This window comes from Archocentrus centrarchus, chromosome 14 (assembly GCF_007364275.1).
Source record: "Archocentrus centrarchus isolate MPI-CPG fArcCen1 chromosome 14, fArcCen1, whole genome shotgun sequence".
NCBI classification, from domain to species: Eukaryota; Metazoa; Chordata; class Actinopteri; order Cichliformes; family Cichlidae; genus Archocentrus; species Archocentrus centrarchus.
In genome coordinates this window covers 23,800,971-23,866,868 of record NC_044359.1, presented here as the reverse complement: position 1 = coordinate 23,866,868, position 65,898 = coordinate 23,800,971, and the positions used below count along the sequence as shown (strand labels likewise).

Below are 65,898 nucleotides of genomic sequence, written 5' to 3'. Positions count from 1 at the left end.
GTCAGAGGAAAGGTGGTTTAAAGGGAGGGGGAAGGGAACTAAAGTGCATTGTTTGAAGTAGTGAATAAACTGAGGGCTGCACCAAGGCACAGTGTCAGGTAAATAAGGGTTGTTTTGAAGTGGACACATGGAAACATCAAGAGCCTCCGCAGGTATTTGAGCATGCACATCTGCACAAGATTCAAATTAGAGCAAGTTTAATGTCACAAGGTTTGCTACTGTCGAGTAATGTGACATTTCCTAGTAGCCTTATCTACATCATTAAAAGGTAACCAATTAATTCTTGATTGTGACAAAAGGTTGAAGGCAGCCAGTTACTTTGGCAGTAACTAACAAGGAAACACACAAAGGAATTTTTGTGGTTTTTGATTATCCTCCTGACCCCCCACGGAGCTGATACACAGACTTTCTCCTTGTTACCATCCAAGCTTCTTCATATAAACATCACCAGGCTGACTACCTGCCAAAAAAGCATTCCCATGACAACCAGGCATTCCCCCGACTGTGTTTTATTTTCTCTGTCAAATTCAACACACTTTGGTCGTGGAGGTGTATATGTGTCTATGCGTGCACTGTATGTGTGTGTGTGCGTGCGTGCTTTGTAGTATTAATGCATGTTTTCCCCCTGCGTGCTGCTCAACACCATGCAGATGACCTAAAAAAATAGTGTTAGTTAGATGCAGTGCCACACAGGGGAGAGTTGTTCAGTAAAAGATTATGCACTCACCCACTCATGTGTGACAGATATATATGTAGGTGCTACATATGCATGCACTGAGGTAATGTGAAGTTACAAAGGAGGCATCATAGACTGTATATATAAGATGGATGTCACCCACAGGTTAGTGAAGTCCTGTTTAGAAGTCTTGAGCTAAAAATGTTGGCTGATGCCATCTTGGCTCTTTGAAACTGGAGGTGATGAGTAAAAGTCGAACTTAGAATAGAATAGAATGCCTTTATTGTCATAATACAGGATGTACAATGAGATTGGAGGGCCACTCCTGTTCAGTGCCATGTAGTAGAAAGTCAAATTTTCTAAGATTTTCTAAAATAAAAATAATCTGATATAATCTAAAAAAATATACAGAAAATAAAATGTATAAAAATACAGAAAATAAGAGAATATATAAAAATATATTCATATAATAAAGTGTATACATATAATAATGAAGATGTGAGTATTGCACTTGGTGAATGAATATTGGACATTACACAATATAGGGGTGATAGATATTGTTCAGTATGAATAATATAATATTGCACAGTTAGAGTGGGTGAGTGTGTGAGTTCAGGGTGGTGATTGCTCTGGTGAAGAAACTGTTCTTGAGTCTTTTTGTTCTGCTTTGATGCTCCTGTAGCTCCTGCCAGAGGACAGCAGGTCAAACAGTTCAAAGTCAGGGTGTGAGCTGTCCTTGATGATGTTTTTGGCTCTGCTGATGCAGCGGGAGGTGTAGATGTCCATCAGGGAGGGGAGAGGGCAGCCAACGATTCTTTGTGCTGTCTTGTCTACCCTCTGAAGCCTCACCTTGTCTGTCTCAGTGTAGCTGCCGTACCATACTGTGATACAGTATGTCAGCAGGCTCTCAATGGATGAGCGTTAGAAGGTCAGCAGCAGGTTTGAGTCCAAGTTGTTCTTCCTGAGGACGCTCAGGAAGTGAAGTCGCTGCTGAGCCTTCTTGATAACAGCTGTGATGTTATCTGACCAAGAGAAATCAGCAGAGATGAGGACACCAAGAAACCTGAAGGTGTGGACCTTCACGCTCGCCGTTGATGTAGAGGGGGGCTGGGTCAGTCCTGTGTTTCCTGAAGTCAATGATGATTTCTTTGGTTTTCATGATGTTCAGTGCCAGGTTGTTCTCTGAACACCAGGCTGTCAACTTCAGGACCCCCTCTCTGTAGGCTGCCTCATCTCCTTTTGACGATTACTACTGTTAGCGCTCTAGGCAGAAAAAAAGGCCGACATCTTACAGACATCTACTCGAGGTGCTGCAGTGTCCCCGTTTCTTACTGAGAAATAGGGACACTGCAGGCTTTTACAGTAGCAAGTTCAGTAATGAGGTAGGACTGCCTAAAGGTTACCCTGCTTTATTACCCTTTATGACCCTGATGGGGACCATAAATTTAAAAAAGTGGAATTAATGTGGTATTCTATAACACATGAAACTAATTGGAAAATCACAAGTACCAGAATGGTAACCGAGGAAAAGAAAAATAACCGAGCACTCCGTGAATGTGTTTAATATCAAACAACAGAGATGCGCATAAACTTAAATATGACATCTTTTCTACCAATCAATCTCCTCTTACAATCACTGGATCAGTCACAGCCAACTAAACTGCATTGTTTTGAAGTTTTGACTGTGGTCAGAACTTCACATACAGTCATCATGTGCATCAATTTCATGGTAATTTGGGGCTTTTAATGATTTCTTTGCATTGTTCTTTTTCCAGGGTGGAATAATTGTACAGCATACATGTTTAATAAATTTAAAAAAACAAGAATTGGGTGCATACGTTTGAATTTATTTTGGATTTTCTCTAATCTACACAGGGTATGCATACAGGCTAAAATATACACGTACACCCCCACTAAAATTTGGTTAAATGTCCCTTAGCAAGTTGCACCTCGACCAGAGTTTCTGACATAATTCTGGCTGGATATTTGACCACTCTTCTTGGTAGAATTGGTAGACTTCTTTTAAATTGGTCAGTTTCCTGGCACCGACCTGGCTTTTGGGTACAGTCCACAAATTTTCAGTAGGGTTGAAGTCAGGGCTTTGAGAGGGCTACTGCAGAAGCTTAATGTTAGCCTGCTTTATTAAATCCAAAACTAGTTTGTGTTTGGGATCATTGTCCTGTTGGAACACCCAGTTGTGTCCAGGTTTCAACTGTCTAGCTGTTAATTTGAGTTGAAGTTGAAGAATTTCGAGGTACTCCTCCTTCATTATTCCATCCACTTTGAGCAACGTATCAGCACCACTGACAGCAAAATAGTCCCAGAGCATAATGCTACCACCACCATGCTTGACAGCTGGTACAGCCTCACTCTTACGCTCTAAACATACTGCTTGTCAGCTGCAAATGTCAGTCGAGCTTGAAGGTTTCTATTTTGGAGCAGGGGCTTCTTTGGTCAGCATCCTCTGTGTCCACTCTCTTCAGCAGTGCGTTCCAGCAGTTTCCAGTTCATGGCAGGCTTGAGCCTTGGTGGTTCCTGGGTTGTTCCTGAACATCCTAACCAATTTACTCTCATCTGAGGGCGATAGTTTGGATCTTCTTCCACATCTTGGCAAACTGGTAACATATTCGAATAACTTATAATTATGTACTCTTGTTTGAACTGATGATGCTGGAATCTGCAGATGCTTAGAAATGGCTAAGCATAAGATACCTTCCCAACAGTTCTCCTTAGATATTCACTTTATTCCTTAGATTTTTTTTTCCATTGCTCTGAGTATTGGTCAATCCGATGAGTACTGTCAAACAAATCCTTTTTATGCTGGCAAAGAGACACTACTAGTTATCATCAATCATACTCACTAACGAGAAATTAATAGACCTTGGCCTTGTCAAGTTAAAAGAAACTGTAAAATCTTCAGCTCCACCTATTAACAGATTTAAGTGAATGTATGTATATATTTGAGCTAGCAAGTATACTTCTGACCGTGTGAGGATTGGAGAAAATCCAAAATAAATTCAAACTTGTGCACCCAATTCTTGTTTTTACATCATTAAAGATGTATGCTGTACAACCATTTCACCATAGGAAAAAATGTTCAAAGAAATCATTAAAATTAACGATTTCTTTACCAAAATTACCGTGACCTTCATCCCCATGATGAGTGCACAATTGTATGTCTGAATGCTCTGAGGGAAACTCTCAGTTACACTCTAGACTCTCCTGGTGATTTTACTGTAGGATTTAATATATTTAACCAAGTGACACATGGCTTTACATTGTGTCAAGCTCCATGTTTCAGCATCAGCACTGGTCCAATTTCAGCATTCCCAGTATCCAAGGGAGACAGGTGAAACGACATCCCCCAGCAGCTGTTTATTTTTTGGTCAACAGCTCACTGTGTTTTATATGTAGAATTTGTACAACTGTGTTTACTGCTATGCACGGTCCTCCACCGAAGGCCCATCGTGAGCTAGGAAAAAACCTAGAAGTAGGCTTTTCTCCTTTTAGATTTCTATACTATCAGGCATTTTTTTTTTACAATCAGGAAAGAATGCAAGCTTAAGGCACTTCCGCACTGGCTTCACTTTTCAGTCCCAAAAGCTACATTCATCTTTTATGCACAGTCTACGGGCAGCATGCATGTCTGCGTGTCTTAGCTTTGGAAGAAAAAAGAAAAACTACCTCAAAATTGTTTCCTTTAAAAAAGGTATTTGCAACATCTGCATTTTACTATATAAAGTTATAGCTGTGTTTCCATGAAGGCAGTCATTTTGTGTTACTTTTTGTTACTTTTTTTTTTTTTTAACTCTGGATATCATTTTTGAGTGAAACGATTCATATATCTTTTAGTGAATGCCAGTTTGTGTCAGTGCAATAGATGGAAATAGCTCATAGTTAAACGCTGCCTGGCTTGTTCCAGCTCTGTTTTCTCTCCCTGCAGGAACCATGAACCACAAAAGACTCAAACAGGTACAAGGCAGAACTCAGGGGAGACAAATCTCTATTTTCCTCAGCCCAGGAAAAATTTATGCATTACTCTGTAAAATGTTCATAAAACTTGATGAAACTTGTCACTGTGGGAGACATTCTAAAACTTCTATTACCAACTTTACAGCCTAAAAATAATCAGCTTGTTTTGCTCCTTAATGTGATCACAGCACCTGAATTTATGTTTCCTCTATTACCTCTGCATGTCACAACAAGACAACACAGGAAATAAGATTTGAACAATTAGCATAATATGCTAAACATTTCTCAGGTGAGAAAGCCAGGTGTCTCTTTTTTTTTTTTTTTTTTTTTTTTTTTTTAAAGCCTGTCATGTCTGGTAGATCTTGCGAGCAGAACTGTGATCTGAATGCGTTGTTGTGCCAAACATATTTGCTATTTCAAGATGAGCTCTATAGGTTCTCAATAGGCTCTTCTTGTTGTTGTTTTAACCCTTTATTTTATTTATCTGAGTTATTTTTCCACATACTATGTAACAGCCAGAGCTGACAGGCTGAAGAAGAGGAAAATAAAGAGAAGAAAAAGGGAGAGAGAAAGGGAGCAAAAAAAAAAAAAAAAAAAAAAGGGGAAAGAGCACAAGTCTATTAATCAGATACTTCATCATTTTAACATATAAAAAAATACTATCAATACTTGCAAAAATAAATTTGTGTGTGAAAAACAAAACTAACAAAGCATGTTACGCACACCAACAATTTTGTTGAGTTGTGATTGAGTGGGCGTTTGTGTCTGTGTCATGTTTGTGTCTGTGTCATGGAACGTACTTACCAATGAGGGCAAAACGCTGCAGCTCCACCCATCAGAAGCCAGAGGCAGGTACGGAAAGCCCCCGGAACCCCAGGCCACCAGCAGCCCACCAAGAGCCAGGAAGACCCCCGGCCACTCAGTCCAAAGACAACCGCACACCTACCCCAGCAGACGGGAGAGGGTGGTCTCAGACGGAGCCCCCCCAGTCGAGGAGCGAGGGCTCCAGGGAACCCAAGGCGATGAGAAGCCAGCCCCCCCCCAGCGGCCAGCCCCCTGCACTGGCCGGCGGCAGGGCTCCCGGGCCCACGGCACCCAAGGACCGCCCGACCCTCCACAGAGCCCCCACCCACGCCGAAGAAGCCAACGCAGCCCCGCACCGCACCCCCAAGGGGGGCAGGCCAGTACCCACGCCAGAACACCCAGCCCCACCCAGGAACCCCGAGGCACCCCCATCCCAGGGGGGTAGCCAGGTGTCTCTAATAGGGGCAAGTGGCATGTCAGCTTTCTGTGAATTTAGCCCAAATCTGTGTATTTTTTGTGTTTATCCTATCTTCATTTTAGGTCTTAGCTAAAAGAAGAAAAAAAAAGGGTAATTATACACAGGACATTACCTTTATTTCCAGAACCTTGCATAGCATTACCACTGCCTGTAGCTCAGCGAACACACCACAAATGTCCCTGCGCCGTGGTAAAAGGGAGGTGAAACACTGCAAGCAATTTATTCATTCAGATTTAGAGCTCATTCAATTATTCTGACAGGGACTATGCAACATGGTCCAATAACTTACGCAGTCTCTCTGACAAACTTGTTTGATGACCATCCCACTTGTTTAACGTATTCCAAGCGTGCTGGCTCTCCTAGTGACAGGCATGAGGTCAAACTACAGGCAAACATGAGTGGGTGTGAGGGAAACAAGAGATCGAGAAATAAACAAAGTGACTGTTGTGTTTATTCATCGTGCATAAGGGAACACTGATGAAGACCTGCCAGTCCCTTTAGCTCTGCTGGCTTTTCATTCGACCAGCTGGCATTTAAACCACAGAGTCAGCTAAGCCACTTAAAACTGCTTTCTACCCCCACATCTCCCATTTTTCCTCTTATTCCTCTCTGCTCCTTTTTTTTTTCAACAATGCATTTCTTCATGATCTTTCTGGACACAGCAGGGAAGAAAAGAAATGGACGAAAGGATGTTACATAAAGGAGGAAGGGATTGAAGGATAGGCTGTGTAAGAAAGGCAAGAGCTGAGTAGAGTAGTGGGAAAAATACGAGATTACCATTCCTCAGTTCTTGCTTATTGAGGGGTAGCTGTGTGGGTGATTATAAATCCACGCTGTTTCTCAGTAACACCAGGATTACACACCCGGCCAGACCTAATCTATGTGCCTAACATCTGGCTCTGATGACACACAAACACACGAGCACGCACACACCAAGCATGCGCACCAGCATGCAGACACATACCTGCGTACAAACCCTCCCGTGACCACAATGATTACAAGCGCAGTCAGTGTCTGGAGCAATTTCATCTCATGTATTATATGCTTCAGTAACACAAGTATGATCTGACAGAACATGCCTGCATGGGTGAAACAAGGCAACAAGGGGAAGGCGAAATAAGAGTGGGAATAGGTGATGTCTGTACACACATGCAAGAGGACATGAAGTCACATCAGAAAGCCGCTCTCGGCCGTGTAGGGAAGAAGCTGTTTACCAGCTCTATCCCATCACACCCCTCCCCCTGCTGTTTTAAGAGATTATTACTAAGGCAATCCTCTGGCATATGCCTGCAAAACTGCTATGTGTGAGACAGGGATGTTACCCATGCACTTCATGTCCTTTATTGGATTTTCTTATGTGATGAAAGTGCATAAATGCCATTGGATTATGTCACATTTACACAACATTAAAATACAGTAATTGCCTCAAACTTTGGGACATTTCTTTGGTGGGGAAGATTTCCTCACTCTCTCTCTCTCTCTTGGCCACTCACTGAAACCTATACAAAGACCACAGAAAAAGCTGAATCCCATTTTCCAGGATATGTTTATTTTACCCTTCATTCATCTTGGCTTGAGCGCTAATATGCTGATACGCAGGGGCCTTCGGTGTTAAGCTGTTGGACTGCATCACAACACTCCCGAGTTTGTTCTGATCTTGTAAGGAACTGCCGCCTTAAAGAGAGGTGAGACAGAATGATGGATCAACATGCTGCTGAGAAATATGGCTGCATCATGGGCTTCAGAGCTCAGCTTGTTATCTGCTCTGGCTCTAAGGAATTGGTACGCTGTCACCTTCAAGACTGCTGAGATCTGATTTAGTTAAGAAAGAGGCTGCTTGTGTTGTGCTTTGATCATCAGGGGTTTTTTATTTGTGCCAGCAGAATAAGCATCTAGATTTGCTGATTTTGCTGCAACTTTAAGATTTTTATTAGACCCTTGTTAAACTATGCAAGCGTGAAATGCCTTTGCTGGTAACCTTTACAGTCCTCCTGACAAGTCAAATGGAAGAACAGTCAAGACACACTAGGCTATGTGACAAACACATGTAGAAGACAAAAGATGAGCCGACACTCACACCGTCATTAATAATGATGAAGTAAGAGGGTCGGCCTCTTCCAGCATAGCCTTTGTCTCAGTTCCAGTTTTCATGCTGTGGTTTAAAATCTAATAGCATAAATTCCAAATCCAGATTGTACCAAAATCTCTTTATGTGTTATTTGGCTTAGGACCCATTTCCACCAAATTTCATGTCACAATGTCACAGTTTCACATGTTCTCAAAAATTTCTCGAATAGATTTTCCTTCAAGGAGAAATTGGTGTTGGCTCTTATGGTTTGAAACTGCACATTAGGATTTTTCAAATATCACAGTAGCTGTGGTAATGCTGAATACTCACTGATGGGTGGAGCGAGGTTATGTTTTTGCCCCGTTCGTTTTTTTTGTCTGTCTGTTTTAATATAACTCAAAAAGTTTTGAACCAAAATGTATGAAACTTTCTGGAAATATTCCTTGGGGGCCCAAAAACATGTGATTTTCAAAGTCAAGGTCAGGGGTCGCTTTTTTTTTTAAATTTTGCTTTCTCTCCCAAATAAGATCACCATTTCTCATGTAATTTAAATCAAAGGTCCCCAGGTATTGGTCCGTAGGTCATTTGGTACCTACGGAAAGATTAAAGATTAAATTACTAGCATTATTTCCATTTTATTAATTATGAGTCTGAACGACATTTTAATTTGAAAAAATGGGCATATTCTCTCCGTTACATGCATCTATGACTCCATAGATATGTCTATGTATGACTCACTCTTGACGCGTGTCACGACGCTTGTCTCAGTCATGTGATACATTACTGCTAAAATTAAACTCACAAGCTTCATTGGTTCCCGTGCCTGTCGAAGGGCCTTTACACACCGGACATGTAAATTTCATGTATGTTTCGTACATTAAAAATATTTTTCGGACTCGCCTGTTCTTAATGCAGCTGTTCACACCAACCACATCATTTCACAGGGCAAATTTGCGGCCTTTATTTTTTTGGATCAAGTTCGATTTTTCTGACTTTCGCAAGCGAATTAACAGATCTGGCCAATCAGAGTGCTGCATTTAGCAACATGTAATAATAATGCCTTAGACTTATATAGGGCTTTTCAAGGTACTCAAAGACACTTTACAATTCCATTTACTATTCATTCACACCTCAATCATACTTGGTGGTGGTAAGCTACTAAGTAGCCACAGCTGCCCTGGGGCAGTCTGACAGAAGTATGGCTGCCAATTCGCGCCTACGGCCCCTCCAACCACCACCAAATGCCAACCACACAACCACATTCACACTTAGGCAATGTGGGTTAAGTGTCTTGCCCAGGGACACAACGACAGCATGCGCTCAGACGGGGACTCAAACCAGCGACCCTCCGGTCCTATCCACTGCGCCACTGCCACCCATGCGAGCCTATAGCACAAAACGTGCACTGATACACTGAATATACAGTGATGTGGGAACAGTAAAATAATACAATTTTACCTCAGACACACAGCTACACACTTCTCTGGGTCAGTCGGCTCTCTGCTTCCTCAGATATGATCCCAACTCTGCCAAAAAGAGCTCAAACTGCCTGCTGATATCCTGATATATGCGTGAAAGCGGCCATGATGCTGCTTCAACTCTGAGATCAAACCATGAAACGCTCCCTGCTGCTGTTTTATGAGGACGATTTATTTGCAAAAACGCAACACGTCCAGTGTGTAACAGCCTTAACAAACTAGTTTGGTTGATCTACATAACTTGTATAAAGCGCTTTGAGTGCTCAACTAGAGTAGAAAAGAGCTGTATAAGAACTAGTCCATTTATATTTAACAACACTGGGGATAGCAGTGAGGCGGACCCTGCCAAATCAAGCTGAGAGGATGTTATTCATGTTGTTGGCTGCTGGTTTAGTTTCATAAGAGTACACAGTGGATTCACATTTATTATTATATTTAGAAAAATATCATAGTTGTTATGCCGGACGTATTGATTATATTGTTGTATTTATCTGCTGAAAAGAAGAGTTTATTTGATTACATTGCTCTGTTGGCAAACATTGTGTTTTGCATATATAATGCATTAATCCGCCAGTCAGAGTGTTTGCCGACAGAGCAACAGCCCTCCACTGAGATGACAGCAGTGGCCCCCAGGTCATTTGAATTTGAGACCCCTGGTCAAGGTCATCAAAAAAAAAATTACATTTCAAAAATCCCAAACTCATCATTGGCAAAATTTTAAAATTCATACCTCAGTGAATTTTATCTATCGTGATGAAATTTGGCACTCAGGTATGAACAATTACTGCTGATAACTCACTGTCTTTTTCTAATTTAAAATAATGTAAAGTGAATCTCATTTTTTAAAATACAAATAAAATCATATTTTACAGTTTTTAAAAGCCTATAAAGAATTCTAGTCTTTGTGATCTAGTAATTTATGATGGAGTATGACAACATTGGGTGTTATCTATTGCAGTGTAATATCGGCACATAGAAAATTTGGGGTGGGGGGATGTATGCTCTCTACTGAGTGCCCTTCTAGTTACTTTTTGAGTTCACTGCCATCTTAGCAACTCTGTTAAGAGTCCAACTTCTGACAAACATAACTGCCTGTACTAAATTCAGTGATATGTTAAAACTCAGAATGAAATGTATGCATTAACAGTTGTCAACATAATTCATTAGAATCCAGAAACATCAAACTCAGTGAGATTCATCCTCTGGCGAGTGCTCTGGTGTGAGTGCAAAGTTTTAGGTCTCCACCTCTATTTTCACACATCCTTATAACTTTCAATTTACATATTTTGCAAAACAATTATGCAATTACGATGACACATACAGCAATTATTAACATCTCTATGTTTTTCAAAAAGATTTATTTCATCATCCCTCCCCGAATGTGATATTACATTCTCCGTTTGTGTATGTCACCTGTATGTAATTTAACTTAACTTGCAAGAAAGCTGAATAAGTGTGTGTGTGATTGTTACATGTATATATCACTCTGTTGTTATATGAATGTAGCAGCTTTTCCTCCAAACCTGTTGTCAGTGGTGTTGCTAAAAGTACTCACAACTGCAATACAATTGTGGTTACATTTGCTATATTCATTTCAAAGATTTGCAAAACAACATACAGTTTAGAGTTTATGCCTATAGTATTGACTAGATTATCTTTTCTTTCCTTTACACCTGGTACCCCAGACATTTGTTTTCATGGCACCATCTGGTAATTTCCAGAAAACTCTCTGCGGAACAGTGGCTTGAGTTAGCAAAGACTGCATTATCAATATTAATAAGTCATGTTGTCATGTAGAGTTCGGCACAAAGAACATGGCCATATGGAGAAGCTACTGTATGTTACTGGCTCTTCTAGAGGATGATGGCGAAACCCGCTTGCTGTAGTGAGTTTCTCGGCACATTGTTCTTCTACTTCCCCATTTTTGCTTTTATTTGCACAACAGCCATAAATAAGTGATAAAAAAAAAGGTAGTAGGACCATTTAATGGATTCAGATTGGGTTAGTTTGAGATCCATTTTGAATAGGATACATGCAGATCACTTATTCTTAAAAACTCATAAACTGTAGGGCACTCTCTTTAACAAAACAGCTAAAACACCATTATAAAGATGACATTTTTATTCTTTACCTTGAAAGCCTTCATCAGGGTCTTTTTACTAAAAAAAAAATGTTGTGGTGATAAAGGAGTTTTTTCATTGCAATTAAGAATGTCTTAGAGTTTTTTTTTTTTTTTTTTTAATTTTTGAGTGCTTAAGATTATTAAAAGTTCCTTCGGAGCAGGCGGACAGCTTTAAATTCAGAAGTCTGTGAAGCACAGTCAGCAGAGTCTTATCGGGGATTTGCAGTTTCAATTAGCAGATTTAGATGTTTCATGGTTTGTACCATCAAGGCTATTGATTTTCCTGGTGTGAGTAATATTATGAATTCACCCAGCCACTGTCCTTCCACTCGAGTTTCTTTCCATATAAAAGTGTGTGTTTGCGGGCCCTGACCTCACTTGCCAGAGCTGTCTCCTGGTCATCACATCAGGCTCGTGTGGAACTCATCATCCCACTTTTAGGGTGACATTGGGCTGCTCTAATCTGTTCCTGCTGCTGCTTGAGGGCTTCAGGGGGTGTCCATGCGCCCAGCAGTGAAGAGTTAAACAAGCGGAATGGCACTGGCCTCAATGTGTCACCACTGGCACTGACAGTATTGATGACATATGAATCTACCAGATCTGATGGAGAGGCTGACTGCACTGTTGCAACCAGTTAACCATGTTAAGGATGAATGGGATTAGCCTGCAACCTCCATTTGCTATTACTGCACTGTGCACAAAGTGAATTATAGCCTAGAGTCCATAACTCGCACCCAGCGGAGGTATGCACACACTACTAAAGGATATTGGCTCAATCAATAGTGCACCGTATTTGCAAATGAAAGACTTCAATTATATAGCCTGGATCCAGCTTTTTTTGGAAAATGTTACTGCATAAATGCAAATTTTAATACCCTAAAAGCCAGCGTCACATTTGTTCTTGCACATGAATAACTTCAGACAAAGAAAAACAATCATTATATTTTCACAATTCTCGTCTGACTATGACAAAATGCCTCACACATGTCTGTGTGTGTGCTGACTGGACTTCCCATGCCGACCCACCGCTGTGTGTACACTTAGAGCACCACCAAGCATTGTGCTGAGATCAAAGACAGATTCTGGGATGTCACGCTGGGGATAGGCAGGGGAAAATGAGGAAATTCTTTGTTTGCACGCATGCCTCGGCAAAGTAGGTTAGGAGATGAAGAGAGAAAGTCAAAGACAGCAAGAGGTGTGAGAAATGGAGAAGCACATAAAGCCCAGTGGAAGGCACAAACGTTGTTTGTGAAGCCGTGTCTCTCCGTGCTCACTCTGAGGATTTTATATTTGCCACAGTGCCGCCTCGCCACGCACAGCGCCGGCTGCGTCGTAGTTCAGAGCATGGCAAGGACATCACAAACGGTCAGGGAAGATAATTTGTTCATCCTTTTGTTCGCAGAACAGCAAATTAAATGAGAAGGATTCTGCCGGGAATGCTATGACATTTTATAAAGAAATAGCCTTCTAATTTCCAGCGTGGGCACATGCAGAAGGAGGAGACTTAGAGATGCCAACCAGCAAGCCAGGGACACTTGACGAGGATGGAGATTTAAAATATGAATGGACTGGACCTTATCTGGAAAAATATTTTCTACACGACGAATAATTTACATTCATCGCCAGAGAGGAGGTGTGGCACCGCCGCATGTCCGGGCTGTCCGTGGCACGTGGATGGATGACTTTTGTGTGAAGATAAGAAGGAGCCAAGAGTACGTGTAACTTTATATGCCACACGTGATTCCCACATAATAGCTAGTCAATTAATTCCCATTGCCTTTAAGAGGCAGACTACCTGTGCTCCTGTGGAACTCGGAGAGGTGCGCTTAATGTTTCATGTGGGACACACCGGTACCGACGGTACCTGCGGGACATAAATTACAGCTGTGATTCAAAAGCAGCTCGGGCTGTGGGCCAGTGATGCCGGACACATTAACACTTGTAAAGAACCGGACAGAGCCACGGCTGGGGCAGCTAGATCGCACCCTGGCCACAGAGGGGACCGCCCGCCCCGCCTGGGTCATCGCAATCCTGGCCAGTGTTTTGATCTTCACCACGGTGGTTGACGTGCTGGGCAACCTGCTTGTGATCATCTCGGTGTTCAGGAACCGCAAGCTGAGGAACGCGGGTAGGAGCTTTTCCCAATTCCCAATAGTCTTGATTTGACACAAAGGTCGCACAAAGTCAAACCACATGATCAGTGATCACAGAACGAACAATACTTTGCTATTAGTCCAGATGCAAATGATAGAACTTTCCTGACTGTAGTCGAGAGAAAGTTTGCATAATAATGTAGGTTACGTAGGCAATGCTGAGTGTGACATCTGCTCGGGGGTGAACACTGGTTATATAAAATCTTGTTTTACCCCACACGTTTCTCAATCTCAGGCTGATTCTGCGCGTTTCTTTCACCCACTGACCTCAGAACGCACTTACCCTCACCATGTCGCTGCCATCAGAGCGAAAAACAAACAAAAGTATCCCCTGTGTATTGTATATCGCTCTGCCATAAAAATAAGCGATTTAACTGAATTCAGATTATATAATTTACAGTTTAAACTGATGCCTACTTTTGGATTTGTTTGTCAACCCACTTCTTTGAGCTTGCTCTCAAACGCCTTAGCGAAGCTTAGTTGTCAAATTTATGCTGACTAACAGCTGATAGGCATATAGACAGGGCACAGTAGATTCTGATGGGTGCAGTAATGATACAGGTGCAGGGATTTAAACTGCGCTCCAAGTTAAGGAATAGCATGTTGAAGTAAATGACGCCTAAGATGAATTAAGCTGTCACTGGAGCTTTATTGATGGCTTGCACTGTTAAACTGACTCTGACAGTCTGGCATCCCACTTTTCCCCACACGCACACGCTCTACTAGTAAAGTTCACCGGTACTCTGAGTCACACTTACTATGAAAGGGCTGGTTAATAAGCAGAGGAGTCCCTCTGAAGAGCTCACTATAATGGTGTTGATGAACTTATTTTGTTGGGAATGTATTAAATTGCCATGTAGGCGCCTGCATGCAGCACTGAAGTAAAGCATAATAATAAAGCACTGAAATACTCTGGGGCCTGTAATTCAGCCATTTCTAAATGAAATGAATAACTCCAGATTTCTAGTGAATCATTCAAACTTTCAACACGACTGTGTTTCTCCCTAATTTCCCCCTATTTATTGCAATCTGGAGACACTTTACTTGTGAACTGAAAACTAATATTTCATTCTAATGGAATGAAAAAAAAAAAAAAAAAAAGAAGCTTAAGAACAAGTCTAAGATTAAAAACTTGCCAAGATGGATATTTTATGCAGTGAAGTCTGCCACACAGTGCTGACTGGCTATTTTGTGCCTTATCAGGCAACAATTAGGGCAGGAAATATGCATTTATTTGCATATTCTGTAAATCAGCAACTATTTTTCAGCCAGTAGGAAGCAACCAGGACTCATTTTTTCCCCTATTAGTCAATGGGAAAAATACCCTTAGGATTTATCAAAGCAACTACAAACTTTCATTGAAGCACATAATGAAGTTGCCCTCATATTCATTCACAGGGGAAAACATTTCTTATTTAGTTTGGGCATATTTTCTTTCAGTCAGATGAACACAGTGATCGCTGGAGCATTTGAATGCAACCCTGACTTCAGACTCCATTTCTTAAACTAAGGTGTAGGTAAGGTTCGTCTGATTAATAGCTCAAAATTGCCCAGAACCAAGGTTATGTATTTATTTAAGCTGTCAAGAAGTGGGAATCAGAAAATTGAGAAGTAACAAGTGGGGTTCCAATATGCGTGATTTCATTTCAAAGCGTGACCTACAGATGTCTTCATAATCATTATCTTATTAAACTTTACACACAGTGACAGACTTAAGATTGCCGCATTCAGAAGATTTAAATAATCAAAAAGAAGTCTTCCCACTTCTTGAGAGAATAAAACAGAGATTATGGCCTATTAAAGAAAGAGATGGCTGCTGTAACCGCAGAAAATGTTGAAGATCTTCATCTCTGCTGTTCCTCATTGTTACACAGGTATTACCTTGATGGAACCTTTGTGACTATAAAACATGATCGGCCTTTGGTGTACACTTAGGAGAAAAACTGTAGTGAGTGCATGCAGTCAAGTGCCCCCACTGAGAATAAAACACTGTCATTTGTCCAATGCAGATCTCACACAAGCTTTTAAGTGGCTTGGATGTTTGAGAACAGGTTGATCTGGTTGATTTATTTTTTTGCCGAATAAGAGCCGTGACTCCACCAAAAGGCTTGATAGTAATTGTACAAAACAGTTGTACAAAACACAGTGCACCTGACAGTCACATCTACAAGTTCAACAATAATTGCTTGTACAAGAACACTTGATCCTTCTTCTGGTTAATCCCCCCCCCCCCCCCCCCCCCCCCCCCCCCCCCCATGTACACCAACTAACAGATAAGACAATTCAAGATATCCTTGGATGACACAGGTTAGTTCCCAAATCTTGAGAATCTGTGTCACTAAAATACATATACTGGATTTTTTTTTTGCTTTTTGGTGCATATTTCTGCCTTAAAGCTGATCTCTCTCTCAGACAGCCCACTCAGCAGTTCAAAAACCACACTGAACCCACGACTGTGAACTCGAAGGATGGCTCCTGTAGATTGAAATAACCCACTCAACAGTTTAGATGGGAAAACACCTGACCTACCAGCAGTATATTCACAGTCACAGCAGGAGCAGAGGGTAGCATATGATTACTCACTATTGTTGTCACGGCTTTGCGCGAGTCTCCGCTGTGGCAGTGAACAAAGTAAACTGACAGCAGAGAGTAATTTTTCATAAGATGCTAGGCTGGTGATTGATGACCAGCTCGGCTGTATTCTCACCTACCCACGCTTGTGATGTAATGTATGCATTCTCATAGAAAATTGTATAGTGGAGACTCATTAGTCCGGAGCTGAATTGGCATCGCGATATTGGAGATTCATACAAATCAGAACTTGGATGCACACTGTTCATGTAACCAATCTACATTTGGAGTGCGGAGTGCGCATTAACTTCTCTCCTGTCACTTCTGTTTTGTGTGTGTTCAGCCACCTTGATGTTAAACTTTCTCCCTCTCATCACTGGCTATTGTGTATCGGCAAGTAGGCGCCACAGACATGCAATCACAAGCCATTAAATCTAAGCTTTTATTTATACAAAATCACTTTTAACACGTGTTCAGGAAAATACAGTTAACTACAAATGTAACTGTAGTGCTGTGCAGTTTTGTATGAATGTGTATGACTCTTAGGGAAAAGTGCCTTCTATACTTGTGTGGGGCAGAGGCTTTTGTCGCCTGAGATTTGTCTTTGAAGGCACTTAGGTGTTGCAAGCCTTCAAAGAGTGTTAGACAGGATCACACATTACAGAGTCTCGCTTCAAAGAGACTTTATTTACATCATATCTTCTCCCGCTTTTCTCATTCCCTCTCCTTCTACGTTCCAAAACTCTCTGCTTGCACAAAAATAATGCTTAAGTATTCCATAGTTAATACTTGGAGGAAGAAAACACCCTTTACCCAGTGCAGAGTTTCACACTATTTGCTCTCAGTCGACCCCTAAACATAGAAGTGAACCATGAAAAACAGTTGCAATCTGTCTAAAGCTGTATTTTTGTCTGAATTTGTGGTCCTGTGAACTTATGTTAATGTCATAAGTCACAACGTGAGCACTGTTACATTTAAAAGTACACATATAAGTACAATCCAAATGAATGGATGAATGATGTGCTCTTGTTTTGCAGTTTTACCCAGATTACTTTAAAATCCATGTACCGATGGTAGACAGGTATCCCACCATCAACTAATGGCTGTTGTGGAAATCTGAAAAATAATTTAGGTGAACACAACCTGGTTGTCTTTATCAGTTTTATTTACCTTTGCAAAGGAGTCAAACAACAGTACAGACAGCACGACAGCAGTCTGCGTGCTTTTTGACAAAAAATAATTACAAGCATAAAATCAAATCTGCGATCACAGCATGCTGTTAGAACACTGTAATAAAAGATAATTCATACATCAACATGTGGTATATTTGAAAGATTACATTAAGACAGAATAAAACAATATGGAGCCTTCTATCCCATAAGGTCAGCTTGACACAAAGAAGAAGCAGAATCCCAAAAATCTCCCTGAGATCGCAAAAGTGGAAAATTAGCATCAGTCTCAGAAATGTTGTAATTTCATTCGATAAATTTTATTGGGTCACTGAATTAGTGTCTGATATAATAATGCCTAAATAATAATAAATTTGTCAACAAAATGTGAGGACATTTTGTCCATATGTGACCGACTGGTTGCCTCTGCCACTGGCTGGACAGCCCCCCGAGATCCAAAGTCACCTAAGGTGACTTATCAGGAAGCCAGATACCAGAAGCCAGAAGAGCCATACCACCAGAAGGTGAGGGGGCTGGTCACTAAAAATGCCATCACACACAATTTGGTGCTTACACAACCCTGGATAAAAGAAAAAAAAAAATGCATGGACAGGTGCTGCCGAATGTGGAAATTGGCATTTCAAGGACGCTGTGTGAAGTCAGCCTCTGCTCTCAGTGTCCAAGAAGAAAACCATTGTTTAGAAAATGGCACAAAGGGCACATCAAAGGACCCTAATGAATATTGGCAACACACTTTTGGCAATATTTAACCAAAATGAGTTGTGCAGGATTTCTGGCATGGGTCTGGCCAGGATTACAACAATGACTGCATAATGCCATGAAACAGGTTGTGCTGATAAGGGCTGCACGAATGCAAAGGCTATAGGTGAAATTACATTTATAAATGGCACTGTGAGTACACCCAAATACTGAATGAATGAAAATGGACTACCAGTCTTGACAAAACAGAGGTTTTCCAACATCACAATGATCTCAAACAGAACACCACACAGGAAAAAAAAAAAGCGTAAATTGTGATCTGGCATACTTAGCCTCCTGATTTCAGTGTATTAAAGGGCTGAAACAAATTATGCATAGAAAAATATCTACACATTTATTCAAGGTTGGCATCATCCATGGCCAGAAGGTCTGAATTTGTAATAAAATAAAAAAATCCCAGATGTAAATATTATTAAAATAAAAGGATGATAACTCAGGAACAAATTACGCAGTGCAGCCTAGTGCCTCCCATCTGAGCTAGAAATGTCAGCAAGAGCACTGTTGTTCCAAAAGCATATAGAGTGCTTTGCCACTATGTTATTGTGAGTTTGGACTCCCAAGCTGAATTTATCAAGCTTTAAGTTCCAAGAATGCCAGTCTGAACTTGGCATGCACTGTATTGAGAAAGTCCTTGGGTCTTTTAAGCCCCCTCAATAGTGCTGAAACTTTCAAACCATGTTTTAATATATAGTCTATGCCTTTCTGTTTCACCCAGTCAGCATGCGTTGCATCTATTCTTACTCCTAATTCTACTACTGCTCTGTCTTTGGTGTAGTTGGCTGTTTTTATAATGATAAGACATGAAAACATGATTAAAGTATGACCATTACAGATGGAGAGAGAGAGGTCAAAGCTTGTACATTTACAATTACTCTTGTGAGATACTTTTGAAAGCTTCATTTGCGAAAGCAAATGTCTTCCTGACATTGGAGTGGGCTGGTTTTTGTAGTTATGATTAGGGAAAAACAAACGGGTGCACAGATGCTGTGTCTATGTAGCGGTTATGAGTTGTCCTAGAAGTTTGCAAATGGGTGCGCATGAGTGATGTAAGAAATGTGAGATGAGAGACAGAAAGAGGACTTCTGTTAAGCTGCTAATGGACAACCTCAGCTTTTTAGTATATTGGACAGTTCCCAAGTCTACACTCTGCATCTTTACATTTTTAGGCATTCAGCTGGCACTTTAATCCAGAGTGTCTCCCACTGAATAAGTATGGGGGATTTCTGTGTCTTGTGCAAAGACATTTTGACAGGACATACAGCTGTTGGCAGACTATTGCAGACAATCTCTCTGAATACTAACACTGTCCTGCTGCCCTGTCTATACTGATAATTGTTACCAGATAAGCATTAAATGTCAGTCTGAGCAATAGGCTATTAACAGCTATGACATACAGTGATTTCAAGAGAATTAAGACTGACATCTCTCCTTTTTGTACAAAGGAAAAGAGTTCCTGTTACACGTTCACAAGTGATTTGTTTCATAAATGTCAAAGATTGAGATAAGATATATTAACAGTTTAATGGTCTTAATTGTTTTTCAAAATATACCAGCTAACCTAAATTAGATATTACTTCTTTCATGTAATGATACAATATCAGGTAACAATTGTTGAATGGTTATTAGAATTGCATATAAACTCAGCACAAAAGGTAAGGAAATTTGTGTTTGGTTGATTATTTCTTTGTTGTAACAATGCTTCTTGGCAATAAATCCTATACTATTAGAAAGCCTGTTTATTTCCCCTTAAATGGTGCCATTTTTGTAAGGAAAATGCATTTGTCGGTTGAGTATGTGGGTTGCAGCCATGAAAAACTTGCCAAATCTTCTCTGCCAATGCCAGACAGCTTATGCTGCTATTGACTCTTGTTTTTAGCTTCTGGTACCCCAGGTGCTGACAATCAGGCTTGTCATAAATGGAGGCAATCTCAATGCAGAGAGATAGGTGAGATTCTGCAACCAGTGGCAATCCCATATCTCCACAGTTTGGAGCCAAACACTATCCTCAAGATGACAGCGCTTGCCCCCACTCATACACACTGCTGTGGGATGGCATCCCATTCTTTAGCCAGCATCTGCTGCAAATCAGCCATTGTGCTTGTGTTGGTCACTGTGGCACGAAGCGTGCACCCAAGCTGATCTCACAAGTGTTCAATAGGACTGAGGTCAGGATTGCAAGCAGGTCATTCCATCCTCTCCACTCCCAAATTCTGACGGTAGTCTCTGGTAAACCCCGCTCTGTGGGGGTGAGTGTGAGGAGGATGGAGTTTAGTCCCGGACCACTTTTAACTTTACCTTCCGCATCCCCTCTAGCTCTTCTCTCAGCCCTTTGTATTTCTCAAGCTTCTCGTGTTCCTTATTATTGATGTTTCCATCGCTTGGTATTGCAACATCTATACTACAACTTTCTTCCTCTGTTTGTCCACCACTGCTATGTCCGGTTGGTTAGCCATTACAAGTTTGTCTGTCTGTATCTGCAAGTCCCACAGGATCTTAGCTCTGTCACTCTTGACCACCCTTGGGGGTGTATCCCATTTTGACATCGGGACTTCCAGGTCATACTTGGCACAGATGTTCCTGTATACTATGCCGGCCACTTGGTTATGGTGCTCCATGTGTGCCCCTCCTGCTAGCATTTTGCGTCCTGCTGCTATGTGCTGAATTGTCTCAGGGGCATCTCTGCACAGCCTGCACCTGGGGTCTTGCCTTGTGTGGTACACCCCAGCCTCTACTGATCTTGTGCTCAGAGCTTGTTCCTATGCTGCCATGATTAGTGCCTCTGTGCTGTCTGTCAGTCCAGCTTTGTCCAGCCATTGGTAAGGATTTATCTATATCACCCTTCTATCCTCTGGTGGCACATGCTGTGCAGAGGTCTGTCCTTCCATGCTGGCTCCTGTTCTTCCCTCTCTTCTTTCTCAGGTTTCTGCTGCCTTAGATACTTACTAAGCACATGATCATTTGTGGCCAGCTTCCTGATGTATTCATCTTTGTTGTTTCATCCAGGATAGTGGTTTTGACACTCACTAGTCCTCTGGCTCCTTCCATCTGCTTAGCATACAGTCTCAGGGTGCTGGATGTGGGGTGAAACCCTCCAGGCATAGTAAGAAACTTTCTTGTCTTGATGTCGGTGGCATCTATTTTTTCCTTTGGACAGCTTATAATCCCAGCAGGGTATCTGATGACTAGCCGGGTGTAGGTGTTGATTGCCCGGATCTTGTTCTTCCGATTCATCTGACTCTTCAGCACTTGCCTTACTTTCTGCAGGTAATAGGTGGTTGCAGCTTTCCTCGCAGCCTCTTCGTAGCTGTCCTCCAACCATAATATAAATGACTGAAAAATATCTGCCAGCGCATTACAAGAAGACTTGTAGTGTGCTTCATGTTGCTGTACTTCAAAGTGTGAAGTTCTGGATGTGAAATAGCAAAAGTAAGTGTAAGTGCAGAAGAATGCAATTTAACTTCTACCTAGGATTTTAGCTAGGTCCCTAACCCGGGTCCCGTATCTCTTCTCTCATAAGATTACATGGATTTTAATATTCCATTCATTATTTTTAAAAAATACAGTAGTTAGGCCGTTCTTTTCCAACCAGACCCAGTAGACATCCTTAGATCCTTGGCTCATTTTCGTTCCTCTCATAATTTATGCACCCGACCAAGGGTTTTTTTGCCATGGGGGCACTTGGGTGTTTGATTTTAATTCATTAAAATCAAAACAGGAGATAAGCAAGCTGAACAGGTTGTCAGTTCAGTCAGATTTTCTTTACTCCTGAAAAGCTTTCTCAGCTTTCTGTAGTACAGTTAAAAAAAAAAAAGTTCTCAAAAGGCAGACAGCTGAAGGTAGGTCCTCCCAGCCACCCTAATGGAACCCGTACAACAGAAGAGATGGTGAAAAACAGGCAGGGAGGTAGCGTTCACAGAGCAGATGGAAACGGAGAAATTTTAAACTTTAGCTCAAAAAAAGGAACGATTTTAGAATCAAAGCTGTTTTGCTAGTTTCAGTTGAAATTATGTGTTTACCTAATATTGACTTATTTGGAAACATGCATGTATATTGCATTTGGTATTCCATTATGACAAATATTAGCTAAGTCTAGTTCATCATGTAATTTCAAGTAGAATCCATAGGGGAGCGGCGTTACCACTGATCTATAATGCACAGAAGAAGAGTGTCTATGTGGCTTTGGGGGATTTTCTGTATGTGTGCTGGGCTTTGGCATATAATTCTTTCATCATTTGAATTCTCTGCTTTTTTTGTCCTGCTCAGTGAGTATTTAGCCAGAAGTGAAGGTTGGACATGAGTGCTGGGGATGTTTTCAGCAGCATTAAGTGCTCTGGGAGTCTACTTCTGCCAGAGCTGTGCCCAGGCACCGTCCTGTCTCTTTTGGGTGAAGCACGAATTCTGTAATTCCCTTGAACGCAGACAGCTGGATAAAGGAAACAGGAGGAGCTCAGACCAGCTAGATGAAGAGCAGCAAGCAGACAGACAGAGAGAGAGATGCAAAAGGAAAAGAGCGGTTTAGAAACAGCTCAAAAAAACGAAAAATGATGAGGACACAGGCTATGAAATACAGAAAGACAGCCCAGTGTTTCGATAAGAGACAAACAGGACTGAAATCCCTTGCTATGAAGAAGTAGAGTGATGTTGTGTTTTAGAGGCACAGCCAAGACAATGTAAGAACTACTGTCATGTGTCATCAGAATCACCCAGCTGTTATCGGTACTTTGGTGCTGAGATGGGGGATGATTCAGTAGTTTGCATGTACGCGCGCACATTCACAGCAACTGACAGAACAATCTCCTTTAATCTCAATAACCATGAACATGATAGATTGACCCATTTAATCTGCAAAGCAAGTGATTGGTAATTTCATTGCTTTACTCCTTATCAAATTCTGTAATGTCTACCGCACCCAGTAACACCCCCCTCCACCCCCCCCGGTATCCATAATGCATCCATTGTGATAATTTGAAGAGCATTATGTAACAATTTCTCAAAACCCTCAGGCAGCAGTGGGTGAAGAGGTGGAGGAAGCAAGGGATTTGCTGCAAGAGAAGGAGGAGAAAGAAAGTGAAAATAGGAGGGAAGTGAAATAGAGAAGACCTGAAAAATCAAGGGCAATCTGGGATGAAAAAATGAGAATGGGACAGAGCAGGGAGGTGTTGCAGGAACGCGCAGAGCTGTGTTCATGCAAACAACTTTCACAACAAGACAGACGTAATGTTTGTTTGTGGCAGCGAAGAAGACAGCGGAGTGGGACGGACGCCTCTTTCTAATCCACACTTCGAAGCAGCCCTTCAGAGAATAAGATTAAAATGGTCAGTGTACATAAAAGGCTTAAGAAGCCAAATGTGAAAAACACGATACTGTCTTTAAATGAATCTGGGAAGTCTTTGCAGCCTTTGTTTGACAAAGCCAGCAGAAACTGATGAAAAAGTGGGGAGATAAAAAGGGGAGGCGGCATACAGCGAGGGGCCCGGGGCAGAATCAAAACCAGACAGCTGCAGGACAAACCAATTATTCTGTGTATCCTTCCATACTCAATCAGGGATGCTTTTATCTAATATCAAATTAATATAAGAGTTCATGTTCATATGAAAGTTTGGCAGTGGTAGGTTTGGTAGTAGTGGTAGTTAAAAAAAAAATAACAGGCATAGTATTTGAACTAAAATCCCTCACAGCACAACTGGTATCATAAAGAAATTACAGCAAAATGCACAACTTAAATCATATAATGTCGAGCCAAAAGACTGAACGCTGATTCCAAGTCATGCTGGTTAAATCGTTCGAACGCAGTCTTGTTTGTATCTATGATACTGAGTATGAAAAGTGTTAGTTTTTATTCAACTCATTTTCTCTTTGTTAAACCCTGAAGTCATGTTTAATACAGTGGTCACATAACCAGGCTCTTCTCAAAAGAAAGCATTGATTAAAGAGAACTGAATCTGTTTCTGATTGATTTCAAATACAGAGAATTGAATGCTTAATCAGAACTCATTGATTTTTGACTCATGCATAGTTTAGTCTCTTTCAAATTATAGTTAAAGATTCTCAAGGTTCCTTATTTCATGCACACAGTTATTTTCCCTCGTATTCGTCTTTTGGAAGGTGTTAAACTTTTTCTTTATACTTTTCACATGGTTGAAGCTGAAGCTTAATTGTTGTTCTATTATGTCCACTTAAGAAAGTTTTATACATGTACTTGGCAGGGCACATCAGACTGCCTTCGGGCCTTTTGCATTTCACTAAAATCATATTAGGACTAAAGTTAATTGAGCATCAGGGGTATTTTAAGCCATGGTTTGAAACAAACAACTGTCACTTTTCATGTCCTTTAGTTTTTGTTCATCTGTTTCACGATTTCTGATCAGAGTATGTTTGCAGCTCTGGTATGTGTTGGCAGCTGGTGCAGACAGTTTGAGTACTCAAATGCTGGGTATCCAAAATGCCAAGTTTTCTGATCAAACACGAAAGTGCCCACAGAAATTAAAGCCCTTCAAAGGCTACGGTCGTTCGACTAGATGTAATCCTGTAAGTAATGATGTGAAGAGACAAAGGCAATATTTTACATAATGAAAGAGGCTGTGCCTAAAAGACTCTCTTTGGTGGTTTCATAATCAATAATGTCAATAGGCATTTCTCCCTATGTGCAGCGCAGCAGTAATCCTGATTTTTATTTTCTCTGTGTTCACTGTTATAATGATAAGCCAAGACAGCTTTCTGATTTAATCATCTGCTTTGCTTTACAGTTCAATGTGCACTTCAAAGGTCAATCTCCTAGGACTAACCAGACTTAATGTCTGTCTGCTGTACTCTGGAGAAAAGCCAGTAAGACAGAATCGCAGCATTATGTGGGTCCACCATGTAAAAGTACTAAATCACAGGTATAGTGTTGTACTTTGAATCTACTCTTCAGAAAAGTGAATGGTTTTTCCCACCTTGGCTTTGAGTATGTAATATAAGTGAACTACTGCATAATGCCTCTAGTTTGAATTTGTGCATTCCACTGCCTCCACTGTGGCTTTCTGAACTCTACCTGAAACTATTGCATACACCCTATGAATTTAGTGTATCTAAACCTCACAGCATGGCAAGCTTGGCAGCAGGTGCCACTAGAATGAGCAGAGCAGCATTTCTAATGTGAAAGAATATGGGGGGGGGGGGGGGGGGGGGGGGGGGGGGGGTGCATTCGAAATGCAGGGGGGTAGGAGGTAAGAAGGGTTTGGCAAAACGTCCACAAAGTGCAGTTTGAATGTGAATTGTCCTGATCTGAATTCATCACCACATTCAAACAAAAGCTTACCAGCAGACTCCAAACGCCATCGAATACACACAATTATTTGTAGCCTTGTGACGTGCACTGTTAGTTCTTCATATGCTATTCACTGTACAACATATCCAGTAAGATTTTACCTGGCTTGAGCTATACTAACAGTTTGGCAAAACAGTTGGCAGCTATGCCTCTGTTCCCCTAGCCTCTGACCAATACCTATATTTTTTTTTCTTTTACTACAGATGTTTTTGTTTTGTTTTTCTACTCCTGTATAGATTTATAGAGAAGACTAAGAGCCAGCTATTCTTATTAAAGCTTTCTCTGTCATGTCTGTGAAAAAACAGCAATAGTAGTTACTCTTCAAATGAAGCTCATCAGTTGCTGTTTCCTGTGGGACAGGAAAGTTCCTACAACATTTAAAAACAAAAACAAATAATAAATGATGTTGTTGAGTATTTGGAGTCGCAATCACAGAGTAAACAGTCATAGTTACGTGTTCTTTTCAACCCTAATAAGATCCTTAAAGTCTTTATACACTCACTGGTCACTTTATTTTTAGATGCACTTTGCTAGTACTGGGTTGGACCCCCTTTTGCCTTCAGAGCTGCTTTAATTCTTCATGTCTTGGATTCAACAAGGTGCTGGAAACGTTCCTCAGAGAGTTTGGTCCATATTGACATGATAGCATCACACAGTTGCTGCAGATTTATTGGCTGCACATGATGAGAATCGTCCACCTCATCCAAAAGGTGCTCCATTGGATTGCAATCTGGTAACTGTGCAAGCCATATGAGTACAGTGGACTCACTGTCTTGTTCAAGAAACCAGTTTGAGTTTTGTGACATGGTGTGTTCCTGCTGGAAGCAGCCACCAGGATATGGGTATATTGGTCATAAAGGGATGGGTATGGTCAGCAGGTAGGCTGTGAATTTGGGAAATTGACACTCATCAGACTAGAGGATGTTCTTCCAGTGTTCAGTTTTGGTGAACCTGTGCAAATTGTGGCTTTACTATCCTGTTCTCAGCTGACAGTAGTGGCACCCAGTGTGGTCCTCTGCTGCAGTAGCCCATGGTAAATGGACTAGTATATAGCACTTTTCTACATTCACACCTGTTCATACAAGCACTTCTTTGAGTATCTAATCTAAGTGCTTTTATTATCTAACATTCACACACATTCATACTTGCACTTGCACTGGAGAGCAACTTGTGCAGCATCTTGTCCAAGGATTCTTTGGCAGCCAGGAATCGAACTGCTGACCTTCTGATCAGTAGGTGACCTACCTACCTCCTGAGCTACAGCCCATCTGCTTTAAGATTTGTTGTGTTGTGCCTTAATAGCTGCTTTTCTGATTACCTTGCTTGTAAAGAGTGGTTATTTCAGTTACTGTTGCCTTCCTATCAGCTCGAAGCAGCCTGGCCATTCTCCTCTGACCTCTGGTATCAACAAAGCATTTTTGCCCAGGGAACTGCTGCTCACTCGATACTTCCTCTTTTTCAGACCATTTTCTCTAAATCCTAGAGATTGTTGTGTGGGAAAATCCCAGTAGATCAGCAGTTTCTGAAATACCCAGACCAGCCTGTCTGGAACCAACAACCACGTCAATTTCAAAGTCATTTACACACCTTTCTTTCCCATTCTGATGCTTGGTTTGAATTTCAGCAGGCCATCTTGACCATGTCTAGATGCCTGAATGCACTGAGTTGCTGCCATGTAACTGGCTGATGCAGATGAACAGGGGTACCTAACAGAGTGACCAGTGAATGTATATTTATTTTCTAATGTTATAGTGCTTTATGTTCTAAGTATAGCCTGTTTTTCTCAAGAAAGCAATGAAAAGTACAACCAAGCCCATCAAAGCATTTGATGAACCAGGCTGAACAGTATATTCCCCTTTTTATCCACCTCAGCTGAGGAATTCTAAGGATTCTTTCAATAAACATACACTTTGCTCACCAAAGGTGAGCTGCGGTTCAGGGGTTTGTTGTTCTGTTTCAAAATACTTCAATCGCAACAAAAAGACGTTGGCTCCTGCTGGGCACATGCGTAACTATATGTGGCACCTGTGCATGTTGGAGAGGCAAGAAGTATAATTGCAGGTGATAGAAAAACAAACTTGTACTAAGAAATGCAGCAGCAGAATGTACTGTCAGATCTAAGCATTATTTTGTGTGTTATGTTTACCCATGGCAATTTGTGAATTAGTCACAGAATGAGATTTCTTTGTTTGTGTACGTGGATATCCATTTTCTCTTTTCTTCCGAGAGCTTTTCTGAAATTAATGTTTTTATACCCAAACTACGAAAACTGAGCCATCTCACATGTAGTAAACACAATTAAAAGTGATTACTTCACCTTAAAATAATAGCTAATGGTGTAAAAGCATGGTATATTGTCTTATGATAGGTTATCCTAATTAAACAAACAGCTAACAAATAATGATTTTTGTGGGATTGGATTCCAGTCACTTTTGTGTTAATGTTTCAAACTGGATGCACTATATATATGAAATTATCATCCATGAACACATTCATAAGTTGTGACTATTTCATGAACTGCCATGAGACTTAGGCTGGCTTATTCTTGTGGACTCTAACTTCAGGTCAGGCTGGAAAACCAGAGTAGCATGACTAATGTGGCATGCATGAAAGGTACAGACGTTACAAACTGAGAGTCCCTGACAATGAAGTGTAAAAAAAAAAAAAAAAAAAGATATAAACCATTCATGGTGCGTGTTAAAATTTTGATGCTTGAAAAAGTTTGAGCAGGAACACAAAGAAATGCAGATTTGACCAGCAGATTAATTAATTTCTGATTATACTTTCAGTTACACTTGGTGGAAAACATTACATCTTCAGGACCATGAGAATAAAGGATTCATCAAAGCCCCTGTATGTAGATTGTGATGGGAGTGGGATGTTGCAAATGAAAACGTGAACCTTTAATCTTTTCCACAATGTTTCCATATTACTCAAAGTGGTGACATGTTTTAATGTCGACAGTCGCAGTCAGCCTGAGGCATAGGTGCCAAAGCAACCATGGGGCCACAGCACATAAAAAAGATAAAAAGAATTTGTTTTTCAACCGTTTAGCCAGCAACATTCTTCAAAAAAGCATGCTGTAGATCATAAAAAAATTAGTATCATAAAAAAAATTGCATTCAGGTGGGATACTTTTTTTTTTTTAATGATTTACAGCATGCTTATTCTCTTGTTGCACCAATGACAAAGACAGATGGTTTGTATTAGATCAATGGTGCATGTAAAATCTGGTGAAAACTTAAGAACGCCTTTGCTGCTTCCATAAAAAGTAAGAGGGGAAGTAGCAGTCAGGTGCTGATTGTCAAATGTACTTGATTCGCTGATCATAAGCAAGTGTGAACACCTCTATAAAAGCAGGTCTGGTGTGTGTTAACACAATAACAAGGAGCAATGGTCAGTTATTACCACCTGTCAGTTTGGCACAGGTTGTAAGGCAATTTTCCAAATAATTTGAAGTCCATCATTCTACAGTGAGGAAGACTAGAGACAGCTGCCAGTCTTCCCAGGAGTGGACATCCCAGCAAATTCACCCTATGGTCAGACGATGGACTGCTCAGAGATATCTCAGAAACTACATCTGCAGGCCTCAGTTAGGATGTTAAATGTTAAAGTTTATGACAGTACAGTTAGAAGGAGAGTGAACAAGCATGGCTTTTTTTTTTTTTTTTTGGAAACCACAAGACTTCTAGAAAAACATCCTTTGTACAGATTAGACTGAAGTTGAGTTATTTGGTCTCTTCATAACAGCTCTTAAGCATGGTGGTGGATGGGTGATGACTTGGGCTTTTCTTGATCCACATGACCTGGGCAACTTGCAGTCATTGAGCTGACTCATCGAGTGGACCAAGTACTCTAGAGTCAAGTGTGAGGCCATCTGTCGAACAGCTACAGTACAGCTTGGCCAAAGTTGAGTCATGCAACAGGACAATGAGCACAGGCATAGCAGCAACAACAGAATGGCTGAAAAAGAAAAGAAACAAGCTGTTGCTGCTAAAGGTGGTTCTGCAAGGAAGAGAAGAAGAAATATACGTAGGGGAAGAGCACATAAATTCGCCAAATAAAATCCTCTTCATATATGTACTTATGTACACACATAATCTCTCCTTTTCCATTCAAAGAATTCAGCATAGGATTTTCTTAAGGGCTGTTGTGTCAGAGTACTAGACTTTAAAAGTACCATATTGCTCACCAAATGGAAGTTACTTAAGGGGGTGATTGAGGGGTGTGATGAGCAATGGTAAGAGCTAAGTCTGTTGTTGAGGTATGAGAGGTGAGGTGGGAGGTGTAAGGAGACTAGTGATGTGTTGGCAGTGTGTCTAATGCTGTTGAATTTTTTTGGTGGATACTGTCACCATGGTGACAAAGTGCACCAGGATGGGTTGGATTATAATTCTGACATGTCAGCAGCAGCAGAAGGCGGAGGCAATGGAAATAAACAGGGTCAACATTAAGCTCACTGTTTTTGGTTTTCCAGCCTTCAAGTTTACTGTAAGGCAGCAGAGTCTAAAAAAGCAACAGACAAAGTCAAGGAATGCAGCAGCCGAGGAGCACAGTGAAACATTTAGGAGCTGGTCGAGACCAAAAGAGAGCTGAAAGTTGGGAACATTCCAAGTTTATGCTACAGTTAACTGCTATTTAATTTATTACCAACCATTTTTTAAACTGGTTGGTAATAAATTCTCCTGTACAACTTAATATGCCAGTTTGTGTTTACACATAATTTCTGCTGCCTCCAAATGGACAGAAATAAAATATTATTATACATTATACACCAGATACCATACCATACCATACCAGGGTAAAAGATACAGAAATACAACAGTGCTGTAGAAGTGCAAATAAAATAATAATAATAGTACTTTTTTTTTTTTTTTAAAGTAACTTAAGATCACAGTCACAATCTCACATTGGGTTGAAGGCCAGTGAGCAAAAGTGTGTTTTTAAATGATATTTAAAAACAGCAAGTGAAGGAGTTTGTCTGATTTGCAACAGCAAATCATCCCATAATGTCGGAATTACAAGTGTGAAAGCTTTATCACCTCAGAGTTTGCGTTGTGTCTTTGGAACAAGTAAAAGCATCTGGTCTGCTGACCTGAGAGAACGAGACGGGACATACGGGTGTAGAAGTTCAGACAGATAAAACGGGACATGATCATTAAGAGATATAAAAAACAAAAGAATTTTAAAATGGATTCGTAAATGAGCTGGAAGCCTGTGAAGGGAAGCCAAAATCGGAGTGATGTTGCTTGCACCAGATAAAAATCGAGCAGCAGCATTTTGCACCAGCTGTAGGCAAGCAATGGAGGTCTGGCTAAGTCTGATAAAAAGTGCATTGCAGTAATCAAGACGAGCTGTTATAAAAGCATGCATTAACATTTTCAGATTGCATTTGGACATTAGAGCCTTGATATTTGACAGCCACCTCAACTGGGGAAAGCAGGATTTTACCATTGCATTTACATGAATATCAAGCCTTAAAGTCAGATCTATTTTCACACCTAAATTAGTGATAATGGATTTCTCATATAGGGCCAGAGAAGAAAGGTCAACAAAAGGGTGGATTGCTGGTGCCACTGGCTCTAAACAGCATCTTTTTCTCATTAAAATTCAGAAAATTTAGTGCCATCCATCCTCCGATGTCAATAAGGCAGTTGAGGAGAAGCTGGACAGAGTATGAACCAGTGTGCTTCAGTGGAAAATAAACTTGATAACTGTCCACATAACAGTGAAAAGAAATATCCATCACTTTGGCTGTTACCCATTAGACATAATAAAAAAAAAAGCATGTTGCATTTGCAAAATGGTAAATAATCACATATATTTGAGGGGGGAAAACATCAAATATATGAAGAGGATGTTTCAGAAGATCAAACTAGTAATAGGGTAAGTAAAATCTTTCATTTACTTTCAATATAGCTGGGCCAGACTTTCTTTAAGAAAACACAAAGCAGTGCTTCTGAGACATACTTTAGTGAATCAACTGAAGGTCTCCATCTAAGGCATTTAAATAAATTACAGGTGTGTTTTTTCTTTCTTACTGAAGAGAACTTTGAATTGTATGTTGCTGTAGTCTTTGTCTAGTCTCATACACTTTCGATGAGTCTCTTGCAAAAGTAGAAGAAGGATGCAGCTGATATTGCTGCAGCCTGGATTTAAATAGCAGGCTAGGTGCTGAGCGCCGTAACAGGCCTTTAGCAAAACTGATGAGGATCGAATGTTTGGGAAGCAGCAGGCAGAGCTGACTGGCAGTATTTGCAGTTCCCAAGTAAAGCTAAGGTAGATCACCTGTGAATTCCACCATGGCCTGTTATTTTTCTTTGGACTATGATGCTAACCTCAGCACAAAGAGTAAAGTGTCAAAATCTGTGACCGCGGGGGCTTTGAAACTTTGCTTAAAAAATAAACTGGAAGAATAAGTGTCGAGTGGAAAAGAAGGCAACCAGAAACACTTGCATTCAGTAGACAGAAACAATATGAACTCACACTTATAGCAACTGAAAATATGGTTTCTTGTCTTATCGGTTATACTACAATTCTTAGTCCTGGGTGAAACCCCTCTGGAATAGAAGCACATTAATCTTCCAATATGAGAGCCTTAAGTAGGTTTTTACCTACAAAATGTTATAAAAGCTGCCCTCCATATATACTGTATTTTCTATTAATTCAGCGTTCTTATACCCTTTATCAGACCCATGCTGCATTTATTTGTAGCCAGCAGCATTCTCTAACTAGAAAGAGTAAAAAGAGATCCTACTAGAAGTTGGATTTCCTCTGCTGGGTAACTGGTATGTTTCTTAAACCTGGCTTGCTCATGTATCATTCCCCCCAAAAGACAGCTTACCTAGTAAATTCACATTCTTTTTTATTTTTTTATTTTTTTATTCTTGACCCAACAAAACATTATACAGTATCATTTTTGGGCCATGGGATAAACTGCAACCTGCCTACTGTGTACACCACCTCTCACCTTACAACAGTTGGATTAGGCTCCAGCTCACCTGCAACCCTGAAGCGGATAAGTGATTAAGAAAATGAATGGATGGAGTTTTGGGACCCTTATATTTCTGCTGTTTCCCTGGTTAAGTGAGCTACTAGACATGTCCATGGATGAGCAGTTGTTCATAGAAAAGCAACACAGCAAACCTTACACTGAATGTACACTATATTGCCAAAAGTATTCACTCATCTGTCCAAATCATTGAATTCAGGCATTCCAATCACTTCCATGGCCACAGGTGGATAAACAAAGCACCTAGGCACCTAGGCAGCGTGATACCGTGATAGGATGCCAACTGTGCAACAAGTTCAGTTGTGAAATTTCCTCACTACTAAATATTCCACAGTCAGCTGTTAGTGGCATTATAACAAAGTGGAATGACAGCAACTCAGCCACAAAGTGCTAGACCAGGTAAAACGACAGAGCGGGGTCAGCGGATGCTGATGTGCGTTGTAAGTAGAAGTTGCCAACTTTCTGTAGATGCCATTACTACAGACAACAACAGTGCATAGAGACCTTCATGGAATGGGTTTCCATGGCTGAGCAGCTGCATCCAAGCCTTACATCACCAATAGCAATGCAAAGTGTTGGATGCAGTGGTGTAAAGCACGCTTTCACTGGATTCTAGAGCAGTGGAGACGTGTTCTCTGAAGTGATGAATCATGCTTGCCATCTGACAGTCTTATGGGGGAGTCTGGGTTTTATGGTTGCCAGGGGGAATGTACTTGTCTGACTGCATTATGCCAATTATAAAGTTTGTTGGAGGGGGGAATAGGATGTGGGGGTTGTTTTTCAGGATTCGTCCCCTTAGTTCAAGTGAAAGGAACCCTTACTGCTTCAGCATACCAAGACATTTTGGACCATTTGATGCTCCCAACTTTATGGGAACAGTTTGGGGATGGCCGCTTCCTGTTCCAACATGACTGCACACCAGTGCACAAAGCAGGTCCATAAAGACATGGATGAGCAAGTTTGGTGTAGAAGAACTTGACTGGTCTGCACAGAGTCCTGACCTCAACCCGACAGAACACCTTTAGAATGAATTAGAGCAGAGAACGTGAGCCAGGCCTTCTCATCCAACGTAGGTGTCTGACCTCACAAATGTGCTTCTGGAAGAATGGTCAAAAATTCCCATAAACACTCTCCTAAACCTTGGGGAAAACCTTCCCAGAAGAGTTGAAGCTGTTATAGCTGCAAAGGGTGGGCTGACATCATATTAAACCCGATGGAGAATGGGATGTCACTCAAATTCATATGCGTGTGAAGGCACACGAGCAAATAATTTTGGCAATATAGTGTATAAAGTTTATAAATGAGGTAGTTTTTCAGTTCTACCTTCCGACTTGTACACGTTGCGTTGAATTCAGAATTATCAAAAAGAATCCAGCTTTAATGCCACATGTAACAAAAGTTGTGGATTTTGATTGGCTAGTCATCATTTTCTCAAAAACAAGGACTTCAAAAAGAGGATGAATCCTATGTGTTGACAACCTGACATTATGCACATCCAAAGGGAACAGTCTCATTTGGTGCAGTAGTTTTTAATTACTTCATAATTGTACATTACATAAAGATTGATTGATGAAGTTGAAACAATGCTAACATGACAGGCACCGATTCATATGGATTTTGGACAGGTCTTATGATGGGAACATGTTTTCACTCTTCCCATTAACAAATTAACCACATACACACGCCGTGTTGCGGTGCGGTGTGGGCGGCGCGGGTTCGCGTCCCAGCCCGTCGCCGATTTGCCCGCGTGTCTTCTACTGGTCTCTGGAGCTTGAAAAAGGCGACTGGACTTCTTTTTTGTTTCTTGAAGACGTTTCACCTCTCATCCGAAAGGCTTCTTCAGTTCTCAACCAAATGGTGGAGAGACCCAGGTATTTAAACCCCTGTGGGCGTAGTCCCCTGGAGGTGGTTATGACCCTCTATTGATCATGTGCTTGAACACATGTGCCCAGGTGTGAAGGGGGCGTGGGTCATATTTAATCAGTGGTTTCAGTTGAAACCAAATTAGGACTCCGCTCCATTGTTTCCTGTGGCCTATTGAGGTCACTGGAACAAAGGTGTGAATGGGGGTTGAGACGTCTGGGAAGGGAGCTCAGGACAGCACTGTAAGCGGGGGAAAGTTGGTGACGTAATCCACCTCCTCTGTTCAATGATGGTTGTTCACAGTGGACATAGATGGCTTCTTTCACTCCTCTTTCAAACCATCTGTTTTCCCTGTCCAAAATGTGGACATTGGCATCCTCAAAAGAGTGCCCTTTTTCCTTCAGATGCAGATGTACAGCTGAATCTTGTCCTGTCGAGGTGGCTCTTCTATGTTGTGCCATTCGTTTGTGAAGAGGCTGTTTGGTTTCACCAATGTAGAGGTCCGAGCATTCTTCACTGCACTGAACAGCATACACTACATCGCTGATCTTGTGTTTGGCGGGTTTGTCCTTGGGATGAACCAGTTTTTGTCTTAGGGTGTGACTTGGTTTGAAGTATACTGAGATGTCATGCTTGGAGAAAATTCTTCTGAGTTTCTCTGACAAGCCTGACACATATGGGATGACAATGTTGTTCCTCTTGTCCTTCCCATTCTCTGTAGTTTGTGTTTGGCCTTCATTCCTGTGCATCTTAGCTGATTTGATGAAGGCCCAGTTGGGGTAACCGCATGTTTTGAGGGCTTTCTTAATGTGTGTGTGTTCCTTATGCTTCCCTTCTGCCTTAGAGGGAACACTTTCCGCACGGTGTTGTAGGGTCCTGATCACCCCAAGTTTGTGTTCCAGAGGGTGGTGGGAGTCAAAGAGGAGATACTGGTCTGTGTGTGTGGGCTTCCGGTAAACTTCAATGTTGAGGCTTCCATCTTCCTCGATAAGCACCGCACAGTCCAGGAATGGTAACTTGTTATCTCTGGTGTCCTCCCTGGTAAAACGTATGTATTTATCCACTGAGTTGATGTGACGAGTGAAGGCTTCTACTTCTCGGGTTTTGATTTTGACCCAGGTGTCATCTACATATCTGTACCAGTGGCTAGGTGCCTTCCCTTTGAAAGAACCAAGAGCTTTACTTTCCACTTCCTCCATGTAAACGTCTTCAAGAAACAAAAAAGAAGTCCAGTCGCCTTTTTCAAGCTCCAGAGACTACTATGACCTGGATAACTGAGAATCTACACAGACATAGTGTCTTCTACTGTATCTTTCCCCCATTTCCTCTCTCTCTCCACTGTCACGAAAGGCCGCTGTGGCCAAAAATGCAAAAAAAAAACAATGCTGTATGAAATACTAATAATTGTAAGATGCATGTTTAAGTGTATGTATATGCACCCTCTCATTTAACATTCGTGGTGAGCTCCAAAGACCTGCTTGAGCCTCAGATTGATAATAACCAAGTGCAGGGCTCCATCACTGCATCACAGAGAGTATTGTGGAGATTTTAGAATGAGCAGTGATAAATTTAAGCTTCCGCTCTTCCGAGTTGGTGTGCATGACTTGTGCAATCAATGAACTTAAACTTTTCAACACCAAGTCCTTGAAACTTCTGATGTTTCTTCAGTGAGTGCTTTGATCAATACGGAATCTTAACTGCTAGATTTCACACATTTTTTTTTTTTAATTCCAATTTTCGTGACAGCTCTCTCACTCTCTTTCTTGCTCTCCATCTTTTGGCTGCTTTCATAATTCAAGATTATTCATTTGCCAGCAGGTCAGTGGCTATATGGCTCACCAGTGTTAAATGTCAACATGCAATTATCCTGCACTGAAGCAGTTCAGGTAAAGCATTAAAGCTGTATTTTCTCAGTTTTGGTCCATCAATTTCTGTTATGACCCCAGTGCAATAGAAGTATGGATGAAAGTAAATATTTCCTTTTTTCTTGGTGTTGCGGTAAATCTTTGAAGAAAAAAAAAAAATTCAGCAACTTTTCTGGTTACTCAGTGATCCATAAAACCTGCTGTTTGCATAGGGACTATCTCCTTAATGAAAACAATTCATATCAGCATGAATGAAGGTTTCAGTAAGACATTTTTCTTAACCTATTGACAAGCGCCTTGAGGCAACTGTTGCTGTGATTTGGCGCTATATAGATAACATTGGATTTAAATGTACTGACTCACCTCCACCAAGGAGGTTATGCTTTTGGTAGCATCTGTGTACATGTCATTCTGTCTGTAAACACGATGGCTCGAAAAATTTTGAATGAATTCTGATCAAGCTCTGTAGGGGTGTAGAGTGGGGCAGACCCGTCGCTATGGGCGGGCCCTAGGGGGCCGTGCCCGCCCACTGATACGCTTGGGCCTGCCCTGGCCCGCCCACCCAAGCCAGATCACTAATCAAGCTAACAATAGTGGTGCCCCCCTGTTGGATTTCATAAGCCCCCCTTAAGACTGAGATCTGGCGACGGGACTGGAGTGGGGTCATGTTAATGATCCATTAAAATTAGGCTTACATCCACCAAGGTCTTCAAGGTCAACTTAACCCTGTAACACTAAGTGTATCCTATATTTGATACATAACTGTTTTAAAATTTTTGAGACCTCTACATCATCAGTTTGAATTTTTTTCCCGCCAGAAAACAAAAATAAATTGCACAACACATTTTTAAGCAATAAACTGAACAAAACTGCCAGATGTAACAAAAATGATACAAATGAAAACTCATATGAAAATTGACAAAAAGCATTATAATATAACAGAAAGCTATTGAAAACTGCTTATTATCACCATTGTTTGTATTGAAAACATAGAGGCATATAGGGAATAATATATGGCAATATCACCTTACTTTGGACCCCTGACCTCTTCTTCAAGGGTCAAAACTACTTAAAATGAAATACTGCCCAGAGAGTGGGCTGCCTTGGAGGTTTACACTCTCTTTGTGCTCTTTAGTCTAAAAGTGACTAATTAAAGTGCCCAACCTTCTGCATCATGTATATTTTCAAAGCATACAATTTAAATTAAAACCTACAGAGTTGCAGAAAGGTGGAAATTTGAGCTTTTCTATTATTCATATTATTTACCCTGATTTCTAAAAACCTCTGCATTCTGGATTTGAATTTGTAATGTAAGCATTTATTGTTTGTGGCTCTGGTCGTCTTGTGTAAGATTCTGTACTTTTAAGCTGGTGTTCAAACTCCAAATTGTGTTTTTTCTGACGCTTCATGACATTTTTGTGGGACTGTCTGAAAGGTTCTGTTACAAAGCACGTTAACAATAAGTGACACATCACGTGCACTAGGCAGGCGCACTGCACAGTTATTCCAACTTTGCTTCACAGTTCATTTCATGTCATCCATCCTTGACACAACAGCATTTGTTTCATCCCTGACTCAGTAACCTATGACACACACACACACACACACACACACACACACACACACACACACACACACACACACACACACACACACACACACACACACACACGTACACACGTCAGTCCTTTTTTGTGCTGCTTGTAATTTAAAAAAACAAAAAACAAAGTGAGTTATATGGTTCATGTGCTAGAAACCTATTCTGCATCACAGAGTTCGGCGATGACACCGAAAAACATTTTGTATGACAGGCCTTGGGGGTTTGGGATTTCTCAGTGTGAAATAAAACCGCCAGCTCTAAATCCTTTACTCATCCCTTTACCTGACAAGCTTTGTATCACGCCACAACACTGGATCAGAATTCCACAAATGTTGTCCGGATGCTGACTCTCCTGCAGCATGACGATCGCGTTGGCCAAACCTAGACCTTCCCAAAACACGTGCCTGAACACAAATCAGCCCTGTGTTCTGGCAGCGCTAATTATTGCAAAGGCCGACAGTATTTAGAACACTGTCTCTCATTAGTGCAGACAGGGGAGCAATTCAGTGCAGCGATATTGCTGCTGAGATACTTGATTTGATAAATGTAATACAGTGCAGGCCTCAATACTGAGAGGTTTTACGTTGTAATTCGATGCCGTTATGTACGGGTAGCGAGCCATGTTTTTCAGTTATCAAATGATACACAGCCATCTGTCTGTTCACCAAGTACTGTATGATGTTCACTGCATGTAATAGCAATTTATTTTCCTTACTGTGCTAAATCTTATCAGATTTATTTCTTTTATTTCTTTGTAATTTGTATTTACTAATTATGTAAATACAGGCTCCTGTAAGTGCTTGGCATTCCATACAGTTATGCTGTGCACTTCCATACGCTACGGCTATTCATATATTATTCTCTTGCTGACATCTTTCTTTCACTGAGTTGAAATTGCAGTTACTTTTGCTTCCTCACTTTAGCACAGCCAATATGATATAGTATAAAATACTGGGGTAGATATCATACACGTCATACTGTGGAAATTCTTTTGAATGTGGTCACAATAATTGAGCAGCAACTTTAGGCACTTTGAAATAAGCTCTTTGGTCATCTACCTTTTCTATTACCATGGAATAGCTCCATCAATTTTCTGTTGAGTGTGGAGAAAGATCCCAGTTGGTTATAGCCTAATATCAGAGAAGCCCCCCCCCCCCCCCCCCCCCCCACACACACACACACACACACACACACACACACACCCCAGACAGCAGATGACATACTGAATAATTCATTGTATGCATTTTAAAGGCACAATTTTCACATGTCTAAGCAATTTATCCAGGTGTGCTAATACACACCATAAGGTCCACTGGCCCAACATGTAAACTGGTATTCAGATGAATGTGATCAGCAAGATAACCATTTTATCACAGCAGTACATAGTGATGCTCACTTAAGAGGAAGAATGGCTTGGATCAGTTGGTGTCACTTGGGCCATTTGCTAAGTTGTGTGACAGCAGAGAGGCCAGAAGAGTGACCCTCTGCTCTATAAGCTGAATAGAAGCATCGATTGTAGTTTAATATGTAAATTTTCTGTGGACGGGAGCAAACAGATCACACATTTGCATTGTAAAGTATTTGGAAAACATTGCACAAACCTTTTACTGTAAAGCATCTCTTTATTAAAATGTTGCACAATGTTAAACTTAATACATCGCAATTACCAATGCCACTGTTGTTGCTGTTATTCTATAACTGTGAGCAAGCCCTTCTTTTAATGAGCAATTTTGTCAACGTACCTAATCATTGGATTTCACTTGTTTCATTACACTTTCCCCTCTGTGCCTTCTCCCTTTCTTTGTGCCTGACTGAACATGATTTAAGTTGTTGTTCAGTATTATGAAGGTGATTTACTCAGCAGTTATGGTGGTTTGCCTGAAACTAGAGTTGTGCTGTGAGGCAGTTAATTGCTTCTCATTTAATTAGTGTAAAGTATGAGGGTTCGGTTTGGTTTTGCATTCAGCGTGCTTTTTGTTATTCATAAAAAAAATAAAGCGTAAAAAAAAAAAAAGAAAAAGCAATAGCAAAGGGACGTCACATCGTTGCCTTTACCAGGAAGAAAAAACTGTTCATAATGTTTAGATAAACCTTTCTATAGGTGAGCAGCAACCTTCCATAAGCAATCGGAACAACATGAACAAAAATGCTTTAATTTTTGCACTCAGATTTGGCGAGTTTTTTTTTTACTGTTTATATAAGTTATTGAGAATTATTTATGCTCCCACAGTGAAAGCTGTTTATTACTTATTACATCATGTTGCATTAGATATCGCTCAGCTAGTTTTTTAACTCTGTAACACCACAGACACTGCCTGTGGTTACTTAAGGTTAATGTATTTCTTGAGGAGGCTTCGTATTGAGTGTCGCACATTGTTTACTCTGTAAACACTCCGTGGTGGTGCAATTTAAAAGGAGGCGACAAAGGCAAATAGAGAGAGAGACCTGAGGGCGGCAGCTAAAAGCAGAGCTTCTTTGGAAGCCTGGGTTCAAAGCGGCAGCCGACCAGCAGCTGAATCATATGCACCGAAACATTCAGCGGCCGGTTCCTACACACTTTCCACAAGCGAGTGTTTTCGACTTTGCAGCTCTCACAGCAACTTAACACCAGCTTAAGAATATTTGCTGACCTCCGAGGGCTTGAAGTGCAGCAGTAATGTAGCTGAGCTAGAGGTGATTGAGCCCATGTGATGCTTTTTTTGGGGGGGGGGGTCAGAGGTGCAACTGCCTGAAACTGCATTTCAGCTTATTCTTTTAAGACAGAGGTAAACATGTGAACTAAGACTTCATATGACCATTGTTTAAATGGTTACGTTTACCTAACATGCGATCTCTCGTGGTCATGAGAGCTAAATGCAGCTGGGGAGCCTGAGGGCTGCAGCTAAGTAACTCAGTGACTCAGGCTCAACCCTGGCTGGACCAAAAAAATGCCATTATCCAGCAAGGCACTGATTATGCAGATTTGTCATCATGATAACTTTCCAGAGTTGTAAAATCCTGCCTCAGAGAATTTTCAACTTCTGTGCTGCTCTTTGCTGTCTGTAAAGCTTCAAACTCGTGGATCTGCTATTAAAATCAGACTTTCTGGACCGTTTTGTTACCGACACTTGAAACAACAGCCCTCCACCAAAGTAGCCACTTGCATTTTATTACACAGGTAGATGCAGTGTGATGTAGTTGCACAGTAACATCCCCGGGTGAATACACTTTTCATCATGTCCTCTAATGTCAGGAAAGGACATCATCACTGACTGGTGATTTTGTATCTCTAACTCCTTTAGGTTGTGTATAAAAAGCACACCAGTTTTTAAGCTTTAGTCTTTGTGCTTGGTGTTTCTAATCATGCAGCATTAACAGTTCTTTTTTTTTTTTAATTGATCTGCTTCCCATACAATTATGCAAGTCGTTGTTTGATGTGTTTGAGTCCAGTACTAATTTCCAGGTGAATATAGATAGTCAAATCAAGAGGACTTGTCAATTCTTACTGGATAAATTGCTGCACTTTTTTTTAATTAAAATATGACCTCGGGGATGTTTATACCAATTAACTTAACCAGGCTGACTTTTGACAGAAATAACCGGAGGGTCAAATAAGTTTGTGTGTCTCAAGCCAAATGTGAGTAGAAAACTTGGTAAGTCACGGATCAAATAGAAACTGTACTGTAGGCTGTGTTTGTCCTTGCTGCTGCAGTAAGCTTCTGAGAGTTAACTAACTTTAGGTGATGTCTCCTATTCAACTTGAACTTTGAAAGGCAGAGTCAAACTTTACTTCGTCTTTGGTGAATTTATGCAGTATATATAATATTTCAAGAGATTGTTTAAGTTGCACTTTTACAACAATTTTCTTCAAATTGTGGTAGTCAGACTTGCTTTTAATCCATTTCAGATTTGCAACATGGCTCGACACAATCGAGTCTCTCCCTGTGTGTGTGTGTGTGTGTGTGGGTGTGTGTTTCTCTCCAACTCAGAGAAAAACATTCAACCTCTGAAAACAAGGTCTAAAAAGCAGGATTACCAGAGAGCGATGAAAGATGATTAATGGGTCATATCGCTCAAAAGTAACACTCACTGGTTGTGAAACTGGAAGAGAAGCTGAGTGAATTAATAAAATAAAGAACAGACAACGAAGGAGTGGCAAGAAAGGAGCCAGACTGAGATTGATATGTATGACCAGGCGGTAGGCAGAGTACTAGAGTGATTAAGCTTCTGGCACAGAGAACTGCCAGCATGGACCGACATGCACTGGTGATGTATGATGCACTGTATGGTAGTGATGACAAGATTGTTTATTGCTTGCCTACAACGTGCCTACAACATTATGAGAAAACTGGTATTACTCATCTATCTTGTGCAGTGTTTCAGCAATTCCCCCCAGCATATGAAAAGGTGTGTGTCTAATACACTGTAATGCTACTTTAAAACAAACTTGTTACATTACAAAATTGCAAGCAATTTAACAGCTCTTTGCCACTCCTCCTGCAGTTGGTTGCATTGTCCAGACAACTAAATACTGATAACTTCCCGTGGAGTAGCAGCTTTAGTTGAAATAAAATCTAGCTATTGCTGTTGGGAAGCTGGGGCACTGACGTCATTCTCTTGCAAGTGGGCTGTCAGTGTTGTGAAACTGCAATCAGGTAGAAGCTACTTATTCAAATTTGAAGTGCAACTCTTCACTTTCACTGACAGACACTCACTAGCACAGTTTGTATTTTATTGTAATGTTTTTCTATCTTTTGTCTTTTCAGCAATTTACCTAGTGCATAGATCGTTAAGGAGAGAGCTGCTGTTAACAAGTGTGGCTAGTAACTGTACCTGTTGCCATTCCTGTCAGAACAGGACCTGAGTGTTGTTGCTGACTGTCCATCCTCGTATCTTCTAGTAGCTGCCTCCAGCAGGGTACCACGCCATGTCACAAAGCTCACATCATCTCAAACTGGTTTCTTCAACATGATAATGAGTTCTCTGTATTCAAGTGGTCTCCACAGTCACCAGATTTCAATCCAATAGAGCACCTTTGGGATGTGGAAGAACAGGAGATTCACATCGCGGATGTGCAGCCGACAAATCTGCAGCAACTGTGTGATCCTATATCATGTTGATATGGACCAAAATCTCTGAGGAATGTTTCCAGCATCTTGTTGAATCAGTGCCACGAAGAATTACGACAGCTCTGAAGACAAAATATGGTCCAACCCAGCACTAGCACGGGGTAACTAATGAAGGGGCCGGTGAGTGTAGCTCTGGCTCAGAGCAGAAGAAGAATAGAAAACCTTTATTGTCCTTGTAGTAGGCAAAGTACAACAAAATTAGGAGGGCTGCTTCTGGTTGGTGCAATAAAATAGTAAACTGCACAGCAATTTTACACAACTAATTATAAATAATTAGATAAATAAATAGAAAAGCTAATTCCCTGAAAACAGTATTATTCTCTGGTGACCTTTAATTTTCTTTCATGTTTCCCCATCTTCCTAATTTTACTTTTTCTGCTAATAGGTTTATTTACTCATCGCTGCAGACTAAGAGACCATACTTATTCCTCTTGTATAATTTTCACATTGGAGATGTGTATCATATAATATGAAATAACGGGGTGCCTAATTGTCCACAGCCATGCCATGTAGGAATTACATTTATCCGCCTTTGCCCACTTCTCACTTTCAGTATTTTCTCATGAAAATGCAATTTTTATCACGCCTGACCACTTTCGCTTCCACATCACTCACTTCTGGACTCAGTTTCCATTTCTGTCATCTTTCTATTACCATCTATTCCTTGCCCCAATTCCTTCACTAAAAACAAATTTAAATGCAGACAAGGCAAAACAGCATTGCATGTCCTCCCACAGGAAAGATGTGAAAAAAGGCAAATTAGAGGGAAAAAAAGTCATTTCCTCCCAAAAGGCATTTCTTATAGATGTTGAGGGAAAATGCATAAAATGATTTTTGATTCTTTGTTTATTATACTTCTAAGATTTGCACTTTTTTTTTTGTCAAAGAAGATCAGGTTTCTGTCAACAACTCAATAGTTATTCTGATAAAAAAAAGTTCAACAAGTTTATTTGCAAACACAGATGTACTGCAACAGTTCAAACGAGGGTTCCCAGTAGTGAAGTCCAGATTTCTAATCCAGCGGGCAATTTCCAGGGTTCAGTTTCTCCAAGAGTCTCTGCTCCCCAGCACAGTGTCTCACTCTCTCCAAACTTCCACATTACTGTGCAGAGGACAAGAAAAGGTAAGTTACTCACACCAAAAAAACCAAAAAAAAAACCAAGAGACAACAACACGCAACAAAACCAGCGTCACTCACTGTGAGCAGTGCAACAATCCAACAAAGACTGAAGGTATATCACTGCAATGTGAACTCTGCATTTCAGACCGTATATGTGTTTCTTGTGGAAATTTGCAAATTCTAAGGATGGGGTCCTAATCAAACCCAATCTGCAGCTTCCTGTGTAAATAAGGTTGTAGTGTATTGTAGGGCTGCACGATTATGGTCAAAATGATAATCGCAATTATTTTGTCCAATATTGGGATTACCTTCGTCACGATTATTCATTGATTTTAGTGCCAAAAAATGTTTTTCTTGCACTGTTGTGTAAACAGAACACTGTGGTAACATCTTCACATGGAAATAAAATGAACCCTCCTTATTCACTTAAATCCAGTGCATCTCTTAGAAGTAACATGAAAAATATTTACCAAAAACTAACATAAAAGTAAGTCTCTTTATAAATCTTTATAAATTAATCTTTGCAGACAAATAATATAGTCTTTCACTACACTCACTCTAGTTGCATGATGGATGGAACTAAAACTTGTGGCAAGGTACAGAACAGCTGTGCGAGCCCTCTGTTTCCTCTGCACTGTTTTGGATACAGTGCAGGTATTACAAAAATAACAATTGCATGAGGGGATAATACCTCTTTTGTCCGGTAAAATGACCATTTTACTCAGCATGTTTAATGGACACACATCTTTGGCCAAATGGAATGTGATTGTGTTGGTGATTTGAGTATGTCTTTGTGAGCTGAATGCGTTCACAGGCCCTCTTTTATGGACATCTGAGTTGATGTTGCACAGTTCAGGTTGGCAACCATTGCACTGTTTTCCTTGGCCTTCCTACATTCATTATACTGTGCTTTGTGGTGTCTTTTCAGGTAGCTGAATAAGTTAGTTGTGTTGCTTTGCACTGCATACACGGCACTCTGCATATGATTTGTTCTTGTTCTTAACATCACTGTCTAAATCTGAAGGATATCCAAACAATGGATGATGAGCCACTTCTAGGAACATGTTTTTAGCCTTCTGCTGTGTCAGACCTTTGAATTTTGTTGTATATCTGTATTCTAATGTAATTTTTCTTACCCACACTAGTCCAGGAACTTCAAGCTGCCGCGTGCAGGGAACAGCTGTGATTGGTGGGTGCATGATCAGACACTGATGCTTGAAGTGCTTGATTTTCTTTTGCATTGCTTTTCAACTGGTGGAGCATGCATTTTAAATATCACTCAGTCATGCTCATTTAATCATGGAACCCAAAATCGTGATTGAGATTAAAATTTGATTAATTGTGCAACCCGAGTGTAATGTAGCTACATTTTACGTTGCACTAAGCGTAGATCTTCATCTGTGAACAATTGCAAAATGTGATCATCTTCATAATCCATAGCTTGGCAAACAGATGGTTCAAAAATTCTCACAAGTGTCTCAGCATGAATCTGTGTGTACTCACACATATGGGACACTTTGTTTGCTTTGTCAAATGCTTGCTGCTGTCTGATGACAGAATGAAGAAGTCAGCTAATGCTGTCTCTCAAAAACAAATCCAAATTTCTATGTCCATGAGAACGCAGTGCACATGTAGCATGTGGCTGCTTATCTTATTATTTTCTTATTATACGGCCCTAGAGGAGCTACCTACTGTATCTACAACAGGACTGCTCCATTCATGTTTGTTGTTAAGGCGTTTAAGTCAAAAAGACCTCAGTCCTGTTGCATTGTGCATTTGTTAAAATAATGAAACAATAATTTAAAAAACGAGTTATCATATTTCACCATCATATGTCATATTTACCCAATAACTGCAGCATGTCTGAAACATACATTATTGCTCATTCCCTCTCAAATTAAACTATATTCACACACACACACGTGCGCACACACGCACACACACACACGCACGCGCACACACACACACACATATACACTCCTGATCAAAATCTTAAGACCAGTTAAAAAATTGCAAGAATTTGCATTTTGCGGTATTGGATCTTAAGAAGGTTCTAAGTAGAGCTTCACAATGTTAAAAGAAGAAATCGGCACAAGAGACAAAAACTTTTGAGCAGGGAATTTATTGAAAACTGCATTTACACTCAAACATGATTTTTTTCAGCTGATCAAAAGTTTAAGACCATAGGTCAAAAAACCCAAAAACCCCCTCAAAACAGAAATCAAAGTGTCAAAAAAAAGGACTCAGTAATGAGAAGCTCCACCGTTCTCGTTGATCACTTCAAACAATCGTTTAGGCATGCTTGATGCCAGTGTTTCTAGGAGGCTAGTGGGAACATTGCTCCAAGTGTTGAAGATGGCTTCACGAAGGGCATCCACTGTCTGGAACTGATGTCCATTTTTGTAAACTTCCCTTGCCATCCATCCCCAAATGTTCTCAATCGGATTTAGATCAAGGGAACATGCAGGATGGTCCAAAAGAGCGATGTTATTCTCCTGGAAGAAGTCCTTTGTCAGGCGGGCATTGCAAACTGCAGCATTGTCCTGTTGAAAAACCCAGTCATTACCACACAGACGAGGGCCCTCAGTCATGAGGGATGCCTGCTGCAACATCTCCACCTAGCCGGCTGCTGTTTGACGCCCCTGCACAACCTGAAGCACCATTGTTCCATAGAAGGAAAACGCATCCCAAATCATGATGGTACCCCCCCTTTAATTTGGGTAGAGGATCGTCCCGTGTCTTGACGGACAGCCAATCGGATCCTGCGGTTCAGCACTGGTGAAATTTTTTTTGGGTCTACCACTTGATTTTTTTGTTCCATAACCCTCAGGATCATTTAAAAAATGCAAAATGACTGTCTTACTGCGTCCAACCTAAGCAGCGATGGCACGTTGTGAGAGGCCTTGCTTATGCAGCTCAACAATCCTACCACGTTCAAAGTCAGTGAGCTTTTTTGCTTTTGCCATCAGGAGGTCTTGGCAGTGTAATGACTTGACAGAAAATGACCTGGAATCCGAATTTTTGCACAGCTTTTGGCTCTTAAACTTTTGATCAGCTGAAAAAAATCATGTTTGAGTGTAAATGCAGTTTTCAAAAAAATTCCCTGCTCAAAAGTTTTTGTCTCTTGTGCCGATTTCTTCTTTTAGCATTGTGAAGCTTTTTTTTTTTTTGAAGGAAACATGGCTTCACCAGATATGTTATAATTTGAAATTTCAGTACATGCAGCCGAACTGCCACTGTTTGTAATCAAAACTCTTTTCTGTGGTTGATGTGACTCAGTACAACAACAAGAATCTGATAATGAAATTCCTATAATTAGCAGAGAACTTTTTCATTTCTGACTGTGAAGAAAACCTTGGTGTTTGAAGGCAGGTTGATAACTTTTGAAATAACGGGGAGCCAATTTAAAGGAAACTTCAAAAAGACATTTAGCTGCTAAAGTCAGCTTTAGCTCTCTATCTGCTTCATTGTTTAATGGTTCATTCATTTTTCGAAGACACTTACAGACCATTAAATGTTTTACAGTCTATTGCCATAATGACTGTGATTAAAATCATCTGATTTTTCCAGGTACTCTGACTGTTGCTTACATTTTTTTGCAAAGTAGGAGAATTTTATTAAGACTGTACAAAAAAGGAAATTGTCCCAGTCTTAAGTAGTATTTCTTAACAAGACATGTTGTCCATGTATTTGCTCACATTCACTTGTTCCTTCAGTTCATGGACATAGGCTTGGGCTGTTCCTGAGTACCTTTTATGGTTTCACAGGAGAGAGGACCTAAACACAAGACTCATTCTGGTTTAAATGTCAAATAAAAAATGGGTTTTCAAATGGGTTTTAAAAGTGTGAATGTTGCGGAGGTCCTGATGTGAAGAGGCAGTTTGCTCCACAGTTTCAGAGCAGCTTCAGTCATCCCTATGTTTTAATCTGGACCTCAGGACAGCTGGCAGCATTTGCTCAGTAGACCTCAGTGATGTAGTGGGAATTTGCAAAGTTAAGAGATCAGAGATGTATGGAGACCCCAACCCATGCAGTACCTTAAAAACAAACACTAAAATCTTAAAATCAATTCTAAAGCTGACTGGCAGCCAGTGTGAGGAATATGAGGAATGTGGCCTCGCTTACATGTAGCTGAGCTACAGCATTTTGGACCAGCTGCAGTTGACCGAGCAATGATAGACTGACACCTGAATAAAGACTGTTAAGACGGCCAAGTCGAGATGAAATGAAAGGCATTCGTAAACATTTCTGAAGCAGAGAAACCGCTTCACGTTTGCAAGTACCCAAAGCTGAAAGAAGTTAGTTCACCAGCAGCATTTATCTGTCAAAGATCCCTCCCAGGTTCCTTGCAAAGGGTTTTATGTAACTCCTTAAAGAGCTGAGGTTGTGGAGGTCAAGAGTTCCAGACAGTATGATTTCTGGTAAACAGGAAGTTACATCAAAAAGAAGCTCTAAACCTCTTTTTTTTTTTTTGCTTTGTCATGGGGCACATTCGTCTGCTGGTACAGGCCATTGAGGAGAGCCATTTGGGGGTATCGGTCTTCAGCAACCCATCACAGTAAAGCAATTGCAGGACCTAGGATTTACTGGCAGAGTATTGCATAGTAATGAGATGATAAATGGTATTCATTTCACCTGTCAGTGATTTTAATGTTGGAGCTGATCCCTATACATCACTGTGCGCATGTTTATCTCCATGTTTTATGCATCTTTCTGCATTGCTTAATTTAACTATTGATGTGGGAAATGCACGCCTATACAAACACAACTGTCAGTAATGAACATTAATCTATCCACAGATAATTTATGCTTTATCAGAACATTGGAGAACTGTACAAAAGACACACGCACACACACACACACACACACACACACACACACACACACACACACACACACACACACTGGAAGAAATGAACAGTTTTGGATTATGAAGTCTTATCAGCCTTTAATTGAAGATGTCATGCTGCATTTGCCACATAAATCCTGCTGTCCATAGACATTTTTCTTATATTTGTGGTTTGCGACTGATGTATGCTGTCACATACACACAGCACATCTAAGTGTTAATTGTGTTAAATGATTGAAATGATTACAGTGAACAACAGTGCATAACAGTCTATATTTTTGTTATGCCCTCCTTAAACTAAAACAGATGTTTATTTGCAACTAATATTATCATAAGTAATAAAAATCAATTTAAAATCCAAATATAAAAATAACCTCTGATTGGCACACTAGCAAGGGATCTCAGTTCTAAGCCTGATGGCATTTTGTGTAAGAAAACATCCCCTGTATGCTTAGAAAAGTACTGCTCATCATTGACATTTACATTTGAAGCCTATAAGCCATCTGTGACAATCTGGTCTCACGGGGTTTGTTGGGATATAACTGGGATATCAAAGTGATTGCTGTCCATCCATGCTGAATAACTTATTTCTCATTGTCACTCGAGGTGCATAGTGGCAGCACAAGACTGACAGACACACACACACCAAAGCCACATGTACAATAGTTTCAAAAGAAGAAACGTGTTCATGGCTTAGCTATAAATACATTTTTGGTGCGCTATGCATTGTGTACCTTTGACATAGTTTGACAGTTATACAAGACACAGTAAGCGCCCCAATCTCTTTGAGATGTGTCTGTGAACTTGCCATGCAAAGAGGCCTTCATCCTTTGCCATCACCACTGAGGAGGACTAGGAATGATCGGTAGATGTTTCACCTCGTGAGCACAAAAGCTGTCTTTCAAATCACCTCCGTAGGCGTCAGCAGATAAAACACTGAGTGAGCCAGAGATATGAAAACTAGAAGGTAAAAGACAGAATGACCTATTGGTGCTCTGCCCTGTTATATCTGGACATATGTTGGTGTTGTTTTGTTTTTTTTCTTATTTTTTTTTTGGTTGGTTGAAATAAGTCCAACATCTCCAAGTAATGCACCTACTAGTGTTATTGGTCACCACTTTTTAATTCAGCAGCACTGGAAATGGTGATGTCAGGTACATGTGCATGTGATGATTATTTATGGCAAACAGTTATGAAGTTGAGTTAACCTGAAACAGCCCTGCTATTACAGGGAGCTCTCAAAGAATCCAGCAGTGAGGATTCTGTTGAGGAAATTAATCCTGACTTAACATGCATGCATGAACGTGGAGTCTTAGTATATTCAACAATACCAAAAGCTTAGCACACGATTGGAGGTTAGTGTGGTGAAATGAGCTGAATTTCAGATTAGATATGTGCAGGCAGAGCGGTACACGGCCTGACAGTGAGAGCCTGTCAGCCTGAGCTCAGGGCAAACAAAACCCCGAGTTAAAAAGAAAAAAGAAGAAGAAAAATCTCTGCACACATTTGCAAATCGCCACAGGCATTTGCAAATCTACCATGGCACAAGTGTAAAAGTGTAGCAAAAATTATGTGTAAAAAGACCTCCAACTGGAAGGGGGGCCTGTGTTGACATATTCCCAGCTCTGAATAGCAAATCCAATACAGGTTTACAGACACCTTTAAACATATAAAAATCTGATTGTACGCATGGACTAAACTACAGTTTCATATAATATACATGTTTTCAGATAGTTCTGCTAAAATAACACTGCAAACATAGGTACCTGACAATAATGCAACTAAAAGCATGGATGAAAACAGTTGATTCAAATCAACAACGAGGGTCACGCCAAAGCTTTTCTTAAGCTAAGCAAAACAATTTGTCATTTTTATGTGCACCACTGAGATATAGTGACCAAACCATTCTTTGGATTGGGCTGGGGACTAGCTAGATGAAAAAAAAGAGGCTTGCATGCCCCGAGTGCTGTGTTCACGCTCTTGTCCTTCTACTCTGTCAAAACAGTGACTCTGCCATTCCTGATAAAAACTTTGCCTGCAATGAGGCAATCAGCTGTGGGGCAGAGGCTAGGAACCTTTTGTAATCTCGGCCTTCACAGCCAACAACCATGCCACGCTGGACCTGCTGAGATAGGCTCCTAGTTCACTGAAAATTGTATCCCAAGCAGTAGTCAATAAATGCTCAAATTGGACAATCCTCAATTTCCTCAAGACAAAACTTCATTACATAATTTGTTTCAACCAGGGTTCTTATCCAGGGTGCTTATCCGTACTGACTAGTGACAACAATGGAAATGAGGATTTTATAGTTCTCACAATGATTTTGTTCAATTTTCTAGATGTACTGCAGAGTTGTCAGTTAATGACTGAAACTAAAGCCTGAGCTTTAGTTTCTGAGCATTTGCAGGCAAATGCGCAGAAAGAGAAGGTGACAGCTGAATTCATCATGCTCACATTAGAGGGTAAATCTAGTGCTAAGAGAGCAGTAGTTGTGGTGTTTGTGACAATAAGATGAGAGTCAACTCACAATCAGAATGCACATTTCTGTAAATATATAGTATATAATAGAAATAAGATCTTTCCGTGTTTTTCTCTGCAGGTAATGTGTTTGTGGTGAGTCTGGCATTTGCTGACCTTGTGGTAGCCTTCTACCCCTACCCACTGGTCCTCTATGCTCTTTTCCATGATGGATGGGCTCTGGGAAACACACAGTGCATGGTAAGACCACAGAGCTTTCAGCTTGTTTCAGTTTACTACCACTACAGCAGCAATGAGCACACTCCCAACACAGCCTGACAAAAACACTTCACTCTCTTTCTTTCTGTTCAGGTCAGTGGTTTTCTTATGGGGCTCAGTGTCATCGGTTCCATTTTCAACATCACTGGAATTGCAGTGAACAGATACTGCTATATCTGCCACTCATTCTCATACAGTCGGCTGTACAGCTATCGCAACACTTTGATGTTTGTTGCCTTAATTTGGCTGCTCACCGTAGTGGCCATTGTTCCGAATTTCTTCGTTGGTTCCCTGCGTTATGACCCACGGGTCTACTCCTGCACCTTCGCCCAGAATGTCAGCAGTTCCTACACAGTGGCGGTAGTGGTGGTTCACTTTCTGGTTCCCATTGCTGTGGTTACCTTTTGTTATTTGCGCATTTGGGTACTTGTTATTCAGGTGAGTCTCCAGGCTCTCTACATGTACATTTACAGTCTCAAAAACGACATTAATGAGCAGACTTTTAGAATAGCACAGTACCACCAACCGGTAAAAATGATACCTGCTTTAAATAATACAGAAACTCCAAGGGTTCATCCAGATTGGACCCTGAAATTTTGGCCCTTAATAATTGACACATTACCTGTTCGGTGCACCTTTTGAATTTATTTAATGCATTGAAAATCATCACCCTATTTTTCAAACCCTTCTTGACATTTAACATTGAATTAATTTGTAGAGCGAGTTAAAAAAAAAAACTGTTAAAGCTGCAAAAATTTGACCAAGTTAGTACCTATGATTTGTGTGTTTATGTGTGGGTTTGTGAATGTACAGTTTTTGAAAATACTGGACCACAATTTTTGCCTCTGTACACCACTGCAGTGGACTTTCAGCTTTAAGTTAAATGGTTTATCAAAGGATTAACTGCATTAACTGTTTATGAATTACAGCCATTTTTATAGAGCCGACATTTTCAGAGGCTCGAAGTTGACTGATAACTAGTTTTATGGCCACGAGAGGCCAGTCTTGTTATTTCATGGCAAACTATGTGCAAAAAAAAGATGTGGAGTTGATTCCAGTATTGGAAGACATCATTATTCTGAAAAACCAAAATCAAACAATTAGAGAATACCAAAATCTTTAGAAGTGACCAAATCAGGTGCACAAATTCTTTACATGGTTAAGAAAAAAACTTCACAATATCAAGAACTGGCAAGAAAGAGGTAGATGTATCACTGTCAAAGTCTACAATCAAGATGCAGCTTCGTAAATGTACATACAGAGCATTTGCAACAAGATGCAAACCACTGGCTACACTCATGAACCAGAAAGCTAGAAAATATCTAAAAGAGTCTGTCCAGTTCTGAAAACACTAATGTTTTGGGCAGATGAAACCAAGGTTAACTTATAACAGGACAGAAGGAACAGCTCATGAAGCGCATACCACATCACCTGTCATGTTATGGCATGAGCATGTATGGCTGCCAGTGGATCCGGTCACTATGTGACTGTTTATAGAAATAGCAGAATGAATTGTGAAGTGTGCAGGGGCCCACTGTGCTCATATTCAGCCAAGTGCTGCAAAACTGATTAGACAGCACAGCACAAATGGATAACGTAAGAGTTTTCTCAAGGCAAAGAAGTGGGATATTCTTCAGTGGCCAAGTCAGTCACCTGCAGAGGTGGGAAGTAACGAAGTACAAATACTTCGTTACTGTACTTAAGTAGATTTTTCAGGTATCTGTACTTTACTTAAGTATTTATTTTTCTGACTACTTTTTACTTTTACTCGCTACATTTTTACACAAGTATCTGTACTTTCTACTTCTTACATTTTCAAACAGACTCGTTACTTTTTAACACGTCAGAGAGAAGTTTGCATTTCAGGTCAGTGCGCCGTCAAACATCAAACGATCTGAGACTAAACGGAGGAATAATAACACATAAGAGACAATCATACTGGCGTATCCTCCATCATCGGGGCTTATCTCGTACAAAGGGATTAAATACGCAAACCCATATAATTAATGTATCATTTATAGCGCTATAATCAGGGGTCACAGCGGGCCGGACCGAGTCCGTAAGTTGCGCTGCGGCACATAAACAGCTTAGCTAGCGCTACTGAAGAGGAGCGAGCATGAAGGGAGTAACGTGTGGCAGGTAAATGCAACGTTTCTAAATGCTCAACAAATATCAGCAAACACACAAAGTGTGTGCAGTTTGTTACACAGCTAGCTAAAAGAAGAGTTGCTGTATTTCAGGGAGAGCAAAGAGAGAGAAGTTCACTCAGAGATGGAGAAAGAGGAGAGGAGAGGAAGAAGAGAGGTTAGAATTAAAGGTAAGGACTGGAAAATAAACTGAAGTATGCTGACGTTGTGTAATTCAAAGATTCTATGAAAATACTGCAGTTTAGGTTAGCTTGTTGTACTGTATTTACAGTAAAGCTCTGTGTTGGTGCACAGAGACTGTGTTCATGGTCAGAGTTACAGGTTACATCAGTGCAGCAGAGATGAGTTTGAATCAAAGCTGCTGATGCTGAGATTCATTCACTGAATCCAACATTTCTACAGCCTGTATGCTGTCAGTGTAGGGGATGGAGATCAGCTCAGAGAGCTGTGAAATACTGGGTTTCATCTTTGTGAGTTCAGTTCATCCACACAGAGCAGTAAACCTCAGAGCAGCAGCAGCAGGTCAGCTGATCACAGCCTGCACACCAACATCATTTACTGGAGCTCACAATAGAAAGCTGTGATTCTTCTCCCCATGCAGAGCCACTACAGCTGATCTTAGGGTTCCTCCACCTTCTGAATCCCACTGTAACCCCTGAGTATCCTCATGTTGGTGTTTAGGTGGAGGCACAGTCACCCTCTACTATGGAGGACACAGAGAACAGAGCTGTGCTTAAATTCCCTTTCACAGTTTGTGTCCTACATAACAGTTTCAAGCTGAGAGCATTCATTAGGATTAAAATTTAGATTGGAATAACGTTTGTATTCTCATGTAATATTATTTTATATTATTACAATAATATGTAATGAGGTTTGGTTAGTTTTACACAAAAATAGCTTGTAGAAACATCCTCCAAAGAACTACTTTTACTCTCTTACTTTGAGTACATTTCAGAGCCTGTATTTTTTACTTTTACTTAAGTAGAGAAGTTGAACCAGTACTTCGACTTTTACTAAAGTATTTTTTAACATAAGTACTTGTACTTCTACTTAAGTACAGAATGTCAGTACTTTTGCCACCTCTGGTCACCTGATCTAGCAGAGAGGCCCACAAACAATCAACAACTGAAGGCGGCTGCAGTAAAGACCTGGCCAAACATCTCATGGGAGGAAATGCAGTATTTGGTGATGTTCTTGGGTTCTAGACTTCAGGCATTTATTGCAAAGGATTAATAATGATCCTTATTTTTTTTAACATTATGTTAGTTTGTCCATACTTTTAAGCCTGGGGAACCGTGTACAAAAATGACTGTAAACACAGTCAATGCAATACTTTTGTTAAATGCCTTTGAATTAAAGCTGGAAGTCTGGACATTAATCACCTTGACTGTCTGATTTGAACTCCACTGTGGTGGAGAGGCAAAGGCAAAACTGCAAAAATTGTATCACTGTACAAAAACCTATGGACCTCTCTGTACATGTGTGTGAAGTTGTGATTCAGGCAGATACAGTAATGCATCCTTCAAACATCATTTACAGCCCAGTTCATATCCACTATGCTCTGTTCATATCCAGGTGCGACGTAAAGTGAAGACAGAGGAAAGCCCTCGCCTAAGACCAAGTGACTTACGGAATTTCATCACCATGTTTGTGGTATTTGTGTTGTTTGCCATTTGCTGGGCCCCACTTAACCTGATTGGCTTGGCGGTGGCGATTGATCCATCCCGTGTGGCTCCTCGTATCCCTGAGTGGCTTTTTGTAGTCAGCTACTTCATGGCCTACTTCAACAGCTGTCTGAATGCCATAATCTATGGCTTACTGAACAGAAATTTCAGGAATGAGTACAAACGCATTGTCACCTCAGTCTGGGTGACTCGGCTCTTCGTGACGGAGACTTCACGAGCTGCCACGGACGGACGGAGCATGAGGAGCAAGCAATCGCCGCCTCCACCGCTCAATAACAACGAGTCAGTCAGAGATCGCACAAACAAAGAATGAAGTCTGAATTCTTGAGCCTGTTTAATGCTAATTCCTGTTTTATTTTACATCCAGGTAGTTGTGCAGCTAAAGAGTATTAAGTAATGGATGAAACTGAAAGACGTGGCTTTGTTTTCTATTAGTTTACTGAGACCTGAAGAATTTTATCATTTAAACACAGAATTTTTAACAGTTAATTGTTTTGACTTTCAAGTGATGGCTTTTATTAACTGTGATTTGCATCAATGGAGCAAACCCTTTAGAGATCATATCTGAGAACTAAGCCATGTATTACAGTTTCATCTTGTTATTACTCTAACAATCTGAATGATACATTACTAAAATGTGATATCCTTTAATGTCTGCTGCTGTAGACTCTTAGACATAATTCACAAAACTCGGTAGCCAATGGTGACCATACACTTCTCTTTAGTAACTTCAGAAGCCTCAAATGGTATAACTCGCCTCGCCTGAATGCTAGATTAGTACAGGAGGAAATGATGTCTCACTGTTTTATATGGTGAAAGTGCTAAGCCTAAATGCTGCAGTAGCATTAATACTGAATACTGCCTGGTTTGACCTTCTTGCACTGCAAACAACACGAAACAAAATCTTAGTAATAAACATGGTAAATTCAGGTGTTGGATGGCACAAATCAAGTTATGAGCAAAACTAGCATCAAACCATATAATATGTGCATATGTTTTAGTTTAGCGCACATGGTGTAGCTTGTGGAGGACACCTGCGTGCACACTGGTGCTGCTCTATCAATCAGTCAATCCATAAATAACCTGCACATCACATCTGCTACAGGCTGTATGGTATGGCTACAATACCGACTTCTTGCAGTACTGACGATAGTAGGTTTTAGCAACTTAGAGAACACCAGCAGTGGATATGAAATATATTCAAAATATCACATACACCATCCAGAAATGGTCATTCTGCATAATACTGAGCTTTATGGTGACCCTTTTGTACATTTGCTAAGGTAGAAGATCAGTGCACACAGCATTAAATCCATATAAATCAAACTGCGAAGCAATAAGATGTTCAGTTTCATCAAATATCCAAGTGCAGCAAATGGATGGTTCCCTGTGGACACTTTCCTATGCAATTCAAAAACACACTGTGTATTTTGAATCCAAGTATTCCAAGATAAGGTGCATCTGAAAATGGGATCAAGTTAACTGAGCTAGTCCCTAACTTTAGCACATCCATATTTCAAGATGATGTCTGGGTATATATCTGATTCGCTGCACTGCTGCTCTCTAGACCTCAAAATCGCAGAAGGACCAAGACACACAAAAAGTTCACACAAGTTCAGGAAGCTCTTTGGCAGCAAGCAGTTTAGACCGGGCACAGGTTCCTCTGCCTCCTACATCATGTGCTGTACGGTATGATGCAGTGGTGATTCATTTGCTTTATGCTGAAATACTTATGCAAAGCTTTAGCTTTTCATTTCATAGGTAATTTAGTATCTTTGCTAATAAATGCTGTTCATTATTATTTTTTTATTTGAAAAAAGCTGAATTCACCACGGATACATTTTGATGCTTTCATTGTGGAAAGTAAAATAAAGAGAAACAAGCAGGTTACGTAATGAAAGCGTTAGGAGCCGGTCACTTGCTTGCATTAAATTTGACAGGAGAGTGACATTCATTGCCTCTTATCAGTGAACAGTGTTTTATACATCATAGACGTCTGAGAAAGTACTGCTCATATCTGTATTCCCATCTCAGGGTGCCTACTGAACCTTTTTGTTGAGATACATTTTGTTGTCCAGAGCATTTGCAGTTCATTAGCTACCTTACGAGGGAGTCCGAAGACATTTCAAAGGGATATTTTGTAAATTAGTGTTAGTGTGGTTTTTACCTGTGGTATGATGTTATTGGAGATGTATTAAAATGTGTTATTTTTTTATGTATATTTGAAGCTCAACAACCCCACAGAATCAACTGTAGTATCGGATTATAATCTTAACATCTCTTCCCATTGACCCCATTATAGTGCGTCTAAAACAGCCTCTAGACTAATTGACGGAAACATTATTTTTCAGTGTGTAGTGACGTGCACGTTTTCAAATTGCATAAGTCTAATTTCTAAGAATGGTGAAATAAGATGCACATTAAAATATAATAGATTTAAATCCATTGTCGGTGCACATTCATGTGTTCCCAAACAGGCTAAAATGTGCACAGCCATAGACTGAACATGGTACTCTCACAGATGCAGACACTTTAAGCTGCAGAGATTCACAGAAAAGACAGAAGTGTAAACCTTACAAACACAGAGGGAATATCTAAAAGCAAACTGACATGCGGTGCAGAAAGAGGAAAGAAAAAACACTGGCTTATTATTTTGTGTTTGAAAGGAAAACATACAGAGTGACTGTGTGGCTTCCTGGGAACAGAGGAATTGGGAAGGTCATTTCACCATCAGGGGAGCAGAAGTGGTGCCCAGGTCACTGGAGGGAAGAGAAAGTTGCAAAAATAACTAGAAAGGTGAAGTTGATGTTGACAGAGAAAACTAATCTGGAGAGTGTTTTAGATGCACTTGGAGGGAGGTAAAGACTTCAGTTCAAACCAAAGAAATTGATGCAGGTGAAGGCGGTTAGCTGCACATACACTTTGTCGTGATGTTGCTGGGGGAAATCTTTAAAATACCTTCAGTCCCTTAAGTTTTTTTTTTTTTTTTAATTTTCAATTTAAAACTACTGCCTTATAGTTAATACAATCGTGTCAAACTTTTAAATATTACGGCAAGTGCCATAGTTTCTATTAATAATGAGCCCATTCAGCAAACCTGGTTTGTCTCCATACTGCTTCTTTTTATGTATTCAGGACAGCTGTCTATAGAACGTTTTCTCTGCGGCATTGCACATAAGTTCATATGCGGACCTCAGGCAGGAGACTAAATTGCTGAAACAGAAGAACAAGTATTATCTTTTTCTCCTTTGTGTTTTCCTTTTGTATACGCTACGGCAAAATTATGTAGCTTTGTTCATTTATGTTCCCCGTGTTCACAGTGTGGGCTTTTTTTTTTTTTCTCTCCATGCCACCAAATATTACACATTGTTTGATAAATTAAAGGTTCACTGTAATTAAAATGCTGTTTTCCATCACCTGCAGCACAGTCTCACAGCTTTAATTTTAAAAGCAACCAACATGCTCCAGTTTCTCATTGGGGGCTTTAACACATGTCAATAAGGTAAATAGTTAATCCTCTGAAATCATATGACACATTTTTGAGTCCTTACATTGTAAAAGCACTGACATGGTAACAAATCACTATCTTTAATGCACCGTTATTCTGTGAGCCCCTTGTATTAAATATAACCTGGTTTTTGTTAGCTGTGCTGGGCTATGTGCATGTCACATGAGATGCTGGAGCACAGGGGTAAATTGGTGTGCTCCGGCTGACGTTATCAGTGTGATTGTGCCATGTGTAATTGTAGATGAATCAAAACAACATTTTAAATTCTGAGTCAGACAATTTTGGAATTGAAAAAAGCTATTTTCAGTTTACTTCTGAATGATTTACAGACAATTTTACCTCAAAAAGTGAAGACGCAAAGGAAACAGTGAAGATTGTCATGCTGTTTTTCATTGGAAGATTAAAGCCAAGGTTTCTGTGTGCGGCTAATCATTTTGAGTGCAGCGCTAAATGAGATGACACACACTGTCTGCCTATCAATAAGGCACTGGAGTCCCCCTCACGCCTTCCCCAAATGCTGTACGTAATATTAATGCACATCTGACTTCCCCACTAAAAGAACAATATCCTGATCAATATCCTGATCCTTTTAAATGACCGTGTCCACAATGGGCTCTGTAGCATGAGTACAGCTGCCAGTTTGCATTTGAAAAAAGCTAATGTAAGATTGGCACTGTAAACACATTCAAGGTTCATTCATTTGACATCTTTCAACAGATGGGTTTCTAGATTACAGGCTACTACACGGATCACAAGATATTCCCAAATCACAACTTGATGAAGTCAAAATTTCATAAAATGAAATGAATTGGAGTGAAACTAATTCACATGGCAGATAGACTCATTAAAGCTGTCACTCATTAAGCCCTCATAGCCTTTTAATCAGTGCTGTGCAGAAATCTGGCCAGCAGATATTTGACCAAATCTGACCTACGAGCCTGCACGACACTTCTTGCCTCATTTAAAGTTTTTATCGATTGAAGGATGTTAAAACACGATTAATATGTTAACCCTGTCTTTTATTTTGATCTATACAGTGTTCGGTTTGCGTGTGTGCCTGTGTGCCATTAATAGATTATGTAACAGCATGACAGCACAAGCTGGAAAGGACGAAACACTGCTCAAATTACGAGCAAGGCACCTTCTCAAAGATGAAAAATAAAAGCATAGGCCTTGGGATCATAATTGAATGCACTTACAGTATGCTGTCAAAGGACCTTAAAAAAATCAAACCACAGAGAGATAAAAAAAGAAAAAACTTGTGTATGCACTTTTTGTACTGTTTACATAAAAGAAACCCTATATATATATATATATATATATATATATATATATATCATTTACAACTGTGACTTCAACAACAACAATTGAATATTTGCAAAGCACAAGTGCTTTTCACCTGATTAACTTTTTCACTCAGTGGCCACTTAATTGTCTGCAGCTCATTAGACACTTTCTGTTTGCCTGCTGCCTGTAATGATAAATTCAATCATCTAAATCTTCTAAATCTTACACAAGACGTTGTGCTCATGCTGACCGGGTGCTGCAAAGGATGGAGGATTCATAAACAGTTTGTAACTATTTAAATGTGGCACTGACTGTGTATCTTAATGTCATAAATGGCTTTTGTGAAAAAAAAAGAATAAGTATTTGTAATGCTTTATTACTTTTTTTTTTCTTTTTTTTTTGGTGTGAAGAGACACCAGATTAAGCAGGACAGTGACTATGTTACATTTCAGGCATGTAGCCACTTGACTACTTGTGTCATGATAAATGTCTTCTGTTCCAGAGGCTGTGTGAATGTGCATGCTTGTCTGATGTTATTAATGACTGACAATAATTGGCATGGATTCACTAACAGGGGCAGGCCAGGATGGCCGATGGACTGAGTCTGAGTAACCAAAGGGAAATCTGTGGAATGTAACGGAATTTAAAATTTCATCACTAAAAAAAAAATAATAAAAAAAAAAATGTTGTGATACTGAGTCTCCTTAAAATGAACTGTGTGTAAAAAAAAAAAAACAACAAAAAAAAAAAAACATGAAATATATGTACAGTTCTCCTAACAGACTGTGTTATGGAAAATAAATCTGATATATCATGCTTTGTTGGATCTACTTTTTGAAAAAAATCCTATTTAAGAAGACTCACTTTTGTTGCTTCTCTTCCAGCCACTTTGTTCCATGCTTAATACTTCAGTGTGTGGCTAAAAAAGTTTCTTAAAAGCCTGAATTTACTAAAAATGGACTCATCTCTGCGCAGATTGTGATTGGGAACTTTTTTCTCTCTTAAGGTTTGAAATTAGGTTGAATTGGGGCTAGAAAGCTTTTGCCAGCTAGCGGTGCATACTTTCAACTCCCTGACGCCATTAGGCTGTGCTGCTTTGCACTTCCACTGAATGTCTGTCTGGAGAAGGTGAGGATTCAAATTTGGGTAAGCACTTTGCGGATATCAGGGTATGCAATGTTGCATCACATTCAGCATGTTTGCTGAACTTGCTGCAGAGAGATAAATCACTCTTGAATCTTATATTTTGTGCATTCATAAAACTTAAATTTAAACTCTTGAGCTCTCACTTAAACCACTGTAACTGAATAAACATCGCACAGTTTTTTTGTTTTGTTTTGCTTTGTTTTATAAAGCTGCACAGGGTGGATATGACTGGAAAGAACTATCTGACAGAGTTAGGAACTAAAAGTAAAAGCAGATTAGATTTGAGCAGACGGTGGGACAAGTAGCTGGAGGTGATCCAGCACCGGAGGCTAAGATTATGATTAAGAAAGGAGGGCGTGGTTTAACGAAACTTCTGCTTGCTCATGATGAATAATTGCAGACGATGTTATCCAGATGGTGATCTTGACTCGCACTCATTACCAAACTGAGCGCACACATCACCACTTTAATAGGATATTAGAGGGGGGAAAAAAACAATCAGCTGCTTCAAGAGAGGCCACACAGCATGTAACATCTTCTTATAAAACACTTTCTCTGCATGAAATATTTAGCAAATTCAACATAATGATTTCTGGGAAAATGATGCGATAAGATTTAAAAACCTAACTAGCTGAAATCCAAGTGTATGTACTACTCCCCCGACAGAAAGTCTGCCCTTTACAACAGCGGCCTCTGAAACCACTGATTAGGTAGTCAGGTGATATCAAAGTGATTAATGTGGCAAGTATAATTATTGAGTTCCCCTTTAATTATTATCATAGTCAACTCTCCTCAGCTAAAAAAAAAAAAATGGTGCCCTCTCCAGTATTTGTTGTTAAGTGGCTACAGTAAATATCAAAAGTTCAAGAGATCAGCAAGGAGTTAAAAGTCATATTTCAAGCTGATGTCTCTGTCTGCAGCAGACCAAAGCTGAACCGACTGAATGCATTTGCCTTTAGTCATTCTGATTAACATTTAAAGTGTAAAGGGGGACTTTGATTGCATCTAATGCATGGATTAACAAAGATAATCCATGCGTTAGATTAACTTTGTTAATCCCTGTATTAATTTCACTCAGAAACAACACTGTGCAATTTGATTTCAGTTTGAAGCAGAGATTAGAGGGCACTATTTTATGAAATTACACATCATCATCATCACAGAACAGGTATGACTATGAACTAAATACTGTACAGCTAGAGCTTTATGTAGAATGCATAACTGACTTTTAACTGACGAGGGTTTCTTAGGAAATCTTTTGTACTGTAGTGTAAGAAGAGAGCAAAATGCCCCAATTCTGAGATTTAGAAAACACGTGCTCTAAACCTGTGTGCCCTTTTAACACAAGGACCCTTTCACATTTAGGACAGAACCAGCATGCCAGATACTCTTCTGCTGAGAAGAACTCAGCAGGTTTTTAAAAAGAAACATCAAAGGACTCATGGTTTTTCATGATCTGTAATAATAAATTTATATACACTGATCAAACTGACTTTAATGTCCTGAAAACAGTATTATGCTGTGATTTTTGATTTTCTGTGATTAAGTATGAATGTGTTAGCACCTTAAGGAAAAGCTCGACCTTAAAAAAAAAAAATCCCTGCTGCACATCATTTTAGAAGAGTCCTTTTTATCGTTTTTTAAGGTGAAAGCATGATATTTATTTTACTTCCAGCGTGTTTAAGCTTTTTAGTGAGGTTATATGAGGATTACACAAAATCAAATATTCAGAGCTAAGCCTTCAGGTTTCATATTACACCACTGCATTGGGACCATATTCACATAGCTTCCATATCACTCATAGCTCAGGGGTTAGAAGGTTAGATGCTCTTATTATTGTGTTACTTTTTCCAGTTTCAAGTTGTATAAACATAGGGAATGATCAGCAACTGAAAAGACAACTAAAAAAAAAACCAAGACCACCAAGTCTCAGTTTCACAAGCGGGTGCAGCTGAATTAGCAATGGTGTGGCATCTGAGCACTTAGAAGAATCAGCGAGAAGCTGGACGGAGGCATTCTGAAAAACCTGCGGATGTTCCAAGGAAGCTTTGTTAACACAAGTGAAGAAGGAATTTGTCATGATCCTGGAGTTTTGACCCACTGCTTTCTATTTCTGTTTGTATGTTTTCTGTCTGATTCTTAGTGTGTTGTAGTTTTTTGCAGTTTTGAGTTTTGTACTTTTTTTTTTTTTTTTTATTGTTGTTCCTGGTTGGTTTCTTTATATCTACCATATATCCTCAGGCTTTTTTAGTTGTAGTTGTCTGGGTTCTGTTCATGGTTATAGTTTGTTTGTATTCTTTTCCTTGTTTCAGTTTACTGTTACGTCCCCTGTGTTTTCCTTGTGTGTTGTTAAGTCACTATCACAGTGTTAGATATGCCTTTGTTTAGTTACTTCATGTTTTATTTTGCTAGTATTTTGTGTGTGTTGTATTTAGTTTTACACACACACCCCATCTTAGTTTGACTCTGGTCACCTGTGTTCTCTCTCCCTCATTACCTCATGTGTGTATTTAAGCACTCTGTTTGGCTTAGGTCTTTGTTGTGTTATACTATCTGTTCCTTGTCTGTCTCCTGCATGGCTTCCTGTGAGTTTTTTCCCTGCTGGATTTATGGACTTTGTTTGCTGCTTTTGTTGGAACCCACCTTCACTGAACTAAAGGACAGATTTTGTTAATATCTGCTGTCACTCAAATCTGTATTTTGGGTCCACTTTCCGCATTCCACACAAACTATGACAGAATGATACGACCACAGTGCAACCCAGCAGACTTCACGCTGGAGGATCAGCTGAGATGAGCATTGCCTGGAGTTTTTTTTTTTTTCAGCTAGTCCCAGAGAAACATTTTTCCTCTCCACACAGAACTTGTGTTGGAGAGGATTAAGACTGTAGCCACAGAGAAGGTGTGGCTCTGTGATGTTCTTCCTTTCGGGCTAAAGAACTGAGTCCTATCCCTTCTCCCTGCTCCTAAAAATGTTTCAGACTCTGCTCCTCAGCTCTTTCCCCCGTCTGCTGAGACTGCTGCAGCTCACCTGCCTTGGCCTACTTCCTGCAAGAGGAGGCATGAATCTCAGTGATGTGGCTCATCATCATCATCACTGCAACAGCCAAGCACCTAAGGTGAGGGCTGTTAGGTGCACAGCTGCTTCTGCATCCATGTCTGTCAACACTGGGCTCCAGCCACAGACTGTTTACGAGCCACTTCATGCCCTAGCCAGAGACTTATTCTGAATCTGAGCCGGCAACCTCAGAGACTGAGCACCCTGCACCTGTCCCAGCCCCAAGAGTGAGGATGGCTAGGGCCCACCCTGTCCCTGTTCCGAGGTTGAGGGCAGTCAGATCCCAGCATCAAACTCAACCTCCAGAGTCGGCTGTGTGCCCTGTGTTCTCTGCCAGAGACAGTGGCTCCCGCACCACCTAAGTCCAATCCAGCGTCAGTGGGTCCCGTGCCACCTATGTCTGAGCCTGTTGGACCTCAGTCATTGGGCCGCATGCCACCTGAGTCCAAGAGTCCCCACGCCCACTGCTGGACATCTGTCAAGCCTCTGGAAAACCTCTTCATCTGCCAACATCATTGTTGCCCACAGCCATGCCAACAAAGGGTCTCCATTGTCGTTGCTGGTCCCCAGCTAAGACACCAAAGTGTCTTCATTGCAGACACCAACCTCTATAGAGTCTCCTTTTGTTGCTCAAGCCAAGCCTCCTGATATGTCCCATCACCTCCAGCAACACCGGCCTCCAGTCAAGCCACCTGTTGCTGCCGTCAGCTTCAGTTTATGCAACCAGAGGGTCTCTGTCACTGTCATCTGCCTCTAGCTAAGCTTCCTGGGGTGTCCTGACATCTCTTCCAATGCTGGCAAACCTCTGGCTCCCAGGCCGACCTTCTGAGTTCTGTTTTTTGGTCTTGTTTTATTCTCCTCTGTCCTGGCCCCCTCCACCTATCCAGGTCATACTGTCAGGGTAGGGGGTGGTTACTGTCATGATCCTGGGGTTTTGGCCAGGCGCTTTGGGTTTTGGACTTTCTATTTCTGTTTATGTTTTCTGCCTGACTTTTAGTTTGTTTGTATTAGACTCTTAGTTTAGTTTGGAGTTTTTGCAGTTTTTATTTATTTTTTATTTTTTTTACCTTTTTTCAAAAGTTACCTCAAGGTTCCTGATGTGCTTGAGCAAAAGTGGACCTAAGGTTTCCACTAACTTAGGCACAAATCTGTTCAGTGCAAAAAAAAAGCAAAAAAAAAGAAAAAAGGACTTCTGTTTTCTCTGAAGAAGGAGCAGATACGAGACAAACAATAATGGCCCCAAAACAGAATGTCGAGGTACACCGTATGCAAGAAAAATGGAAGACCAGAAGCAGCCACTGAGAAAGCTCATACAGACAAATATGAAGAGAAACA

General features: G+C 40.5%; 1 protein-coding gene across 1 annotated transcript; it reads left to right on the top strand.

The window, feature by feature from the left end:
- The first annotated feature begins 13,211 nt into the window (after nucleotides 1-13,211).
- On the top strand, nucleotides 13,212-55,878 carry mtnr1bb (melatonin receptor 1Bb). The gene is made up of 4 exons (XM_030746325.1): nucleotides 13,212-13,726; nucleotides 51,597-51,715; nucleotides 51,827-52,171; nucleotides 55,456-55,878. Exons 1-4 carry the CDS (start codon nucleotides 13,519-13,521, stop codon nucleotides 55,876-55,878), a joined length of 1,095 nt encoding a protein of 364 aa, XP_030602185.1. The 5' UTR covers nucleotides 13,212-13,518.
- Nucleotides 55,879-65,898: the final 10,020 nt, after the last annotated feature.

What these genes read in the sequence shown, in the direction of transcription:
- mtnr1bb (XM_030746325.1), top strand. Translation starts at nt 13,519, where the DNA reads ATGCCGGACACATTAACACTTGTAAAGAACCGGACAGAGCCACGGCTG. An exon ending in CCGCAAGCTGAGGAACGCGG is followed by an intron (nt 13,727 to 51,596) that starts GTAGGAGCTTTT and finishes TTTTCTCTGCAG; the next exon opens with GTAATGTGTTTGTGGTGAGT. An exon ending in TTTGGGTACTTGTTATTCAG is followed by an intron (nt 52,172 to 55,455) that starts GTGAGTCTCCAG and finishes GTTCATATCCAG; the next exon opens with GTGCGACGTAAAGTGAAGAC.